Source organism: Schistocerca nitens, chromosome 5, assembly GCF_023898315.1.
Source record: "Schistocerca nitens isolate TAMUIC-IGC-003100 chromosome 5, iqSchNite1.1, whole genome shotgun sequence".
NCBI lineage: Eukaryota > Metazoa > Arthropoda > Insecta > Orthoptera > Acrididae > Schistocerca > Schistocerca nitens.
In genome coordinates, this window is record NC_064618.1 from 115,098,048 (window position 1) to 115,170,136 (window position 72,089).

The window sequence follows — 72,089 nt, forward strand, 5'->3', positions numbered from 1 at the left end:
CAGCAAGGCTTGTTTCCTTCCATTTCACTTCACTGACGCCTACTACACCTAGACTCGGCCTCTGCATTTCACTTTTCTTATTTTGTAGCTTCCTTACCACATTCAGATTTCTGACATTCCATGCTTCGATTCATAGAACGTCGCCCTTTAGTTGGTTATTCAATCTTTTTCTTATGCCATTTGGCAGTTCCCTACTCGATATACGAATGGGAGACTATTGAATCATTTGCTAATAGTGAGATCTGCATGAAACTTTTTCCGTTACAGGCCACATGTCCAGTTGATACACACTACGTGTCTATACCTCAGCGGTTTCCATTGCCCTCTGCATCCTTATCCAATTGGTCAATACTATTCTTCCGACTTTTAAGGACACTTTACCAGTCTAAGGGCAAAAGAGGGACCTGTGTCTCTGTCCGCTCCTTCGCCTTCTTTGACAAGGCCACTGGCAGAAGGAAGTTCACTTCTTGTAATGGACGTCATCGATTGTCATTTCTGGTGATTTGTATTCAAAATTCAAGCAGTACAGAGGTTCTAACATACGGCCAGACAAGTTTCGGTTACTATACAAATACGCTACCACTAGATTTCTGGTGTCACTGCTTACATGGAGATGTCTTCCCTGTTAGCTGATAGTGAAACGATTAGTTTTATAATATTCTCCACGAACGCAGCGATTAACGAACATAACTACGATGTTTCTGCGTCCCGCGATGTGCACAGCCCTCACTGCAGTCCTCGTAACGCCGTTGGTACAATTCCACAGACCTTTACTATAACGAAACCATGAGAGACCACAGGCATCCGAGTAATTAGAGGCGAATCATCCCCTTAACATCAGTTTCAAAAGTTGTTTTACGGATTATTCTTTGAATCGACAAAACAAGCAGTGATAAATCAATTGTATCCAATACTTAGTTCGGCTTTCGTCCGAATCACTCATGCCCACTGGATCTGTTGCGGCTAGCGGAAGCAATCATAGGTATCTATCATAATGGAAAATTCATGGCATTCATATGGCTCAGTACTGATGAAGCCTTCGACAGAGTCGCATAATGGTTTATTGTATAAGTAAATAAAAAAACAATTGTATGTTGTAGAATTAATTGGTTCACATATTAAAGATCGTATTTTTTTGTGTATATGTATTGGTGATACTGCTTCTGCTTTCTACCCTGCAAGCCCTTGGGTACTAGATGGTTCCATTTTAGGACAGAGACTATTTAATATATATTTATCTGACGTACCAGTCATGCACACCGTTATCATAAATTCCTTATCTGATGATGCAGCGATATACACTACTGTTCATTAAAATTGCTACACCACGAAGATGACGTGCTACAAAAGCGAAATTTAACCGACAGGAAGAAGATGCTATGATATGCAAATGATTAGCTTTTCAGAGGATTCAGACATGGTTGGAGCCGGTAGCGACACCTACAACGTGTTGACATGAGGAAAGTTTCCTACCGATTTCTCATACACAAAGAGCAGTTGACCGGTGTTGCCTGAAGAAACGTTGTTGTGATGCCTCGTGTAAGGAGGAGAAATGCGTACCATCACATATCCAACTTTGATAAATGTCGGATCGTCGCCTATCGCGATTGCAGTTTATCGTATAGAGACATTGCTCCTCGCGTTGGTCGAGATCCAATTACTGTTGGCAGAATATGGAATCCGTGGGTTCAGAAGGGTAATACGGATTGCCGTGCTGGATCCCAACGGCCTCGTATCACTAGCAGTCGAGATGACGCATCTTATACGCATGGCTGTAACGGATCGTGCAGACACGTCGCGATCCCTGAGTTAACAGATGGGGACGTTTGCAAGACAACAACCATCTACACGAACAGTTAGACGACGTTTCCAGCAGCATGGACTAACAGCTCGGAGACCGTGGCTGCGGTTACCCTTGACGCAGCATGACAGACAGGAGCGCCTGCGATGGTGTACTCAACGACTAACCCGGGTGCACGAATGGCAAAACGTCATTTTTTCGGAATCTAGGTTCTGTTTACAGCATCTTGATGGTCGCATCCGTGTTTGGTGACATCGCGGTGAACGCACATAGGAAGCGTGTATTCGTCGTCGCCATACTGGCGTATCACCGGCGTGATGGTACGGGGTGCCATTGGTTACACGTCTCGGTCACCTCTTGTTCGCATTGACGGCACTTTGAATAGTGGACGTTACATTTCAGATGTGTTACGACCCGTGGCTCTACCTTTCATTCGATCCCTGCGAAACCCTACGTTTCAGCAGGATAATGCACAACCGCATGTTGCAGGTCCTGTACGGGCCTTTCTGGATACAGAAAATGTTCAACTGCTGCCCTGGGCAGCACGTTCGCCAGTTCTCTCACCAAGTGAAAACGTCTGGTCAATGGTGGCCGAGCAACTGGCTCGTCGCAATACGCCAGTCACTACTCTTAATGAACTGTGGCATCGTGTTGAAGCTGCATGGGCAGCTGTACCTGTACACGCCATCCAAGCTCTGTTTGACTCAATGCCCAGGCGTTAAACTGGGTACTGATTTTTCAGCGTCTATGCACCCAAATTGCGTGAAATGTAATCAGGTGTCAGGTCTAGTATAATATACACTCCTGGAAATTGAAATAAGAACACCGTGAATTCATTGTCCCAGGAAGGGGAAACTTTATTGACACATTCCTGGGGTCAGATACATCACATGATCACACTGACAGAACCACAGGCACATAGACACAGGCAACAGAGCAAGCACAATGTCGGCACTAGTACAGTGTATATCCACCTTTCGCAGCAATGCAGGCTGCTATTCTCCCATGGAGACGATCGTAGAGATGCTGGATGTAGTCCTGTGGAACGGCTTGCCATGCCATTTCCACCTGGCGCCTCAGTTGGACCAGCGTTCGTGCTGGACGTGCAGACCGCGTGAGACGACGCTTCATCCAGTCCCAAACATGCTCAATGGGGGACAGATCCGGAGATCTTGCTGGCCAAGGTAGCTGACTTACACCTTCTAGAGCACGTTGGGTGGCACGGGATACATGCGGACGTGCATTGTCCTGTTGGAACAGCAAGTTCCCTTGCCGGTCTAGGAATGGTAGAACGATGGGTTCGATGACGGTTTGGATGTACCGTGCACTATTCAGTGTCCCCTCGACGATCACCAGTGGTGTACGGCCAGTGTAGGAGATCGCTCCCCACACCATGATGCCGGGTGTTGGCCCTGTGTGCCTCGGTCGTATGCAGTCCTGATTGTGGCGCTCACCTGCACGGCGCCAAACACGCATACGACCGTCATTGGCACCAAGGCAGAAGCGACTCTCATCGCTGAAGACGACACGTCTCCATTCATCCCTCCATTCACGCCTGTCGCGACACCACTGGAGGCGGGCTGCACGATGTTGGGGCGTGAGCGGAAGACGGCCTAACCGTGTGCGGGACCGTAGCCCAGCTTCATGGAGACGGTTGCGAATGGTCCTCGCCGATACCCCAGGAGCAACAGTGTCCCTAATTTGCTGGGAAGTGGCGGTGCGGTCCCCTACGGCACTGCGTAGGATCCTACGGTCTTGGCGTGCATCCGTGCGTCGCTGCGGTCCGGTCCCAGGTCGACGGGCACGTGCACCTTCCGCCGACCACTGGATACAACATCGATGTACTGTGGGGACCTCACGCCCCACGTGTTGAGCAATTCGGCGGTACGTCCACCCGGCCTCCCGCATGCCCACTATACGCCCTCGCTCAAAGTCCGTCAACTGCACATACGGTTCACGTCCACGCTGTCGCGGCATGCTACCAGTGTTAAAGACTGCGATGGAGCTCCGTATGCCACGGCAAACTGGCTGACACTAATTGGCGGCGGTGCACAAATGCTGCGCAGCTAGCGCCATTCGACGGCCAACACCGCGGATCCTGGTGTGTCCGCTGTGCCGTGCGTGTGATCATTGCTTGTACAGCCCTCTCGCAGTGTCCGGAGCAAGTATGGTGGGTCTGACACACCGGTGTCAATGTGTTCTTTTTTCCATTTCCAGGAGTGTATTTGTCCAATGAACCCCCGTTTATCATCTGCATTTCTTCTTGGTGTAGCAATTTTAATGGCCAGTAGGGTAACCAAGTTCACGGCTAAATCCATCGAGCTGCACTACAGGTTGAAAAATGGTTGCCACGCGGTATTAGCCGAGCGGTCCCAGTGTGCTGCAGTCATGGACTGTGCGGCTGGTCCCGGCGGAGGTTCGAGTCCTCCCTCGGGGATGGTTGTGTGTGTTTGTCCTTAGGATAATTTAGGTTAAGTAGTGTGTAAGCTGAGGGACTGATGACCTTAGCAGTTAAGTCCCATGCCCGCATCTCGTGGTCGTGCGGTAGCGTTCTCGCTTCCCACGCCCGGGCTCCCGGGTTCGATTCCCGGCGGGGTCAGGGATTTTCTCTGCCTCGTGATGGCTGGGTGTTGTGTGCTGTCCTTAGGTTAGTTAGGTTTAAGTAGTTCTAAGTTCTAGGGGACTAATGAACGTAGATGTTAAGTCCCATAGTGCTCAGAGCCATTTGACCCACTTTTAGTTAAGTCCCATAAGATTTCACGCACATTTGAACCTTTTTTTTTTAAATGGTTTACGGAATGGTGGTTCCCATTAAACGTGGGTGACTTCCTAGAACTCCGTTAGAGCTATTCAATGATGTTGAATCCGCTAAATGTCTTGTAATTCACTGGGACAAACGCCTTACTTTCAAGGATTGTGTAGCAGTCATAGCAAATAAAGCAAATACTGTATTGGCTGCTTTGTGTAAACAGAAAGTCCACTCTAAATAGTAAAAACAGTTTTCTTTTATTCTTTCATAAGGCCTGACATCATCACGTCGGTGGTGCATCGGTGGCTGGCTGTAACAAGACAGTGCGTGCATGAAGGAAGCGACGACTGCCAGCTGTAATGAACATATCGGTGACGAAACGTGCCCAACCTGTCCTCATTTTATTTGTTAAATCATTTCGTAATGTACTGAGGCGCACGTACCATTATCAGTCAGTAGCCTCTGTATTGGAATAAGCTTTTTATCTTCTCATACACTCTTCCCACATTTTATTATTTGCAGTTGTTGAGCTCTTTTACCAGCCTAAGTTAATCTGCAAACATTCTTTTTTTCTGACGCATTTCGTTCAATTTTGTTTTGATAAGAAATGTTTAATTAAGTAATTGTACATACAGTGCTGCTCTCTAGCAGATGTACGTTTGTCCTTACCTTAAGTAGCAGCGCCACAGAGCACACAGTAATTTTAATGTCTCAGTGTCTGAGTGTACAACACATGATGTGTTACTCTCTGTAACGATATTTCGTGACATTGTATGTGCATGGTTTAAGACCTCTACCTCTATCACAAGCATTTCCACTACCAATTCTGCCATGGTTATGATAACAGTTTCTGCGTTCTGCCTTTGCTTGTAGCCTAAAACCACTCATCCACCTTTATCGCCAATCCACGAAATACCTCTCATGTCTCTAAATAGTAGCAAAAAAGGTTTCTTAAAAGTAAAATGTAGATTAGGATGGTAAATTTGTGTTAGACTATAAGTAGTCTACAGAGACAACATATGCTTCAGATGGGACGTTCATGAGTAGTAGTAGTAGTATGTTGTTGTGCCTTACGGTAGGTCTTGTCATGGGTTAAGCCTCTTCCACTTTTCTCTGTCCATAGCCAGTCTTGTCATTTCTGAATATTTGCCTCCTTTGATACCGTCCAGCATTTGATATCTTCTTTTTCCTCTGCCCCTTTTTCCCTTCACCATTCCTTCTATTCCTTCCTTCAATGAACAGTCCCTCCTCAAACAATGTCCAGTCCAGCTCTGTTTTCTCTTTCTGATGACTTTCAGCATGTTTATTTCTTCTTCAACTTTTCTTAATACTTTTTCATTTCTTACTCGGTCTTCCCATTTCACTTTCTCCATTCTTCTCCATATCAACATCGCTAGTGCCTCCAATCATCTTTCATCTTCCTTCCTCAATGCCCAGGTCTCCGCACCATATAGTGAAACGCTCCAGATGTAACATTTGGCAAGTCTTTACCTCAGATCTTTGTTTAGTGGTCCACGAAGTCATTTCTGTTTCCTCTTGAATTCTTCTTTTGCCATTGTAATTTTTACCATAACTTCTGTTGAGCAATACATATAATCCTTTCTTACACTTCCCAAGTAATTGAAGTTATTCACATGCTCTATTTCCTCTCCACCTATTTTCATATGGCATTTTCTCCCCTTTCCTTCAGCTACCATGCTTTTGGTTTCCTTCTTGTTAATCTTCATTTCATGTTCTTCTAATTTTGTGATTAGATCATCTAGCAATTGTTCCATCTCTCTTGCACTCTCTGCCATTACAACATTGTCGTCTGCAAATCTTATACACTCCATTCTCCGACACCCTACACAAACTCCTCTCCTTCCATCAAAACTTTCACTTATAAATTCCCCCAGATATATATTGAACAGTGTTGGTGATAAATAACAACCTTGTCTTACACCTCTTCCCAGTTCAATTTCTTCCCTCATCACACACCCTATTCTTACTCTTGCTCTCAGGTTGAAATATAAATTTCTAATTAGCCGTCTATCCCTCGAGTCAGTTCCATGTTTCCCTAGGATTTCCATCAGTTTGTCCCATCTGACACAGTCAAAAGCCTTCTCAACATCAATGAACACAACATACTCCTTCCTCTTCTCCATGTACCTCTCCCCTATCACTCTCAGTAGACCAATTCAACGAAAATTTCAATTTTCAATTTATTTTTTATTTATTCTTAGGACGCATGGACAATAAGATTTAAAGACGAAATCACACGCAAAGTGCGTGAAAAATAATTCGACGTGACCTTCTTACCACTCGCACATTTTGAAGCAACACTTCAATATTAGCTCGGCGAACAATGATTCCGTGGATTATTTTCAAGCAAACTAGCAGGGGATATTTCTACAAGGCTATGATATATACTTCTTCCAATCCATATGTGGCATACAGTAAACCAGTGCTTAACAGTATTGGTTAAAAACAGTCTTGGTTGCAAATTTTAGTTTTTTAGTTTCTTTATGTTTTCTTTATTTTTCAATGACGCGTTTCGCCGTTTTTAGGCATCTTCAGGTTATTTTTTCTAGATGGACGCGAGAGGCACCAAGATCTGCATAACGCGTTCTCGTTCTAGAAAAGATAACCTGAAGATGCCTAAATAAGGCGAAACGCGTCGCTGAAAAATAAAAAAAAATAAAATTACAACCAATACTGTTTTCACCAATACTATGATATATACTCTTTGGTTTAATACATCATTTGCAACTCTTGTCAGTGATAGGTAGGGCAAAATAGGGGTGATGGAAAGGACATTGTCGGCCACAACAGAGTCACTTACAGGCTTACAGGCTTTCGGTCGATCTTGAAATTCTAAAGCAGTGTGTTCATTGTTAAATGCAGAATCAAAACGAAACTCTAAATTCAGTCATAAGCAAACAATGCCCTAAAACCACAATTTCGTCTGTTATACTTGTAAGAATTACAATTTATGATGCATTTCTTGCGTTAAGTGATGAGAATGTACGGAGAATGAATGTATTAGAGAGAATAGGCCTTAAGATAGAAAACATCACTCACTATGTCAGGAGAAAAATTGATTTACAACGCCTCTCCACAGCTGAAAAGTCAATTGAAGACCTGATAAAGAAGAAACCTGAAGAGAATTCTTGAAGGAAAGAGTATCCTGAGCACAAATGTGGGGCCTTCTAGAGATATGACGTAAGAGCAAACGTTAGGTGGAACCGTGAATTGCATTTGCAGAAGATTTTGTTTTTTAAAATCTGTGTACATTTTTCTCATAATCTTTGAAGGGTAGAATTAAGGAATTTTGTACACTTATTTCTATTAACATAGTAAATGTTGTCTCGACTGTAAATTTTGAAATTCTGAGTGTAAGCTGAGGAATGAAGAAAAGTGCATGGAATTTTGCATGAATTTTTAATTACACTTATAAAATCATAATTAAAACGTTATTAAAATTCTCATATTCGGTATATTCAAAAAACCTCATGAAGGAAGGTTGCTATATGCAAAGAGATTAAACTTAGGAAATTTTGTAGAAATTTTTTGAATAGTTTCTGAGAAGCAGGTACATGTATTACTGTTTACAAATAATATTTTTAAATAAAAAAAATGTTAAATATATACAGGATGAGTCACCTAACGTTACCGCTGGATATATTTCGTAGACCACATCAAATACTGACGAACCGATTCCACAGACCGAACGTGAGGAGAGGGGCTAGTGTAATTGGTTAATACAAACCAATCAAAAATGCACGGAAGTTTGTTTTTTTAACACAAACCTACGTTTTTTTTAAATGGAACCACGTTAGTTTTGTTAGCACATCTGAACATATAAACAAATACGTAATCAGTGCCGTTTGTTGCATCGTAAAATGTTAATTACATCCGGAGATATTGTAACCTAAAGTTGACACTTGAAACCGCCGACGTTCAGTTTCGTGTTGTAACAAACACGGGCCACGGTCGGCGAGCAGCATCTGGAGGGACATGTTTACGATGACGACCGTGTTTACGAGTGTGGCTGTAGTGCACTGTTTTGGTTTGGTCTAGCTGTCGCAGTGTCCGCATGTAGCGCTTGCTGCTATTGTTACTCTGCATTCGTCTCTGCACGCAGACCAGCTGTAGTACACGGTGTTACCAGACGTCTGTGATAGTGTAGTGTTGTAGGAACTGTGACCATGGTGTATTCGAACTCTGAAAAGGCGGAGATGATACTCATCTATGGCGAGTGTCGACGAAATGCAGCTAAAGCCTACAGAGTGTATGCAGAACGGTACCCGGACAGAGGGCATCCAACGTGCCGCACATTGCAAAACATCTACCGCCAACTGTATGCGACAGGTATGGTCGTAGCACGCAAACGGGACCGTAACAGGGCCGTAACAGGAGAAGCGGGTGCAGTTGGTGTGTTAGCTGCTGTTGCCATGAACCCACACATGAGCACACGGGACATAGCGAGAGCCGGTGGACTGAGTCAAACTAGTGTCATGTGCATACTGCATCGTCACCGCTTTCACCTGTTTCATGAGTCGCTACATCAGCAATTACATGGTGATGACTTTAATCATCGAGTGCAATTCTGTCAATCGGCATTAACAGAGAATGCGTTGCAGTTCTACCTGTTTACCGATGAAGCGGGTTTCACAAACCACGGGGCAGTGAATCTACGGAACATGCATTATTGGTCCGTGGACAGTCCTCGCTGGCTCAGACAGGTAGAGCGACAGCGACCGTGGACTGTAAATGTATGGTGCGGAATCATTGGCGACCACATCATTGGTCCTCACTTCACTGCAGGGGCCCAAACAGCTGCAACATACATCGCGTTTCTACAGAATGATCTGCCAACGTTGCTCGAAAATGTCCCACTGGAAACGCGTCGACTTATGTGGTATCAGTATGATGGTGCATCTGTACATTCCGCAATTAACACTAGGCTGACCCTTGACAGGATGTTCGACGGGCGTTTCATAGGACGTGGAGGACGCATAAATTGGCCAGCCCGTTCTCCTGATCTTACACCTCTGGACTTCTTTCTGTGGGGTACGTTAAAGGAGAATGTGTGCCGTGATGTGCCTAAAACCCCAGAGGATATGAAACAACGTATTGTGGCAGCTTGCGGCGACATTACACCAGATGTACTGCGGCGTGTACGACATTCATTACGCCAGAGATTGCGTGCAGCATATGATGGCCACCACATTGAATATCAATTGGCCTGACATGTCGGGACACACTCTGTTCCACTCCGTAATTGAAAACGGAAACCACGTGTGTACGTGTACCTCACCCCTCATGGTAATGTACATGTGCGTCAGTGAAAAAGACCAATAAAAAGGTGTTAGCATGTGGACGTAATGTGCTCTTCCAGTCTCCTCTGTACCTAAGATCCATCACCGTTCCCTTTCGATCCCTACGTAATTCGGTGCTCTCCGATACACACGATCGAACAGCGGAGGAGTGGTACTCAAGCGTCAACTTTAGGTTACAATATCTCCGGATGTAATTAACATTTTACAATGCAACAAACGGCACTGATTACGTATTTGTTTATATGTTCAGATGTGCTAACAAAACTAACGGGGTTCCATTTAAAAAAAACGTATGTTTGTGTTAAAAAACATACTTCCGTGCATTTTTTTAGGGTTTGTATTAACCAATTACACTAGCCCCTCTCCTCACGTTCGGTCTGTGGAATCGATTCGTCAGTATTTGATGTGGTTTACGAAATATATCTAGCGGTAATCTTAGGTGACTCACCTTGTATAGGGTGGTCCATTGATAGTGACCGGGCCAAATATCTCACGAAATAAGTGTCAAACGAAAAAACTGCAAAGAACAAAACTTGTCTAGCTTGAAGTGTCCAAGGAATAGAAAAGCAACTGGAATCACTCAACAGAGGAATGTCCACTGGACCTGACGGGATACCAGTTCGATTCTACACAGAGTACGCGAAAGAACTTGCCTCCCTTCTAACAGCTGTGTACCGCAAGTCTCTAGAGGAACGGAAGGTTCCAAATGATTGTAAAAGAGCACAGGTAGTCCCAATCTTCAAGTAGGGTCGTCGAGCAGATGCACAAAACTATAGACCTATATCTCTGACGTCGATCTGTCGTAGAATTTTAGGACATGTTTTTTGCTCGCGTATCATGTCGTTTCTGGAATCCCAGAATCTACTATGTAGGAATCAACATGGATTCCGGAAAAAACGATCGTGTGAGACCCAACTCGCTTTATTTGTTCATGGGACCCAGAAAATATTAGATACAGGCTCCCAGGCAGATGCTATTTTCCTTGACTTCCGGAAGGCGTTCGATACAGTTCCGCACTGTCGCCTGATAAACAAAGTAAGAGCCTACGGAATATCAGACCAGCTGTGTGGCTGGATTGAAGAGTTTTTAGCACACAGAACACACATGTTGTTATCAATGGAGAGACGTCTACAGACGTTAAAGTAACCTCTGGCGTGCCACAGGGTAGTGTTATGGGACCATTGCTTTTCACAATATATATAAATGACCTACCAGATAGTGTCGGAAGTTCCATGGGGCTTTTTGCGGATGATGCTGTAGTATACAGAGAAGTTGCAGCATTAGAAAATTGTAGCGAAATGCAGGAAGATCTGCAGCGGATAGGCACTTGGTGCAGGGAGTGGCAGTTGACCCTTGACATAGACAAATGTAATGTATTGCGAATACATAGAAAGAAGGATCCTTTATTGTATGATTATATGATAGCGTAACAAACACTGGTAGCAGTTATTTCTGTAAAATATCTCGGAGTATGCGTGCGGAACTATTTGAAGTGGAATGATAATATAAAATTAATTGTTGGTAAAGCGGGTACCAGGTTGAGATTCATTGGGAGAGTCCTTAGAAAATGTAGTCCATCTACAAAGGAGGTGGCTTACAAAACACTCGTTCGACCTATACTTGAGTATTGCTCATCAGTATGGGATCCGTACCAGATCGGGTTGACGGAGGAGATAGAGAAGATCCAAAGAAGAGCGGCGCGTTTCGTCACAGGGTTATTTGGTAAGCGTGATAGCGTTCCGGAGATGATTTGGAAACTCAAGTGGCAGACTCTGCAAGAGAGGCGCTCTGCATCGCGGTGTAGCTTGCTGTCCACGTTTCGAGAGGGAGCGTTTCTGGATGAAGTATCGAATATATTGCTTCCCCCTCCAGAGGAGATCACGGATGTAAAATTAGAGAGATTCGAGCGCGTACTGAGGCTTTCCGGCAGTCGTTCTTCCCGCAAACCATACGCGACTGGAACAGGAAAGGGAGGTAATGACAGTGGCACGTATAGTGCCCTCCGCCACACACCGTTGGGTGGCTTGCGGAGTATAAATGTAGATGTAGATGTAGATGAAGGGGGAAGCCAGATGGCGCTATGGTGTGCCCGCTAGATGGCGCTGCCATATGTCAAACGGATATCAGCACAGTTTTTTTTATATAGGAACCCCCATTTTTATTACATATTCGTGAAGTACGTAAAGAAATATGAATCTTTTAGTTGGACCACTTTTTTCGCTTTGTGATAGATGGCGCTGTAATAGTTACAAACGTATAAGTACGTGGTATCACGTAACATCCCACCAGTGCGGACGGTATTTGCTTCGTGATACATTACCCTTGTTAAGATTGACCGTTTACCAATTTCGGAAAAGGTCGATATCGTGTTGATGTATGGCTATTGTGACCAAAATGCCCAACGGGCGTATACTATGTATGCTGCTCGGTATCCTGGACGACGTCATCCACGTGTCCGGACCATTCGCCGGATAGTTACGTTATTTTAGGAAACAGGAAGTGTTCAGCCACATATGAAACGTCAACCACGACCTGCAACAAATGATGATGTCCAAGTAGGTGTTTTAGCTGCTGTCGCCGCTAATCCTCGCATCAATAGCAGACAAATTGTGCGAGAATCGGGAATTTCAAAAACGCCGGTGTTGAGAATGCTATATCAACATCGATTGCACCCGTACCATATTTCTATGCACCAGGAATTGCATGGCGACGACTTTGAACGTCGTGTACAGTTCTGCCACTGGGCACGAGAGCAATTACGGGACGATGACAGATTTTTTTTGCACGCATTCTATTTACCGAGAAAGCGTCATTCACCAACAGCGGTAACGTAAACCGGCGTAACATGCACTATTGAGCACCAGAAAATTCACGATGGTTGCGACAAGTGGAACATCAGCGACCTTGGCGGGTTAATGTATGGTGCGTTATTGTGGGAGAAAGGATAATTGGCCCCCATTTTATCGATAGCAATCTAAATGGTGCAATGTATGCTGATTTCCTACGTAATGTTCTACCTATGTTACTACAAGATGTTTCACAGCATGAGAGAATGGCGATGTACTTCAACATGATGGATGTCCGGCACATAGCTCGTATGCGGTTGAAGCGGTATTGAATAGCATATTTCATGACAGATGGGTTGGTCGTCGAAGCACCATACCATGGCCCGCACGTTCACCTGATCTGACGTCCCCGGAATTCTTTCTGTGGGGAAAGTTGAAGGGTATTTGCTATCGTGATCCACCGACAACGCCTGATAACATGCGTCAGCACATTGTCAATGCATGTGCGAACATTACGGAAGGCGAACGACACGCTGTTGAGAGAAATGTCGTTACAGGTATTGCCAAATGCATTGAGGTTGACGGACATCATTTTGAGCATTTATTGTATTAATGTGGTATTTACAGGTAATCACGCTGTATCAGTATGCGTTCTCAGAAGTGATAAGATCATAAAGATACATGTATCACATTGGAACAACCGAAATAATATGTTCAAACATACCTACGTTCTGTATTTTAATTTAAGAAACCTACCTGTTACCAACTGTTCGTCTACAATTGTGAACGATATGTTTGTGACTCTTACAGTGCCATCTATCACAAAGCGAAAAAAGTGGTCCTACTAAAACATTCATATTTCTTTACGTACTATAATATGTAATAAAAATGGGGGTTCCTATTTATAAAAACGCACTTGATATCCGTTTGACCTATGGCAGCGCCATCTAGCGGGCCAACAATAGTGCTATCTGGTTTCCCCCTTCAAGCTAGATAAGTTTCTTTCTTTGTAGTTATTTCGTTTGACGCTTATTTCGTGAGATATTTGGCCCGGTCACGATCAATGGACCACCCTATATATGCAACAAAAATTATTTTTACTTTAGCTTCTAAGTGTGTACATATAAATTCCTATTAAAAAGTAATTTAAAATTCACAGGAGTATTAATTTAGCGAACAGTTTGATATTTTCTTAGTTTCGTCTCTATGAGTGAGGATATATTGCTATAGTGATATATTCGTCTAATTGTACTGTATGTGGATTCACTTTTTCTCTTGCTGCATATAAGATCAGTTGGCAATTGATTCTGAGGCACTTCAGAGGTCACAATCCTACAGAATATTTCCCCTTCTAATAAATCAAGTGCTCTACACTTTACTGAAATTACTGCAGGGCTTACGTAGCTCTCATATTTCCTACCGCTCCATAATCCATATGTGTGAGTTACCCTAACAGAACATTAGGCCGAAATTAATGGTCAGTAAGGATCAACAGGCAAGGAAGAGAGAAACTGAAGTTTTGAAGTTCATTGATGTATATTCAGTGTTGTCTGAAACTGCAGATATTGTGACGTTGACTACCAGTGAGAAACTGAAGTGTTGAGTATTAAGAACTTTGTTCGATGTTGTCTAGACCTATAGGTGCAGTGACACTGTATACCACTGAAGGTAGTTCAGTTGAGGAAGAACTAACACCTCTAGAATGGCTAATCACACAAGCTTGACAGACGAATGGAGGTACAAGAAACATAAAAGTTATGAAGCTGTATAGAATATAGGAAATACCCCAGCTGATTGACGAAATTAGGGAATACAAATGTGTCCAGCAAAGGAAAGGAAAAGAATGATATTACTCACTTAGATATGTATTCAATGGGAAAAACAAAGAGGTTCTCGCGAAATTGCTGCAGAAATAGATGAAGAAAGAAGAAAGGAAACAGTCGTCATAAGGAGAGTATCAGGTTATACAAAAGCCAAAATAAGTTCCCGTGAACTTAAAACTTAGACCATTAAAATTAACAACGTAGAAGTATCTCCAGTGTTAACTGCAAAGGAAAGAGCGGCTAGGCGTAAGGAGTAGCAATAGTAACGACCTCTACAAGGAAAGGAACGGATCTATCAGGATAGTAGAATTAAAATATATATCGATTTGGAAGGCTTGGACGACTGAAGATCTAATACATAAGGAATGAAAACCTTCGACAACGTAAAGTGCTACACATTTCATAAATTCTGAAAAGAAGAGATAAAATCTATAGGGAATGATGGGTAACACCCTTAGACAGTGGGATACCAGGAGATATTGTGGTCTGATACAAAGAGTGCATAGCCACATCATTAGTTGGCAACGTGAATCGATACCACAGACATAAGTGAGGGCTCGCTACTGTCCACAACGACATGTGGGAGGCGCAACCTGAAGATATCGCCTCCCCTCTCAGTACAGCAGTGCGCTCATGGTGAGGTCGATGTAGCGTCCAGATAGCAGCAGCTCTTCTCCAATTTGAACCCTCAGCTAGAATAGTCAACGTCATCGTCTTCTACCCACGAATAGTTAACAGTTCAAGTTGAACTTACCGTGTTATTAGTATTGAACACTGTACCTCAAAAGAACAGTTCGTTAATTAGTGCATCAAGTGATGCTTTGCTAGTCCATGACCGTTGTACTTTATCCATTAGCAAGGAAGTGTCACAAAGTTAAGTATATATTTTATGCATTTATGTAAAAAAGTGTACTAATATTTCAGGTGTTCTGCTTTGAGTATTTCATACAGAGTAATCGAAGAACCCACAGTTGCTGCCTGATAAATGTGGTTTCGCCTCGTCACCCCACCTACTATTCATGCGTTAGAGTCAAGAGTAAACGAAAGAAATTAAAGGAAGATTCAGAAGTGGGATTCAATTTCAGGCTAGAAACATGTCAATGTTACGATGTGTAGACGACACTTCCGCCGTCTGTAACAATGAGTAAGAGTTAAAGCACCTCTTGAATTCGATTAACAATCTGTTGAGCACACATTATGGACTGACACCAACGCAAGGAAGGACTATAGTATTAAACAGTAGCAGAAATGCGATTAGTGACGAACGTAACATCAAAATTGGGGACTACGAAACGGCGCAAGTGAAGAAACTTTGATACCTCGGAAGCAAAATTACACATGACGAGCGAAGAAAACATATAAAAAACAGATTAGCACAGTGATAGGGGTCATTACTCTCTAAACGATATCTGTTCACATCATACATATGTTTTAATTTCAGGAACAAATTTCTGGAACGTATTTTCGGTGCGCAGTATTGTATAGCAGTGAATCCTGGGCTGTGGGACAACCTGAAAAGAAGAAAATGGAAGCATCTCGCATATGGTGTACTCAAGGATGCTGAAAATTATATCTACTAATCTCATAAAATGTTAAGTGGTCCCCTGCAAGAATGACAAGGAATTATAAGGAACACTATGTTTTAAGGCATCAGATAACATCTTCTATGTTACTAGAGCACAAAAATTGTAGAGGTAGACTGAGATTAAAATATATACAACAAACGATTCAGGACATTTTGTTTAGAAGCCACAGAGAGATGAGGTGATCGGAAAAAGTGGGGGAAACCGTGCCATGTCGCATCGACCAGGCTGCTCAGACAGCAAATATAGTTAATAATATCTTAACAATTTTTCCGATTACGACAGACACTCGAAGCCATCCATTCCATAAAATTTTGCTAACCACTGTTTTGTCTTCAAAGTGTCCATGAAACTGGACGTCGTTCGAAAGCAGTCAGTGTAAATGCCCCAAAACTCAGACGTTCACTTGTCGACTTTCCAAAACCGCAAAACAGTCGTTATTAGAATTTATTATTACTTCGTTGTCAGAGAAATATATAAGCAAAACAGTAGAATTAGCTTAGATTGCTTTTCGTAAACCAAATTGAGCTTCCCAAACGAAGCTTCCAATGTGAGTGAAATCATTAGTTCTCACCAGTTCCGACTTACGTCAATGAGACATGGATCAAACTTGTGGGAGTCACTCAAAACTGAGGATGGCTCAGTGACAAATAGATTTATATGCGACTTATTATTTGAGAGCTAAATGCCAGTAAATGTGTCTGTGAATAAACTGCAGCAGAGACCTAATTCGACAAGCACCAAAAAATTAAATATAGCTCGCCGGGACATATAGTCAGATGTGTGGAGAAGCGATATTTCTTAAAGCATTCGAAGCGGTATGCAAACACTCGAACGAGAACCTAAGGATAGCTAATAGTTCACATTAGAAGACACGCGAGAGCAAAATGCATGAGGATCACTTAGGATCACAATCCTCTTTGAAAAGTCAATAAATAGCATTCATCCAAAAGTGGATGTTAAATGGCAGAGGATTGTGATGATGATGATATTGATGATCTGATACAAATCAGGGTCAAACTTTTAACAACTCGTGTCGGTATAACTAAAGCTATTCATTTCACACCCAACCTAAAAACCCCAAGAAAGTCTGTGGACGCGTCAGAGTCCAAGACCGTCCTAAATTACAGCCAGTTACGTCATCAGCCACACCCATGTGATTGTCCTCTCGTGTCATTTCGTGGCGGTATGTGAAATCTGTGGCTGTAATGACCTTAGGCTATAGATATCGCTGTCTGTACACAGGAACGATAGGAGAGGTTTCATTCTGAATTAATGTAGTATTTCTACTACTACTACTACTACTACTACTACTACCACCACCACGTGTTAGATAAACTCTTTACGCTTTTTTTCTCAAAAAATTTAATTTCACCTTTCATTGACTAATTATGCCCGGGGTAGAACCACTGCTTTTGCTCGTTGCGCCCACACATCTTTTGTGTACGAAATTATTGTTTGTTTTCGATCTTGTGTGTGTGGAACTGAAAACATGACAAATTTTTATATATCTTTGGGACTCCTGTCTGTTAGCCCAGATACGATCGTACTTTAGTATAAAATAGTTACGGTACAAAATGTTGTTGTTGTTGTTGTGGTCTTCAGTCCTGAGACTGGTTTGATGCAGCTCTCCATGCTACTCTATCATGTGCAAGCTTCTTCATCTCCCAGTACCTACTGCAACCTACATCCTTCTGAATCTGCTTAGTGTATTCATCTCTTAGTCTCCCTCTACGATTTTTACCCTCCACGCTGCCCTCCAATGCTAAATTTGTGATCCCTTGATGCCTCAAAACATGTCCTACCAACCGATCCCTTCTTCTAGTCAAGTTGTGCCACAAACTTCTCTTCTCCCCAATCCTATTCAATACCTCCTCACTAGTTACGTGATCTACCCACCTTACCTTCAGCATTCTTCTGTAGCACCACATTTCGAAACCTTCTATTCTCTTCTTGTCCAAACTGGTTATCGTCCATGTTTCACTTCCATACATGGCTACACTCCATACAAATACTTTCAGAAACGACTTCCTGACACTTAAATCTATACTCGATGTTAACAATATGGTTCACAAAATTCAATGCTGAGTACTGTCTGCTTAAAATTATTAAATTACAGTTGGACGGAACCTCAGTGACTATTGTACGACAAGTAGAGGTTAACAGCGAACTCTGTCATTTCTTAATCAAACACATATTTCCCAGAAATTAAATAACTCGTTTCAGCAGGCTGTACATGGAAACAGTAAGCAAAGTCTCAAATGCTGTATAGTTACAACCTGAAATTAAAGTTTATTGCTATGATGCTTAATAATCCATCATTAAGGTAACTAAGTTTTAGTACATCCATTACTCAGTTTCACTCCCAGAACTTCTGAATACGGCAGCTGTGGACTCATGCGATTGTATGACGCCAAGAGTACTAAGTCCAGCACCTCGTCACTTTAATGTGTCTTGGATGTGAAATACCCTTCACAATGACCCACTGAAACAGTTATATCGATTACAAGTTGGTTTCTATTATGTAACTGTATATTTGCAATTATGGAGTGTGTATTATGTGCTAGTTAGTTAATTTGTGACAGGAAATTTAGAATTGTGTAATATATATATGAAAAAAGCAAAATGATTTGTTAAAATAATAAATTTTTAATATATGTGTATGTTTATAAAAAAAGACAATATTTATTGAAAGCTGGTTCATGCTTGGGGCACGTGTAATTGTAGTATAAAAAAGATATATGGAAGTCCCACCACAACGGAAGTAGCAGGGACCGATGTGAAAGGTGGTTTTGGCGGTCGAACTGGGCGGCTCCTTGGTGTGAACGGTACGCATTATGTGGCTAGTGATAGCACGGTACACTTCGGCGGTGGTAAGAGAGGCAATTGGAAGCTGCTTTGCAAAGGATTTCTGCTTCGGATGTGGATCTGGTTATTATTTGCTATTCTCAAAATGACTCTGAGCACTATGGGACTTAACTTCTGAGGTCATCAGTCCCCTAGAACTTAGAGCTACTTAAACCTAACTAACCTAAGGATATCACACACGTCCATGCCCGAGGCACGATTCGAACCTGCGACCGTATCGGTCGCGCGGTTCTAGACTGTAGCGCCTAGAAGCGCTCGGTCACCCCGGCCGGCCTGCTATTCTCGGCAAAAAGGAATGGATGTAATATGTTGAAAATCCGACGCCAAGAAGATATTTTGTAGAGCATTCGAACATCAAGAACTGTGAGTACAATTAGCCGTCACGTCGCTTGCCACCAAAACTTCGCCACTGCTATATTAACTCCATACATGCAGCTATGTGTGTGGGCATGAACCAGTTAATTGTGTGTGGTTTTAATAATAACCCAAATGTTATAAATCTGTGTCCGTAAACATATCACGAAACTAAGCAAGGTCCTCACGTAAGTGCTACTAAAACCAAGTATCCCATTTTAAATGAACAGTTCTTGCATTCAGGTGTTTAAAAGTGATTTTTTGGTCAAATGCAAAATGAGTAGTAAAAGTTAAAGTTAAAACCACAAAAGTGAATGTAGATAGAATTTTGCCAGAGTTTTCTTAGTTTATTGCAAAGTACAGTTTTGCTGGAGTACAGTGCTAGATTGTGTAAATGTTGTTGTGTAAAATACCTGCTTCACAGATGATAAAAAGGACAAATAAGTTAAGCTCATTTTTTCGAAGTAAATTGAGCTCAGTGTTGAAATTTTGTCTTACAAAGTAAATTGTGAACTACTCCAAGTGAAGTGAAGGATTAACTTTGTTTGAATTAGTTTTTTCTACTGAAATAATCGTAGAGCTTGACTAGTGACTATACTAGTTCATGGGTCCCCATGATATTATCCACATATTAGAAAGAAAATTGAACTGTTTCTGCTGCTAAGGAAAACTGCTATATGTAGAGGAGTATAAACTGTGTGTTTATGATATTATTTATCTTTATTTGTGTCTTTTTTTCAAATCAGTTAAGACAGAAGACCCTCCTGTCCAAATTTAGTTCTCCACTTCATGCAGTAACATTTCTGTATTGGCTTAAGTAATGATCTTGAGTGTAGCTTATATTGGTGTGAGCTTCGTGCGAATTTGCTTTCCATAATATCTGGCGTGTGGGTTATTGATAACTGCTTCTACACAATGCTGGGAGTGTCCTGTGTCAGTTTGTATCCTGTGCGATGTTCAGAGGGAAATATCAACGAGAGTAACTTTAATAACCAATGTTCAATTTTCCGAAACATGTATTTCCAAATTAATGTGCCTAATTGGGCTGGCGGCCGTTCGTTTTTTTTAATTCACATATGATTTGTACCACTTTCATTAACTCCCAAGGTTAAAGTCCGTTAGAAAACTGTCAGTTCAATCATATTCAAAATTATAGTCCGATACCTTTGTCCATTAGATACACCCGCAGTCAAAATTCGAAATCCTCTCGGAGCGTAGCGTTAGCTTGTTTCACGTGGCAAGTTAGCTTTATATCACAAACGGGGCTTTCCTCCAGGACGCAAGTTTCAATACCCATAACGGCTAAGTATACTCGCTTCTCGTTGGTTGTAACTTCCACTGCTTCCCTTCAGTCACTACAAATTACACGAAATTTACAGGTTTAGAACCAATAGCCAGAGTTAAAATTTCAAAATTCATTAGTCGTGTGCTAATGTATTGCGTGCTTTAAGGTAAAACATTACACAGTTCAACTATTATTCATTAAATAAAAAAATACAATATTGCACGGTCATTACTTTCACAAAAATGATACTACAAATCTATGTGTAGGTCATTTATCATTTCTTATTCATAGCATTTAGTGTGATACTGGAAAAACATGATTTTTTTCACTGTTTGCTGCCTAATCACCGTTTTAGATCGTAAGAGGGAACACAAGCCCAACTGCACGTAAACATAAGTCTACTGAAAGAAAAAGAATGGAACGCAAAGTATGCCATAACTGCAGAGTGTCGTGCGTTATTTTTATTTCATTTAATATTGCTCAATGATTGCTGATGTTCTGTTGATATGGTGCGTTAACGATGATGAGTAAATCACTGTTTGTCTACATTATTGTTCTGTAAACGGAGAGCGATTTGCAAGTGCCATCTTACTATGCCTTGCTGATTATTATATCTGCTTTAGTTGAGCAGTAATATATTTGCCTCCATAATATACTGCTCAAACAAGAATATTAATTGTAACTTTTGAAATAAATAACATGCTGTAATAATTCGCAGATCACCGTTCGAGACGAAACGATGCCACCAGGATACAGCGTCACTTTCCCGAAAGCCACTGATAACCGACATTTAAGGACTGCGTAACAGCTGAGTGCTGAGCGAGGCCATTCAGTTCCTAGCGCCTAATACATCAGCGTTACAAAACGACAGGACTGTTAACAGAAAAAAAATTGGAAATTTGTGTTAAGGACTGTGGGACCAAACAGCTGAGGTCATCTGTCCCTAGGCTTACACACTGCGTAATCTAACTTAAACTAACTTACGCTAAGGATAACATACACACCCATGCCCGAGGGAGGACTCGAACCTTAAAGGTGGGAGGTCGGCGGGGGTGAGGGGGATTAGCCGCGCGAACCGTGAAGAGGCGCCTGACACCACACGGCTCCCCCGTGCGGCGATTGTTAATAAGCTGCAGGCTTCTCGACGCCCCAGGAACACAGAGAACACCTGAAGGAATTCTTTCTGTTTTCGCAAGAAAATTCGACGCTTCGGCTGCTAAAGGAACCAGGGGCAATTGGCGGCAGGTATCCAAATGGGACACGACGTGAGAGCAACGCCGGAATGCTCATGTAATACGCTAGCCGCCGCTCAGGAACTTTTCGAAGCGAGATCGGAAAGTTTGGCACCATATAAGACGACCGACGGGGGTGATTTCCCAGATCGATCGTTCATTGGCTGACATTTTAAATTGAGCCCACCGATGACAATGAATACCTGACCGGAAATTTTGCGCACTGATTGACTCAGCTGAGGAAAATGAACAGAACTGATGAGTAGGGCAGCCTCATGATCAGTTTAGACAGATTAGTTCGGGGATTCTTTGGATGAGGAATCGTTGAGTCAGGGTTTACTGAAGGTGTGAGAGAATTCATATGCTGTATCACAAAAAGTGTTCAGCATTTGCCTTCTAGAGGCATATCAGCTAAATTTATATTCGGACTTTGAGTTTGATCCTTGCACTCATTCCGATGTCTGTTGTCGCTCTGCGACATCCTCAACTTCCATTCTGTGCCAGATGACAAACATTTCTGTGTTCCCCTCGTCTGACCTCCACTTCCGAATGCAAAATTGACAACGCCTCTGAGGACCAATTACTGCTCAAATCAGATGCAGCGAAAATGCTGAAAGTCCCCGTGTATCTGAGCCCAGGGAAGAACAATAGAACCACTTCGGCAGATGACAGACATTTTATGCGGAGAGCGCTTAGGCCGTTAGTTTGCAACGAGGAACAAGTTAAGCTGCTGAGACTGTCGTCTACAAAACATGAAGGTCAGAGCTCCCAACTGTCAAACAATGTACTGGTGACGTCGAAAGAGATTCTGCAGGAAGTCGACACGTCACTCAAACATCACACCATCAAGCCACGTATGTAGCCTACGTAATCCAACTCCATCATGTGGTCAGGTAAAGAGGCCGATTCCATTTCTTTACCTGATCTCCTACAATGCTGTCCCTAATTCTTGACAGTGTTTCCGATATATTCCTTTCCTCACCGATTCTGCGTAGAACCTCCTCATTCCTTACTTTATCAGTGTACCTGATTTTCGAAGTTCTTCTCTAACCGCAACTCTCAAATTCTTCAATTCTTTTCTGTTCTGGTTTTCCAACAGTGTATACTGTGCTCAAAACGCACATTCTCAGAAATTTCTTCCTCAAATGTTTGATACTAGTAGACTTCTCTTGGCCAGGAATGGCATTTTTGCCAGTGCAGGTCTGCTTTTGATGTCCTTCTGCTCCATCCGACATGGGTTAATTAACTGCCTAAGTAGTAGAATTATTCAACTTCATCTACTTTTTGATCATCAGTCCTAATGTTTAAGTTTCTAGCTGCTCTCATTTTTGCTACTTCTCATTACTTTGGTCTTTCTCCTATTAATTCTCAATTCATATTTTGTACTTTTTACACTGTTCATTCCATTCCACACATCCTTTAACTCTTCTTCACTTTCACTGATGACAGCAGTATCATATTATCTTTGATACCCTTTCTCCTTGCATTTTAATTACAATATCCTGAACCTTTCGTTTATCTTGACATTGCTTCATCAATATACAGACTAAACAGAAGGGGCGAAAGTCTAGATTCTTGTTTTACACCCTTTTTAATCCGAGCAATATGGTCTTGATCTTCCACCCCTATTATTCCTTCTGGGTTCCTGTACAGATCATACATCACCAGTCTTTCCCTATAGCTTACAATTATTTTTCTCAGAATTTTCAACATTTTGCACCATTTGACATCATCGAAGGCTTTTTGCAGGTCTACAGATCGTATGAACGTATATGGGTTCTTCTTTACCTTTGCTTCCATTATCAGTCACAATGTCAGAATTGTCTTTCTAATACGTTTACTTTTCCTAAAGAAAACTGATCTTCATCTAACTGATCCTTAATTTTCTTTTCCATTCGTCTGTACGTTCTTCTTGACATCAACTTGGATGCATGAGCTGTTAATCCGATTGTGCGATAATTCCCTAACTTGTCACCTTTTCCTATCTTCGGAATTGTGTGGTTGATGTTTTCACGAAAGGCAGATGGTATGTCTGCAGTCTCTTACATTCTTCATACCAACGTTTTGTAGCCACTTCCCAGAATTGCTTTCAAAATTCCAATGAAATGTCACCTATCCCTTCTGCCTTATTTAATATTTTAAGTTATGATTAAAATACAGGATCACCTATCCCTTCCCTGTCGACTTCCGTTTATTCTTCTATCACAACTATCTTCAGACAAGCCTTCTACCCGTAGAGCCCTTCAATGTAATCTTTTTACCTATCCGGTTTCTCCTCTGCATTTAACATGGGAATTCCCATTGGTTTGTCACTGTATGCTGAGCCAGTCCTTCCAGTCATATCTTTTTCTACTAATTCACATTTTACATGGAGTCATTTCGCCTATTTATTTTATTCCTAAGTGGCTTGTAATTCTGTATTCCTCGATTTTACTGAACATCTTTATCCTTCCTACTTTCGTCGATCAGTTGAAGTAGTTCTTCTGTTACGCATGGTTTCTTGCCAGTTGCCTTCTTTCTACCAATGTTCTTCTGTCCCACTTCTTCAGCTGTTCTTTTTTACAGGTGTCCACACCTCTTCAACCGAACTGCGTAGTGATCCACTCCTTACGGCAGTATCAACAGCCTCAGTGAACTTGAAGAATATCCCTTCATTCCTTAGTATTTCCTTATCCCACTTCTTTGCGCACTGATTATTTCTGACCATTCTATTGAATTTCAACCAACTCTGCATTACTAGTAAACTGTGATCTGAGTATATATTTCCTCCATCGCAACCCATGCAATTCAGTATTGGAGTTCGGAATCCCTGGCCGACCATGATGTAATCTAACTTAAACCTTCCCGCATCTCCCGGCCTTTTTCAAGTATACCTCCACATCTTCTGATTCTTGAACAGAGTATTCGCTATTAGTAACTGAAATTTGTTGCATAACTCAATTAGACTTTCTCTTCTGTCCTTCCTAGTACCAAGCCCACATTCTCCTGTAACCTTTTATTCTACCCCTTCTACAATCTCCCATAGCTATTAGATTTTCATCTCTGTTTATGTCCTGAATTACCCTTTGAATATCCTCATGTACTTTCTCAGTCTTTTCATCTTCGGCTTGATACGTTGGCATGGATACCTGAACTATCGTTGTAGGTTCTGGTTTGGTGTCAGTTCTGATGAGAACAACTCTGTTACTGAACTGTTCACAGTAACTCTATTTCTGCCCTACTTTCCTATTCATACAAACCCGGTTACCATTATACCACTTTCTGCAGCTGCTGATATTACCCTATACTCATCTGACCAGAACGCCTGGACTTCTTTCCATTTCACTTTACTGACCCCCATACATCTAGACTGAGCCTTTGCATTTCTGTTTTCAGATATTCCAATTCCCCTACAACGTCGAAACATCTGAAATTCCCCGTCACGTCTTGTATAACGTTATCTTTTCGTTGGTTATTCAGTCCATTTCTCGTGGTCACTTCACCCCCTTGGCCGTCCCTCCCGAAGATCCGAATGAGGCAGTACTCCTGAATCTTTTCTCAATGAAGAGATCATCACAACTCTTTTCAGTTACATGCCAAATGCCTTGTGGATACACATTATGTCTCTTTAATGCAGTGGTTTACATTGCTGTCATCATCCTCATGCTGTTGATTGTTGCTGAATGTCACATGTGGTCTAGTTGTATCGTCTCTTAGTTGCAATCTATACGTTTTGGGCCACAGGTTCACCGCTGCTTAAATTTTGAATAAAGCCATGAGCAGTGGGTGGTCGAAGATTTACGTCATGAGAAGTCACCATCGTTCTGTCAACGGCCTTGTCAAATTGGGCGCAGGAGCGGACAGAGGCTCAGAGCACTCTCTTGCCTTTAGGGGGGGGGGGGGGGGAGGAAGGAAACTGCCCCTAAAGGCGGAAGAATGCCCCCCCCCCCCCATTACATGCACAGTTATGAGTCGTATCCATGCGTAGTCAGATGATTCCTCTTTCTGTTTTCGTATTGAAGGCATCTGACACATTACAATAAAAGGTAAAGTTTTCTTCGTTTATCATTTTGAATTTATTACGTTTTAGTGCCCAGCGTGTGTTTATTTGAATTTCAATTCCTAATTTGGCTAATTTGCATTACATTGTCTATAAAACGGCGTTTCAATTTTCTCTTTTCCCTGCAGGAAACCATGTTGCTGTATTTTTCACATTAAAATTATACATATATGTTTAGACAACAAGTGTGTGTTAACTTACATAGCTACATGTCACTTGGGAAACAATCAAACTACTGCACAACCACGTGATGGGGAGGGGGGGGGGGGAAATCTCAGAGATGTCCACCGTCGCCCTGCTCTCAGTCAGTTCGGAAACATAAAGGCTGATTTATCACTAAAAATCTCCGCTTCTCCCCCCCCTCCCCCCGTCGTCACCCTCCCAGCTTTGAAACTCTTCAGTCGGAAGTCCTTTCACCGAGTTTTTCATTAACCTCATACCTTGGTTGTAGGCCACCGTCCACGCCATACGACTTACAGGCTATATAATATCCAGAGATGTCGAATTCATTTCGCTAGCATCTTAGCGCTTCATCTGGATCACAATTCTTCACATTATTGATAAAGCTTTTGGAATCCACGTAATTTCGATTTATCAAATTTATTATTTACAAATACAAATTGAAACTTGTACCTGAGCGGGATGCAACGGTTTTCTGTTATCTAGCAATATTGTCGTTGGCTGCATAGCAAAATTATATTTTGTCTATCCTTCAATCCGAGTCGGGAATTAAATTTTAAGTGAAAATACACTCCTGGAAATGGAAAAAAGAACACATTGACACCGGTGTGTCAGACCCACCATACTTGCTCCGGACACTGCGAGAGGGCTGTACAAGCAATGATCACACGCACGGCACAGCGGACACACCAGGAACCGCGGTGTTGGCCGTCGAATGGCGCTAGCTGCGCAGCATTTGTGCACCGCCGCCGTCAGTGTCAGCCAGTTTGCCGTGGCATACGGAGCTCCATCGCAGTCTTTAACACTGGTAGCATGCCGCGACAGCGTGGACGTGAACCGTATGTGCAGTTGACGGACTTTGAGCGAGGGCGTATAGTGGGCATGTGGGAGGCCGGGTGGACGTACCGTCGAATTGCTCAACACGTGGGGCGTGAGGTCTCCACAGTACATCGATGTTGTCGCCAGTGGTCGGCGGAAGGTGCACGTGCCCGTCGACCTGGGACCGGACCGCAGCGACGCACGGATGCACGCCAAGACCGTAGGATCCTACGCAGTGCTGTAGGGGACCGCACCGCCACTTCCCAGCAAATTAGGGACACTGTTGCTCCTGGGGTATCGGCGAGGACCATTCGCAACCGTCTCCATGAAGCTGGGCTACGGTCCCGCACACCGTTAGGCCGTCTTCCGCTCACGCCCCAACATCGTGCAGCCCGCCTCCAGTGGTGTCGCGACAGGCGTGAATGGAGGGACGAATGGAGACGTGTCGTCTTCAGCGATGAGAATCGCTTCTGCCTTGGTGCCAATGATGGTCGTATGCGTGTTTGGCGCCGTGCAGGTGAGCGCCACAATCAGGACTGCATACGACCGAGGCACACAGGGCCAACACCCGGCATCATGGTGTGGGGAGCGATCTCCTACACTGGCCGTACACCACTGGTGATCGTCGAGGGGACACTGAATAGTGCACGGTACATCCAAACTGTCATCGAACCCATCGTTCTACCATTCCTAGACCGGCAAGGGAACTTGCTGTTCCAACAGGACAATGCACGTCGGCATGTATCCCGTGCCACCCAACGTGCTCTAGAAGGTGTAAGTCAACTACCCTGGCCAGCAAGATCTCTGGATCTGTCCCCCATTGAGCATGTTTGGGACTGGATGAAGCGTCGTCTCACGCGGTCTGCACGTCCAGCACGAACGCTGGTCCAACTGAGGCGCCAGGTGGAAATGGCATGGCAAGCCGTTCCACAGGACTACATCCAGCATCTCTACGATCGTCTCCATGGGAGAATAGCAGCCTGCATTGCTGCGAAAGGTGGATATACACTGTACTAGTGCCGACATTGTGCATGCTCTGTTGCCTGTGTCTATGTGCCTGTGGTTCTGTCAGTGTGATCATGTGATGTATCTGACCCCAGGAATGTGTCAATAAAGTTTCCCCTTCCTGGGACAATGAATTCACGGTGTTCTTATTTCAATTTCCAGGAGTGTATCATCGAGATTGACGACTTCGACTGCCGGCATATGAAGTCATCCGCGTTTTGCCAACGATCTTATGAAAGTAAGGAGAGAAGGGTAGTGTTGGAAAACTTTCACTTAAAGGCCAGTTAATGAGTGTTGATCAAAGGCATGAGAATACGGGTTGTAACGGAAACCACTGAATTAAAAGTACATAATGTGTATGAACAGAACATGTGGCCAGTTACTGAAAAAACTGTCACTATGATCTCTGCATTGACAAAAGATTCTTAATTAGTTTTCCATTCGAAACTTTAGTAGAGTACTGCCAAGTGGATCACGACTTCGAAAAAAAATGTAATGGTAACATGCTACGAGTTACACCGTGAAATGTCAGAAGTCTCGATGTAATACAGAAGCTTCAACTGATAACTGGAACCGTAAGGAACTCAATGTAAATGCTTGATTTCTTAGCTTCCAGTGTCATGGAGTATGTACGGTGCTACAAAATCTGGAAAGGGAAAAGTAAATACTCAGTCCATTCAGTTTTTGGTTACCGAAGTGAAATGGAAAGAAGGTATTGTTTCTGGTCAGATTAATTTCGAGTAATATCAACAGAAGCAGAAAAAGGTATAACTGGAACAAGATTATTTATGAATAGGAAGCTATGGCGAAGATTGCGTTACAGTTCATTGATGCGATTAGTATTACCAGAAACGACAACAAATTGACGCTAACAAACAATATTTCAGGTATATATACCTATGTCACAAGCAGCAGATGAGCTACAGAGAGTGTATCACGACACTGAATGGTTATCGCAGTATGTAAAGCGAGATGTTAATCCGATAACTAAGGACGAATGAAAAAGTGTGCTACTGGAAGGAATAGTGGACAAAGTTATGTGAAGCTATGGTATCGGTATTTAGAATGAGAGTTGAAAACATATAATTGAGCTCTGCAGTAAATTTCAGCTAGTAATAGGGAATACACTGTTCAAAATTCACAATAGGACGAGGTATACCTGTAAAAGACTTGAAGACACAGAAAGATATGGTTAAACAGGTACTTCGAAATCAGGCACTGCTAATACAGCAGCAATGAAGGCGTTATTTTACTGAAGTGCCATTTCTTTGTGCTGTGTCTGGCAACTGCTACACCATTGTGAACGAGACTATATGGAAGAGATGTTAAACGTCGTGAACAATGTAATACTTCCGCAATTTATGTTCTATATTTAGGGAATATAATTCGAGATTCAGTGTCATAAGAAAGTTAATTGTGATTGTGCTTTAATTTCGGCAGTTAGTAGTTTAGATACTATTAGACAGTGAATGAAGCGTACGAGTCTGTCGCAGTTACACATTACTTTCGTGAACTATAAATTATTAAATACACTTGCCACAAAGCATTAGCACAAGCAGAATATGATACTTACTGCTCCAATGGATAACTGTTACCTTAAGGAACTCTGTGCAAATGCTTAATTTGTTAGTTCCTGTGTCCTGGCGTATGAACGATGCTACTAACGGGATCAAGACTGATGGCACTTGCACGGCCGTGCTGGTGATACATTGTCAATAGAAGCTTTCTCCATTCTCCACTTAATGTCATGAAGAAAGACTTCCACCATTAGTCAAATGGCCTCCACTCGTGCGATAAGAACCATGGAGAGCTACCAACACCTTAACGAGATGACTATACAAAATGTAGACGTTTAAAAATTACATACAAAAATTTTAATGTCTAGGAAATTCGTTGTTCTTTGTCATGACATAAGCAAAGCATTACAGTGGTATCCTGAAAACTTATTAGAGTTGTCACGTATCACAGGTGTGTATATTTTCTCATTCTGTTCCCTTGTAAGGTGAAACATCATTGCTTCCTTAGAGGTGATCAGCATGAATTCTGTAAATTGTGAGTAGCTGATAAAGATATCATGAACCTTAGCTTGGTTTTCTTGATGGAATATTTTCGACGTTCTCCCTCTGCAATTAGACAAAATCAGTGAAAACGTGTTTTGCAATGGCCAGGTAAGAAAAACACTGTTGTACTGACGTGTGACGTATGTTGGTAAACATATAGGCGAATTCAACCAGCTTATTAGAAAACATAATATATATAAATTTTGCTCTCAGTCCGGAATTCGGGGTGTGTTACAGGTTACATTCAGATTTGATTTACTGGACCAAACAAGACATACACGTAATAAAATTAACGAGGTACATTCATATTAACAAAAACGTTCAATCATGTAGCTACACAAGTAGCAATCTAGATATCGCCTGTTATTGTTTCGATCATCATTGCTGACGTTTGTTGAAGCATTTACCCATTCCTGTTGGGTTTCAGATACCACTCCGTTTCATCATCTCAAACCGTGGATGATATACATTATGCGCGGTATGGCAGGCTCAGAAACTTTATTGATATTTATTTCTTTTTAGACTCCGTTCGTTGAGTCCTTGCGGGAGTCCTTTGCTTCTTACTCGTTCAGTGTATATGATCTCCAGTGGTCTCCGATATACGAATGTTTCATTTCGGTCTTCCCCATTCTCCCCGTCATATAGCTGTGGCCTGAATATAACTTCCTAGGAAACGTTCTCCAGTTTTAAGGTCAGTGTTATTGAATGTTAGTATGTTGTGACATCACGACTCTATGCTCTACGTCAAGCGAATGCTTGGAATATGGTTGATAGTTGGAATGGGTACTTTTCTCAGAGAGAGAGAAAGCTATTGCTCAGATACCTGCGCCTTGGATAGAGACAAAGAGTTTCCGAGAGTCGCAGATGAAGATAGGGGTGCTGGATGGGTGACAGGTTAGCATTTCACATGTTGGGACTATTTTAACTGTGATTCATTGTTGGCCGAATGTGTAACTTCAAGAATTAATCAGACTTGATCGTTTGATATCGCATGATACCTGAACAAGTGTGAGCATTCTTTCAGTATTCCAATCGCCAACAGTAAAAATTATATCTCAACTTAGAAATAAATGGTTCTTGTAACTCAGACACTTTCGATGTTCTGCTTCATCTATTAGCTGTGAATCTGTGAGTAGGATGGCAATGGGAATTCTGGATACAATTCGGCCTTTAATCCGTCGGTTTGACCCTTAATGCATTACATAATAAGTGACCTTAAACTATTGGCTTGACGTTAAATGCATGACATCATCGGCTTCCACAATACTTACCGTCTAATCATAGCCCATCAATCTTCCTGCCATTAAAATGAAACAGCTAGTCACAGTCTAGTATTTTACCATCTAATGAAACAACCAATCAGTATCTTTTCCAGTGCCATGATATTCTTTGTGTACCCAATTTGGCTCCATTACGTGACTGTATCAAGGTACCATTGTACTCATGTCATACAGCACTTTAAATTGTCTGTATTATTTATCAAAACATTAAAGATTTGTTCTAGAGGAATACAAAACATACTCTTCTCTTTCTTAGGTCACACCGCATACGTCTAAATTGCTGAACCAGAGAGAATAAAAGACAACATACACAAATTGAGTTCTCCCCGTCACTGCCCAGTATTTTATCACCCATTAAAGCAGAACAGCCAATCACTATGTACCACAGAGCTGCCATCTTGCTAATATTCGCATAAAACATGCACAGTTTTGTCTCCAGAAAACACACACACTCACACACACACACACAGTTCTAGGCTACTACATTTCGATATTTGTACCCCATGTGGTGCAACGGACAGGGTCACTTGGTACAAGACACAATGGATCCCCAAATTAAATGTCACAGTTTTAGTTACTCAGCATATTGGTTTCGGCACATGTGTTTCTCACTCTTATAGAAAGTATTACATACCATTTTGATGCTGATAAATCATTTTCTCACTTAATCTGAGTGACGACAACCATGCTTTAGGTACTAATTCAATCTAAACGTTTAAGTTATACAATAATGCTACTCTTCCATTAACAGACATTTGCCATCGGGTTATGGGTCACACACACACACACACACACACACACACACACACACTGAGAGAGAGAGAGAGAGAGAGAGAGAGAGAGAGAGAGGGGGGGGGGAGAGACAGAGAGATGCAGAGAAATAGAGAGAGAGAAAGAGAGAGAGAGTGATATCAGGTTATGGCACATGCATGCTGTGGGATTCTGGTGCTGGAATACTATTTCAATTCTGAATGCCTATATGTTTTCCAAGTATCACTGCCTTGCCGCTTGTCACGTTATTTTAGGCACATGGGATTGGTACAATCACAAACGACTAGTGTGGATTGTTTAGGTGACGAAATAACATTGTCCCCTTAATTTGAGGCGCCTCAGTTGCGTTTTGGTGCTCCTTAATGTCACATACACTAGTAATAAAAATGTCCTGAGTCCTGGTTCGAACCTATCCACTGCTTAAAATACGAATAAATGTTATCAGCAACGGCAACTATAGGCTTCCGGTACCAGAAGTCACCCTCGTTCTGCCAACGGCCTTGTCAAAATGGGTGCAGGAAAGGACAGAGGTTCTGGGAACTCTCTTGCCCTTAGGTTGGGAAATTGCCCTAAGAGGCAGAAGATTCAGCAATTATCAGCTGCATGAAGATGCAAAAGGGAATGAAAACCACTGCATTAGATTCATAATGTGTATCCACTGGATGTGTGGCATGTTAATGAAAAAAAGTGATGGAAATCGGAAATCTCTCCATTGGCAAAAGATTCCACCCTATTCCACCAACAAAAGGGAAGGAGACCATGACAAAAAGGGTGAATAATCGACTAAGGGGTATCAGAGGTGAAATGTTAGAAGACTGAAAGTGGTAGGGAAACTAGAAAATCCATAAACGGAATTGCAAAGGCCCTGTGTACATTTAGTGGGGGTCATTGAAGTGAAATGGGATGAAGACAAGGATTTCTGGTCAGATGAGTAAAGGGTAATATCAACATTAGCATAAAATCGTATAACGGCTGTAGGATTACGTTATGAATAGAAAGGTAGGGCCGAGAGTGAATTACTTTGAGCAGTTCAGTGACAGGGTTGTTCTCATCAGAATCGGCAGCAAATCAACACCGACAAAGATATTTCAGATATACTAGCCGACGTCGCAAGCCGAAGATGAAGTATGCGAGGATATTGAACTTGTAATTCAGTACTAGACGGAGATGAAAGTCTAGTAGTCATGGGCGATTGTAAAGCAATTGTAGAGGAAGGAGTAGAAGAAAGGTTTATGAAAGAATGTGGGCTTGGTGTTAGGAATGAGAGAGGAGAAAAACTAATTCAGTTCTTTAATAAATTGCAGTTAGTAATAGCGAATACTCTGTTCAATGATCGCAAGACGAGGAGGTATTCTTGGATAAGGCCTCGATATATGGGAATATTTCAGTTAGATTACGTCACGGTCAGGCAGAGATTCCCAAATTAGATATTGGATAGTAAGGTATACTCTGGAAGAAATTTAGACTCACATAGAGTTTAACAACGATTCAAGAGCCTAGTCAGTAAAAATAAATGAGCAAAGAAATGGGATACGGAGGGGCTACGGAATGAAGAGGTACGCTCAAAGTTCAGTGACATTATGGATACAGCAATAATGAGTAGCTCAGTAGCCAGTTCATTTGAAGAGAAATGGACATCTCTAAAAATGACAGTCACAGAAATTGAGAAGTAAAACATTGGTACAGTCGAGGTATCGGTAAGAAAACTATGGACAACAAAGAAGGGCTTCAGTTGATCGACGAAAAATTGAAGTACAAAAATGTTCTGGGAATTCAGGAATATAGAAATACAAGTTAATTAGGAAGGAAGTAAATAGGACCTGCATGGAAGCTTAGGCGAAATGTGAAGGAATCGAAAAGGATATGACTGTCGGAAAGACTAACTCAGCATAAAGAAAAGTCTAAACAATCTTTGTTGCAATTAAAATCCAGGGAAATTACATTATGTGTGTAATGTGTATTCCAGTGTTAAATGAAGGGGAGGTTCAAATGGCTCTGAGCACTATGGCACTTAACATCTGAGGTCATCAGTGCCCTAGAAATTAGAACTACTTAAACCTAACTAACCTAAGTACATCATACACATTCATACCCGAGGCAGCATTCGAACCTGCGACCGTAGCGGTTCCAGACTAAAGCGCCTAGAACCGCTCAGCCACAACGGCCGGCTGCAGGGACGGTAGTGGATACAAGGAAAGAGAACACTGGAGGGGTCTATTGAGGGGGAGGACTTGTCGGAGAATAAATGTGATAGAACCAGAGTCCATAGGGAAGAAATAGGGGATCCAGTATCCTAATCGTAATTAAACAGAGCTTTGGCGGTCTTAAGATCAAGTAAGGGGGTAGGGATAGATGATATTCTATCGGAATTTCTAAAATAATTGGATGAAATGGCAAAAAACGACTATTCATAGCGGTGTGTAGAACGTATGAGACTTTCTACATACCATCAGACCTTCGTAAAACCGTCATCCACGTAATTCCGAAGGAGCAAGAGCTGACAAGTGCGAGAATGATCGCACAATCAGCATAACAGCTCATGCATCCAAGCTACTGACAGGGATAATGTGAATGGAAAAGAAAATTGAGGTGAAGTAGGATGACGATCACTTTCGCTCTAGGAAAGGTAGACGCACCAGAGGGGCAGTTATGACGTTGCTGTTGATAATGGAAGCAAGACTGAAGAAAAATGAAGGCACAGTCTTAGGATTTGTCGACCTGGATAAAGTATTCGTCAATCTCGAATTGTGCAAGATGTTCGAAATTCTGAGGAAAAACATTGGTAAGTTACAGGTAAAGGCACGTAATATACAACATGCACAAGAAGCTAGATGGAAAAATAAGTCTGTTGGAACAAGAGCGAAGTACTCGGATTAAAAATGGCGTAGGACATGAATATATGCTTTGGCCCCTACTTTTCAGTCTATGCATCCAAGAAGCAGCGACGGAAATGAAGTAAAGGTTCAGGTATGAGATTAAAATTTAGTGTGGAAGGATATCATTAAAAAGATTCACTGATACCATTGCTATCCTCAGAGAAAGTGAGGAAGAATAAAGGGGTATGTTGGTCGTGCTCTTCAGAAGTTTGTGCCTTGTAAGTGGATTAAGGACGGAAGAGTCCCACCTTAATTCTCCTGCCACTGGCATCTACACCCTCCCCTCTCCCTCCTCCCCCACCTTTCCCCCTTTTTGGCAGGTCCCCGGACTCGTACACGTATAGTGAACATTCAAGCGCTGGAGATCATCGCCTAGTGTTTGTGTGTGCCATCGTGTTCGTGTTCCAGTGTTTCATCGTTTGTGCTCCAACGTTCGCGTATGTCATCTCTGTCATCTCTGTGTGTGTCCACGTTTCTGAATGCTTTTATTTTTGACACTGCGCCCGTGAACTGCTCAGTGTGTGTTAATTTTGTGTGTCTACGTTTGTATATCCACCATGTCTGTTCTACGATTGTCTCCTTTTGTATCATTAGTCTTACCTGTGGCCGAAGAGCGGCGTAGTATGCCACTGATGGCCTACCTGTATCAGGTGTGAAAATAACAATAAAGAAAAAAAAACAGCTTAAGTTAACCCTTCGTTGCCTGTTGGTACTTAGTACGACGTCTTTCGATCTTTGTTTATTTCTATTAAGCACATATATCCCAAACCCTGGGCTAATAGTGTGTTAAAGTACATGTCTTTCTTGAGTTGGTAACACTTCAGCGCATTCTAGTTTGCTGTTGGAAAAGCTTGTATAATCTTCGTTGGCAGCTGAAGATTAGCTTAGGAGAGAGCATATTTTGTATGTACATTGTCGTTCAATTCTTTGCCATTTTTGTGTTTAACAGCATAGATAAGATGTAGGCTTCTTTATATTTTCTTCTCGTTGTCAAATCTATATATATATTTTTTTTGTTGTTGGGTGGAAATAAACAGAAAACCACATGGTACTTCAGAATACCGTCTGGCTAAGTGTGCCTATTTTGTATACCGCTACACAAGCGTAGTTTTTTGCTTTCTTTGGTGATTTTAATCGTATTTTTCTATCTTCATTGATGTACGTCCGTAAATATCAGACTCCTTTTAGTCTTTGTGTAATTATCGTTTTTGTAACGTTTTTTCACAGGTAAGCGCCAATTTTTTTGGTGAAATAATGAAAACCAATGACGCTAGTAAAAGGGGATACTAACTGTGGTGTACGAGTACTGAAGACAGAAACGCTACACTCTTGCTCTTGTTAATTATGACTGGAAAAATGAAGCTCTTGAGCGGGAATTTCAAAATTATACTTTAGGAGAATGGTAGTTTTAGGTTTATCGAAGAAGATTTGCAATGAGAACAGGTGACTGTACTATGATAACTTTTGTACTTCCACTACCACACATGAAAGACAAAGTGTAGGAAAATTTAGCTTGTTGGACAATAAGGATGGACAGGAAATATTCCCCATAATGCTTGTCATTTACCAAGGAAATGAAAGTGGATGACTTTGATTACAGACTGGCATCCATCGCAGTATTTTTGTGGAAAGAGAACAGAACTGTGTGTTAGGTTCCAGTTACCGTGGACCAAAAGTATCATTTGTGTCCAGAAAGCAGGTGTGTGGCACAAAAATTAACCCAGTACCCATCTGTAATAAAGGACTACAGCACGCCGACTGGCCTAGATCCGTTTATATGGTGGGAAGAAGATCCAACAAGCGGTGGCGATGCGTGTTCTGGGGCATGATAGAAATGGAATCTGTAAAGCTTTGTGAATTGCACTGTGAGCTTCGTGGAATGATTTCATTCTTGTACGCTAGGAACAATATTTTTCAGGGCCTGATGATTAAGACGAAGGAAAAGCACATCCGTCCTATATCCTAGGCAAGTTCAGACAGAAGGAAATACATACATGAATTGAATGAATTACAATACTCAGTCGCAAAAGATGTAAGATTAAGAAATAAGGGGATACACACTTTTACAGCAAACAGGGGAAGACGTGAAGTATGGAATAAAAGAAAGGTTCTCTCTAGACCACACCAAAAATATTCATTTTGTGGAATATTTCTCCGGTACGATGGAAAGAAAATTATTTTACCAAATTTCAGTACGTGACTGTGTAATTATCTTACTAATATCGGTTAATTTGTAGCCTTTGTTTATTCTAATACATTTTGTTTCGCTAGTTTCAATATCTGCTATACTATTTTGTTACTGTTTACTTCTGTGTTCCACAGAAAAAACATAAAATTTTATGTGATTCTGAAAGTTCAGGCAAAAATAAAAACGAAAGAGAACTTGCCAATGACGATGGATGAAATTTAGTACATCTGCAAAGGAAATAACAACTACCACAGTACATACCTTATCAAGAGATCGTGCTGAGAAACGGAGGATTCTGGCCATACGTAAAATCTTTAAGCGGTCGAAGACTCTCATCCAGGCACTCGTTAGCCAGTCTGATGAGGTAATAGAATATAGCCAAAGGAAACCGAAACATCAAATTTCGCATTTAAGAAATCGTTGATGCATGAGCATCGTACAAACATACCTTCGTTTGAGCTTCCTAGAGACTCCCATACTCAGTACATAGTACTCGGCCTTCCTCAGTATGGAGAAGCAACTGAAAAAGTAGAAATCATGTAGGCCACTAGATCGGCATGTAACCCCAGTTCGGTTTTAAGCCATTAGCCCCTTACTTACCTTGCATTTATCGTGAATCCCTCGCTCAGCCCAGTGTCCCAAGCGACTGGGAAAAGGCGTACATGACTCCTGTAAATAAGAAGGGGAAGAGAACGGACTGGTAAAATTACAGAACAAAACCTTTAACATCGGTTTGTTACAGAATGTTTCAGCATATTCCCAGTTAGAATTGTGAAATATACTGGACGGGAGCGGGTATTGGGTCCAATAAGTGCAGAACGGCCTTTTAAAATATTTATTAACCATCTATGTAATGAAATAAAACACAGTGACGTTTAAGCGTTAATTTTTAACAACAATCAAAGCTTTACTACCACAATTTGTGCTTATGTACACATTACTTAATTCGAATTAATCTTTATAATCCTCGAAGTCATCTGGGTCCACAGTCACAGTACAATCAATGTAGGTGGTTGCCTTTGCTGTATACAATTCCGCCGACACAAATAATAGAACGGCACGAGGCCGACACAAATAATAGAACGGCACGAGGCCAACACAAATAATAGAAATGATAATCAAGATAAGTTCATCTGGTAGGAAAGCTATATTGAAACCTTACCAAAGAAACATTCAATAACAATTACCTTTGCTTGTACTGCCGGCAATTTCGTCTTTGACACAAGCATCTTGAAACCAGGAAACTAAGTTTCTCCCTCTCTCTTTATTTAATTTTTTATAGCACAAAGCTAGTTGGAAGAATTTAACGTCAAATCATCTCCAAAGTATGTAACTGAAGGAAAGAAAACTGTAGTAGTCTACTTATTTATTTTCAGATAATTTATAAGCAAAATATGAGCGCATTGGATGTCCCATCATTCATCAGTCAGTCTGTAATAACTCGTCAAAATACTGACGAATGTCAAAAGATAAAACAGGCAGAAGGAAGAAGACGGTAATAAGAAGAAGTCAGCTATAAGAGGAACAATAAAATTGTAAAACCAGAGAATGAGAAACAATGGGGGCTTATGGAGGATTTTGAATTTAAATAAGATCGTGATAAAAGACAGGACGTAGTAAGAAGTACAAAAAAGGTGGCTGTTGAACAATATTAAAATGATTAGCGAAACAGTAAAAATGTGTACGAGTGCAGCCTACCACGGAGAGATGGATGGCTCATGAACTTGTAAATAATATGAATAAGAATTATAGGTTGCATGTATGAAATGTATAGATAATGTTAATAACAAAGTGCAATAAAATGACTATTGACATATAATAAAAATCAGTTACTTACACTGCAGTAAATTACTTACACTGCAGTAAATTAAAATTGCAGAGTGCATTTTAATGCTTCAACTCGCTTTGGCTATTTAGTTTACATTCTGTATGACATATCCTCCTTCACAGAATCTCTCTCTCTCTCTTTTAGTACATTTAAAGTATGGTGCCGGCCGCGGTGGCCGTGCGGTTCTGGCGCTGCAGTCCGGAACCACGGGGCTGCTACGTTCGCAGGTTCGAATCCTGCCTCGGGCATGGGTGTGTGTGATGTCCTTAGGTTAGTTAGGTTTAAGTAGTTCTAAGTTCTAGGGGACTTATGACCTAAGATGTTGAGTCCCATAATGCTCAGAGCCATTTGAATCATTTTTAAAGTATGGCGTTTGGTCTGACTATATAATATTTTTAAGTTACTTGGAAAATGTGTGATCATGTAGTTCTGTTCACGTAAACGAGTGCTTACCCTGACATGGAATATGTCAGATTGAGTGCTCTCGTAATCCGATTTCAGAACTCCTACCTGTCTATCTTGCATACCGCCGCGGGCAGTTGTCACAGTGAAGTCAGTAGCCGTCGGCAGCAAAAATTTGGGAATTATGAGGGTCTCCCTACCTCTACACATGTCTCCAGACATATTAATTGTGAGAAACGCAGGAGCTATATACTCGTTTTATTAAAATAGAACCGATCTAATCAGAAATCTTACCGAGGTACAAAAACCTATTATAAATAGCCCCATCTGTATCTATGTCAGCACTTGTCAGTGTGGTTGAATGACTGTTGTGGGAGCGGAGCCCTAACTTCTTTAAAAAGAATTTTTGATGGGGTGTTGACGGAATCAGAATCTTAGCCATTGCTGTAAGCAATATACTGGGTAGTACGATATCCGAATGCCGTAATTTTATGTGTCATAGGATAGTTGCAAGTGCAATGAATTGCAAGATCTTAGTTATTATTTTCTATACGTGTGTCAGATTCAAATGTTGAGTTCGTAATATGATTCTCAAACCCAAAAGAGGATTCGTGCTGTCTATGTTATATCGCATACTGAATTTAACTGTATGATGAAACCCAGTTATCTCTCCAAAAAAATTACTTCGTTCTTCCCTGATATCCTGACATGTAGGAGGAAAATCATTGACATATCAGCGCCGAAGTACAATCTTGTTAGTGTGATGAGGAATGTTAGTTGTTAGATCATACTGAAATGTGATCATAGATCTATTTACAGCACAGTAATCAAGTGGCGAACCCATTGCTAATCCTTCTTTTTAAATACATGCATCAATTCTAAATTTTAAGTAGTTTTATTTCAAAGTGACATCTTAAAGAGCCAATACTTCGTTAATTTCATCAAGCGGTCTGTCACTAAGTCCATAAGTTGTAAGAGATGTTGTCTAGTACATGGTTTAAATAAATGTTTGTATACATATCTTGAATGTCTAATGACATAACACATAGTCCAGAAGGGATAGATAATTATTTTTAACTTTTCAGATAAATGATCTCTGTTGTATATATTGTAGTGTTCGTAGTGCTGATAGTGTTTGTTAACATGGTCAGCTAATTTATTTTCATTGCAGTAGCCACCCCCTTCTCTGGTATTAACTGTAGGTCTCATGAGAACTTTATTTCTAAAGCTTAATAGTGGCTCTATGTTTCAGAGTAAAGGGCTTCATTGGAATGATGTTCTTTATTCTCTAAGCTTATTACAGAAAACATAAGTCTTACTGAGAAAATTTTGTAAAACAGCCAAATATTTAGAAGTGAAATCTTCCTTGCACCGAAATTTCAGCAAAGAATTGATCATAATTTTGAACGTAGTTAGCTTCAATAATTACAACATCTTTAATTTTATCTGCCTGAATGGCAGGTTCCAATCCTGCCTCTGGCATGGATGTGGGTGATGTTCTTAGGTTAGTTAGGTTTAAGTAGTTCTAAGTTCTAGGGGACTGATGACCTCAGATGTTAAGTCCCATAGTGCTCAGAGCCATTTGAACCATTTAATGGGACGACATGGGCTAAGTCTGACTGGGTTCGCGAAGTAGCTACAAAAAGACAGATTGCCAAATACATCCGATTGGACCAGCCTTCTCAAGTGGACTCTGTTATTAGACGGCCTGTCATAAATTTGACGGATAAGGATTTGGACGAAGCTACGTTATCTGTCTTAAGTAAAGGGCTAAATTTTGCCCCTACGCCAAAGACTTTGCCGATAACATCTTTCATCAGTGCTATTGAAGAAGATGTCCCACCACTATCAGAGGACTCTGCTGAAGAAATCAGACGAGAAACCTATCGAGCAATTAAAAAACATCGTCCACAAATAAACAAAGTTTCCAAGGAAGCAAAATGTGCGGTACGAAAGCTGCGTGAGGATACTGACACAGTCATCCTGCGTGCTGATAAAGGTAATGCTACCGTCATTTTGCCTCAGAGAGTCTACAAGGAAAAGATACGTAGTCTGCTTAGTTCTGGTGCATACTGGAAGATTAACAAAGATCCTACTAACAAGGTGACAATAAGGAATGATGCCTTGCTGAACGCTTCATCACTACCAAAGAAGTTTGAAAGTTCGAGGTGCAGTACCACCGAGATTTTATGGTCTTCCTAAAGTTCACAAGATGGGTAAGGATGAGCGTCTAGAGGACTTGTCTATGAGACCTATAACGAGCACTGGTTCACCAATGTATTATTCTGCCAAATTTTTAGGTCCCTTATTGAAACCACTGGTAGGAAAATGTAGTCACCCCATTCGTAATTCTATGGATTTTATTCAGAGACATAGCAATGTCTGCCTAAATAGTACGGATATGCTTGTTAGTTCTGACGTGGTATCATTGTACACCAAGGTACCTTTAATGGACTCTTTATCTCTTATCGGACCACATTTGATAAGAATATTACTGCCTTATTTGAACATGTGCTTTTATCATCTTATTTTCAGTTTAATGGTAAATTTTATGAGTAGAGTGATGACGTTGCTATAGGATGCCCCCTCTCCCCTCTGGTAGCTAATTTATTCATGGAAGACTTCGAGGACAAGGCACTGGACTCAGCAAGTCTTGAACCATCGGTCTTCTGTAGGTACGTGGACGACACATTTGCGATATGGTCACATGGCATGGATGAATTACAACGATTTCTTGAGCGTTTGAATTCTATACATGCTAGTATCAAATTTAATATAGAAATAGAAAAAGACAGCTGCCTCCCGTTTTTGGATGTTCTCGTTCGCCGTAAAGTTGATGGCACATTAGGACATGTCGTGTATCGGAAACCAACTCACACAAATCTATACGTATATGCCAGTAGTTGCCATCACCCTTCACAGACCATAGGTGTCCTTACGACCTTAGTGCATAGGGCGCATTGTATATCCGATGAAGATAATTTGCAAGAAGACCTCACATACCTGAAGAGCATTTTTAAATAGAATAGGTTTTCCCCGCAACAAATTCGTACAGCATTCAATGCAAAACCTAGAATGCAGGTATGTGTTGGGGAATCATTAAATGATTTAAGTGGAGAATTCTATGTGGTTCTTCTTTTCATTTTTTGGTAAAAGTGATTACTGAGTATTTGCTATCTTTTCGGTAATGATGGATTTGTTGTTAGTCCGATTGTGGGAAGCTAATTTTTGTAGTGGTGCTTCTGTTTCGATGAATTTATTATGTTTACCTTTCATTAATGATAAAAACGTTTTAAGTGTTGCAATCAATATCAAGTAAAAGGATACGACGTTCCACCTGCAGAAATGTACGTAAACTAATTGATTATAATTTTTATTTCAACAAAACTGATCTACAGTGAACTACAGCACAACTAATCGCAGTTTACACTGCTACTACAGTATGATTCAAAACAAAAGAGTAAACTCATGCTATCAATAGTTTCTTAGGGGTCATTGTCTTGAATATTAGTTACCACTTGGAAACAAATGGGACACTGACAGGTTGAATTACGTAGGAATGCTATATTTCAATATTGGCTTGAGTGGTCGATATGGTATTCAGTCATTAATTCTTCACGTTGAGATGTGATATTCGGACTGTAAGTATTGGTTCTGTGAAGGCAACCGTCAGACTGTGCCCTACTGTGTCTTAAATGCCAATGACTATCAGTGATGATTATCACTTATACTCAGAACCAAAGCCTTGAGTGACTTTCCAGTTGTAATAACTAAAGAGCCTCATTGAAAGGTTTGCAGAAAAACGTATTCACAGTACAACTATCCCTCACGCTTAATTTGCCAGTTGAAATTCTAAAATTTCCAAATCAAATTATTTATTAGCAGCTGTTATTCCCATTACTAAATACTGTCTTTTCCCATATTAACGGAAATACTCCTCTTTTAACAAGAAACACACTTTTCTACTTCACTCACTGAAGTAAAAATCGTAATCTGATAACCCTCTATTCTATTACATCGCAAATCTTAGGAGATTCTGTAGCTGAAGCCAGAAACCAAGACAGTTTTGAAGACTTACCTCCAGCGTTATTGTCAAGTGTGATACTTTCGCCTGTCTTCAGGCCCTCCTAGTGCAAACACACTGCATCCCTGTAATGGACTGGCCTGCATAGAAACCTTACCTGAATCCTACAGAACACCTTTGGGATGTTTTGGAACGCCGACTTCGTGCCAGATCTCACCGACCGACATCGATACCTCTCCTCAGTGCAGCACTCCGTGAAGAATGGGCTGCCTTTTCCCAAGAAACCTTCGAGCACCTGACTGAACGTATGCCTGTGAGAGTGGAAGCTGTCATCAAGGCAAAGGGTGGACCAACACCCTATTGAATTCCAGCATTACCGATGGCGGCCGCCTCAAACTCGTAAGTTATTTTCAGCCAGGTGTCCGGATACTTTTGATCGCACGTGTAGTAGTGTCATTCAGTTCAAGTGGGTTTCATAAATCTTACGTTTTTCCTGAGTGACTGAAGGCACATTCATGACTCGAAATGTGATGTTATCTGCATGTGTAGATTTCATTCGTTTGGCGCGATCAGGCACTCATTGTAGGTAAGTTTCGAATTTTTACTTTATGTCTGAGTGACTTACATTGCTCTGTTTCTAGCTCTCCACGAAGATTGCTATATTTTCTTTTTCTGTTTGTGACTTGTAGCACTTCTTCTGCGACCAAAGTTTCCTTCTAGATGATGTATTAAGTTCTCTTAAAAAAACTCCTGTCTTAGAGTAGACACTGGCGACAAATTCGTATTGATCTTGAGATATATTACGAAAGACAAAATAAATATGGCATGCACCTGCTTATACGAGGGCTATTCGGAAAGTAAGACTCGAGCGGTCGTGAAATGGTAACCAATTTGAATTTTTTTTCCAACAGTTAGTTACACATTCCACCTACTTCTCTACAGAGTCACCGCTTCGAATTAGACATTAGTCGTAGCGTTCTACCAACTTTCCAATATCCTCATGACAGAATGCAGTCGGTTCTGCTTTCCGGTAATTCTCTACGCTGTTCCACAGTTTGTTGTCAGCGCGAGAATGTGGTCTTCATAGCCATTGGTTCACGTGAGCAGAGATGAAACTAAAGGGAAGCCAATTACCGGCTGTTTTGTGGTTCATCAAACAGTTCGCATTGCAAACGCTGCAGGAGTTTCCTCATTACCCTTTCACTGTGACGCCGAGAACTGGCACACAGAAGGAAACGCCTAACAGTTACGTTATGTGGGCTGAATGACATAAGGCGAAACCTCTCAGGAGGACCTCATACTTAGCGGCAGACAATATTTACGCAAGCATTTTTAAGTGCTCACCATGCGCTCAGAACTGAAAAGAACGACGAGACGCGATCGACAGGCATAGTAGAGACGCTGCCCAACACATCTGTGCAAAGCCTCATCGGATTTTCACTGTGGTTTCTACTTCGCGCCGGTCAAATCACTTTTCGAATAGCCCTCGTCGTATTCTTATAACAAAGTAAGCTAAGGAAGTATCAGACACTTTGAAATAGGCTAATTAGAATACGTATGTATCTTTGTCATACATCGTGGATTCGTGCATATGTCACCACATGTATATTGTTATAGCTATATTATTACTTCTACAATCCAAGATATTACGTTACATATCTGAAAATAGAATCTGTTTATAGCATCCCCTCCACCATGGTCCATCTGAAGCGGAATAAGTAGTTGCACAGATCGACTAATATTTCCTCCGTCAGCTGTCTGTTGACTGATATGAAGAAAAACGAGTTGTATCTAAGTTGTTTGTGAATAACTGTTGTGGATTCTAATATGCCAAGATGTATCTTGTCTTTTTCTGGTGGGCAAGATATAAGCTGTGAGTCAAGATTAGAATCTAGTTTTCACACTGAGATATTTCTAGATTACTCGTTAGACAGTACTGGGGCACTCTTCGCGCCATGGCGATGTTGCTGCCGGTCAGAGAGGAGAAACGTTACCAGTTTCAGAGGGATGTTAATTGATGTAAAGAAGTGTTACGATTTGAAACTGAAAATACAGACTTTTCAATATCTGGATTTATGCTAGGATGTGATTAAACACACGGAGAACCTTGATGTTCGGAAAACGGATGGAGATACTTTTTCGTTGTATGCATTCCAGACTGATGTGGTCGAGGATTTTAGGGTTGACTGGACAACAGTATGTAAAAAAGTGAACGATGTGATGGCTCAGATAGTTTTAAAAGCTTACAACTGGATTCATTTCCCGTTACCAATGATGGAAATTAATGCGGCTAAGTTAGAATGACGAAAAACATTTCTACTGTCAACTTTTATACGGGATTTGGATTGTGCCCAAACAGAAAGCAGAAGACGAGCATTACATGGCGATGAATACATAGGTCGCAAGGACTAAGTCCGTATTACTGTGCAGTTCACCGTACGCTGGTGATAAATTTACTGGCGCAAGTGCAGAATGGTATGCAAGCTTCCTGGACGCTGGAATATGGAGACATAGCCCAATTAGAAATATAATTTCAGTACACAACGGGCATGCTTCCTTTTTGATAATTTAGTGTATGGTAACCTCTCCATGGTTAGACACTCCATTGAAGCCAGTAAGAAACGCTGATTAGCGACGATTAAATTCGACACATACCAGAAAAGTGCGGTAGTAACGTGCGCAGCACCGCACAGCAACTGTATGTACCTGAAAGATCGCTTCCAATATCATTTGAAGGAGAGGAAAGTCGCAGAAGAAGGAGGTGAGGAAGTAGAAGGAAAAGAAAACGAACACGAAAGTGAGATTTATGATGAACACAAGCCTACTGACAGACAAGTCGAAAGCAATGGAAACAAATTTCGTTCTTAACACAAGCGATAGCAAATGTTCGGATTTATTTAGGTTTTTTCCTCTTGGTTTAATTGTGTGATTTTGAGATGTAATAAGGGATGTATAAGTACTGTAATTACAATTTAAAATCACGTAATTATAAGAGCACAAGAGAAATATCCAAATTATTTTTATTTATTTATATTGAGGAATAAAGAAAAGGAACGGAAAGGATGCAGCAATGCGAAGCGTTTGCAATACAACACTTATGTTTCATATCTTATAATCCGTTCGAGTAGATATCTCCTCTGCTAATTTTATAGCTTTTTCTTTCTGTTTTCTATTTGAAGATTATGTCAATGAAGACAAGTCTTTCGTTCCCTCAGTTCAATTTGCTATAAGGATTTTCTGTCCAGGTCGAATGTACAGGGTGATAAAAAAGTCAGTATAAATTTTAAAACTGAGTAAATCACGTGATAATGTAGATAGAGAGGTAAAAATTGACACACATGCTTGGAATGACATGGGGTTTTATTAGAACCAAAAAAATACAAACGTTAAAAAAAATGTCCGACAGATGGCGCTTCATCTGATCAGAATAGCAATAATTAGAATAACAAAGCAAAGATGATGTTCTTCACAGGAAATGCTCAATATGTCCACCATCATTCCTCAACAATAGCTGTAGTCGCGGAATAATGTTGTGAACAGCACTGTAAAGCATGTCCGGAGTTATGGTGAGGCATTGGCGTCGGATGTTGTCTTTCAGCATCCCTAGAGATGTCGGTCGATAACGATACACTTGCGACTTCAGGTAAACCCCAAAGCCAATAATCGCACAGACTGAGGTCTGGGGACCTGGGAGGCCAAGCATGACGAAAGTGGCGGTTGAGCACACGATCATCACCAAACGACGCGCGCAAGAGATCTTTTACGCGTCTAGCAACGCTTAGTTTTTTGTTTTCTTGCTTCTAATAAAACCCCATGTCATTCCAAGCATGTGTGTCAATTTTTACCTCTCTATCTATATTATTCCGTGGTTTATTAAATTTTCAAATTTATACTGAGTTTTTGATCACCCGGTATATTGAGGTAACCGGTTCTGTTTTCGGTCGAGCAACAATTGGGTACATACTAGGGTATGATACTTCCCACTAATCATTTCTATCGCAATCTTTAGTAGTGTTTGATATGTGCTTGACACTAACCAAAATAGCTCCTGCAATGTTTCTAAAAAAGGATTTTCTATGCGTGGAATACCAGCAAATTCTTTTCCCAGATTTAAGTTTTATCGGTTTATTTCCAGTTTCCTTCATATAAATTTTCTTTTTCATTTTATTCTTCATATCCGTGCACAGTTTATCAAGCTGTCTACCAGTGTAATGTTTGCTAAATCCGCGGGAGTATTGCTGTGCAATAGTATTCCCAGCATTCTTCTTTTTTGACACTACGTTAGGTATTTTGAATTTTTTGCAGCACAATCATGTGCTCAGATTGTTAACTGTCGTCTTGTCGGCATCTTCACTTTCAGTGGAACACATGTCGATAATAGACTCTTCAAGTAGCACAATACTCTACATGCGGCTAACATATGGTATGAGTACAAAAGGTCGAGACGGTAGGGGATTGGGAAAGCTGCCTCAGAATAGCTGAGATTTGTCGCGAACAGGCGAACGCTGACTCACAGTGAAAAACAAGATGTATCTTGCCCTTGGGTTTTTCCTACTTCTGTAAAATGTACTTGCATTTTCCCAATGAACAGGATACATCTACCTACATTTAATTTCTAATTATTCACTTCAGAAATAATGAAGTCCTATCGACTAATAAGTAGACTCCATGCTTCAGCTACATCACTCAGTACCTCTTCCCCTAGTCTCATCTCAATTAAGTGGGCTTTCATTCAAATCGGCTTTACGTCTTCCTGTAAGAGGATAGTATCTCCAACTCGGTATCTGACAGGCTGTCTCTCAGGACGTTGGGCTTCATGCTAGTTTCTGAGTTCGAGAAGTTATTCTTTCTTCCCTTTCTTTATTAAGTCTGTGACTAGTATCTCTTCAGATATTATCTAGTACAGTGGGTTTGGGATAGGTGGGTAATGTAGTCAGCCGTACTGAACAGTTTAGTATAGTCCTTTCAGTCTCATTTCCTTTTGAAATTTCACAGACCTTCTTTATCTTTCTCTGCTGTCGTGTCTAGAAATACTGTCGCACACGAACATTCAAATAATGTAGTGCCAAATTAGTCAACAGATGGCGCTATCTCGGATTACCGTTAAAGCGATCATTCAAAGACTGTATAACTAGACGAGTATTGCACGGCTTGGCACATGGTTCATTGTTTAAACCTTCTCTGATTGTGTTATCGATATTATCCTGTGCTTGTCTCCCGAAAACAATGCCCAGACACTACCACGTTAAACCGTTGGCGCTCTTACCTAGAGCCCGATGACGTTCTCTTCTAGGAACACCACTGAGAAAATTTAGAGAACGGCATTGGAAGAGGACTGCAGAACGATTCTACTGCCTCCAACATACATTTTGCGTCAGGACCAAGAAGACTGAAAAATGGGGGCTCGTACGGAGGTATATAGGTAGCAGTTTTTCCCTCACTCTTTTTGCGAGTGGAACAGGAAAGGAAATCATTAGTAGTGGTACAGGTTACCCTCCGCTAAGTACCGTATGGTGGCTTGCGCAGTACATACGTAGATGTAGATGTAGATTCCACAGTAAGAATGGCACAGTCGGCTTTGCCTATGTATGAACCTCACAGTAATTGTGAAGATCGCCGCGCGGGGTGGCCGCGCTATTATAGGCGCAATGTCACGGATTGCGCGGCCCCTCCAGTCGGATGTTCGAGTCCTCCCTCGGGCACGGTGTGTGTGTTGTTCTTAGCATAAGTTAGTTTAAGCAGTGTGTAATCCTAGGGACCGATGACCTCAGCAGTCTGCTCACTTAGGAATTCACACACATTTGAACAGATTGAATTGCGAAGTTCAATCAGCATGCATTTGCCAGAACACTAAAGCGCCCTATTTAACATCTGTGCCAATGTAATGTAACTGCAGGCTGCTCTGCTATAGCCGTCTCCGCCCTTACCTCTATCTGACGACGTGTCGCACTCGGCACTAGTTTTCCGTCTTGCAGATGCAGTCCCACGCCACCGTAACACAGGATTCTGGGTTTCGACACCGTGTTATAAGTTTTGTATTAACGAACAAGGCTTCACAACTATCACTTGCAGCTTTATTATTGTTTCTGTAGCTGAAGGTATTACTTTACAGATATGAATAATGAACAGAGAATTTATATATAGTCGTCAATTTACATTCGATTATAAGAAAAATGTGTACGTTATTTACGTTTTCTGTATCAGTTGATATATTTCTTGATTCACTGGTGGTTAATCATAGAAGTTGCGTCACAACGTGTGTGAAATAATTGATGAATCACTGCAGTTTGATGAAAGACTACATATATACCGAGGTATATGAAGCATTACTTGCCAATAAAAACTGGAACAAGAACAAAGGTTGTAAACAAAAGTATAGTCTCGCAGCCGCTGTATTGATCGCTGAGACAGTTTACTTAACAATTTATGAAGGTGCAATTCCTGGATTGGGCTCCTGAAGACAACGCCCAGACATCAACGAGTTGAGCCGTCGGCACTCTCTTATACTCGTATTTGTTGTACGTTCTCAGTACCTGTAACTATAGAATGTTGCAAATAATTTTATGCACTGATGTTGCCTATATTAACAATTTTAGTCACACCATTAATGCACTCATGCAACTTATCTTAACAGGGTTATTTTTAAGTAATTTCTGCGATAGCCTTGATATGGTATTTAGTATTTCTGATAACTTATTGTTTTGAGAAACTACATACCCTAAATGACTGTGTTCTATTCGATGCATTGTACTGGTACAGCACTATCGTTGGAACAAATAATGTCAGTCGCACGCGCGTTTGTGTGTGTGTGTGTGTGTGTGTGTGTGTGTGTGTGTGTGGTGGGTGTGTGTGGGTGTGTATGTGTAGGGTGGCAGGTGGGTAGGCTTCCGCAACCATCGTCGCAGCCAGTAAAGTTTTTCTGGGTTTGTGACTGCATTGTCATATGTAAAACTACCGACGATTCTTCAGCGTGTTTTCGTTTACTGGTAAATGATTTCACTCCTTTCTTGTAATTTCATTCCCTGGCTACATATAGGCAGGGGAGGGCTGTCAGTGGCACAGTCCACCGTTCTGCTCTTCAGCCGAGTGACAGTGCAAATAAAAAGATCGAGTGATATACATAAAAGGCGATAAAAATGGGGACATAAGAACAGAAATAAGGGGAGACAATGGGAGTTAAAATATACACTTACTAGGAGATGTTTACTGTACCACATAAAGATAAAAAATACAGTTGGTGATGTGCATAGCACAAAAATACACTGAATTCACATGCACTAGTTAAAAGTTGGTCACAGTTCAAAACACCAGAACCACGACTAAAAACCGTTGCACGAGACGGAGCACACATGACGAATAGTAAAAACTGGCAGGAGTGACCTGTGGGATGAAAAGAAAGGGCGTCGAGAGGTGCACCAAGGGGCAGGAGACGGGCAGGGTGAGAGATGGATAGGGAACGCAAGTCAGGAGGGAGCGCAGAGATGCAGAAAGGGTGCACTGGAAGGAGAGGGGGTGGAGGAGGGAGGAAAACACCTCTCAGGGGAAGGGAAAAATAGAGGAGAGGGGGCCTGAAGAGAGCTAGGGGGGACGTTAGAGTTGATATGAGGGGTAGCTGTCAAGGCAAAGCTAATCATCCAGGAGGGGTAGGTGCTGGAAGTTGTGTTGGGTTAGGAGATGGAGGGTGTGGAGATGGAGAGAGGGCAGGACACCATGATAAAAGGGGCAGAAGGGGCTGGGGTTAGAGGGGCAGAAGACGCCAGGGGATTGGGGCGGCGGTTGATGTACAGGGTGCGGATGTGTTTGAGGAGAAGATGTTGGAAGGCGATGATGTAATAGAGGATCTGTGTGTGCGATATGAGGTGGATACAAAGGACGAGATACAGAAGGCGAGATGGAGTGCATGATGTTCAAGGATTTGGAAGGCTTTGTAGAATCTGGGTGGAGTGGAATTGTGGTGTCACCGCCAGACACCACACTTGCTAGGTGATAGCCTTTAAATTGGCCGTGGTCCATTAATATACGCCGGACCCGCGTGTCGCCACTGTCAGTAATTGCAGACCGAGCGCCACCACACGGCAGGTCTAGAGAGACGTCCTGGCACTCGCCCCAGTTGTACAGCCGACGTTAATAGCAAAGGTTCACTGACAAATACGCTCTCATTTGCCGAGACGATAGTTAGCATAGCCTTCAGCTACATCTGCTACGATCTAGCAAGGCGCCGTATTCAATTGATAATTAATATTATGAAGCATGTACCGTAACGAGAGATGTTCTACAATTGTGGATTAAAGTTATTATATCAACTACGTACTTTATTTGCAATTCTCAAGATATTGTCCTGTTCCAGACCTCACGCCAGTCAGCGTGTAATTAAACGCGTGCATTTCGGCCTCCTCTAGCAACCCAGTGTTGGCGCTTCTGCCAACAGTACAGGAATGCTAGCATAACAGGGGATAGGGTGGATCAATGACTTGTGAAGGATGGTGGAAGGAAGCAATAATCCCCATGTCCGGCCAGACAGGAGTTTCAGGAGGCAGAATCTATTGTGGGATTTGTGTTGGATTGTAAGGAGATGGGGAGTCCAGGTGAGGTGACAGTCGAGGGTGAGACCAAGGTATTTCATGGTAGGAGTGAAGAGGATGGGACGACCATAAATTGTGAGGTAAAAATCGTGGATTCGGAAGGAGTGGGTGCTACAATATCTGACTGGGTCTTGGAAGGGTTGATGTGAAGGAGCCACTGGTTGTACCAGGTGGTGAACTGCTCGAAGAGGGTTTGAAGGGTTCGTTGGGACCATTGAAAGGTAAGATAAAGGCCCAGGAAGCCGGTGTCATCATAAAATTGGAGGATATGTACAGGCAAGGGAGGTTTGGGCAAATTGACAGTATACAGGAGACAGAGGAGAGGGGAAAGGACAGAACCTTGGGGCACGATGCCAGTGAGAGAGGAAGTACGGGAGTGGGTATTGTGGATAGCGACATAGGAGGTGTGATGGGAGAGGAAGGAAGCATTTAGATGGACGAAATTGATGGGAAGAACGTAGATCTGGAGTTTAAAGAGGAGCCTGGGATGCCAGACATGGTCGTAGGTGTTCTGGAAGTCAAGGAAAATAAAATAGAGCGACACGAGTTGGAGGGACAGAAGATTGGTAAGGTTAAGGAGGTGTTCGTCAGCTGAAGAGGAGGGTAAGGGAAAGGTAGTGGTGCTGCTTATGGTGATGGAGAATATGGCAGGAGAGGAGGAACTCAAAGACCTTACTGAACACGGAGTTGAGGTAGATGAGACAATAGGAAGAGGTGTCACAGGGGGGCTTGTTGGTTTTAGGGAACAGCAAGACATAGGAAGTTTTCCACAGACAGGGTGAAAGGCAGTGGAAATGAGAACGTTATTAAGATACCAAGGACAGTCAGGAAGGAGGGGGGAAATTCCTTGAGGTGGCAGTCGGTGACACCATCATGACAAGGGGTAGTGCTGCATTGGGAATCGAGTATGAACTTGATGTCATGGGCAGTCTGAGGGGCGTAACTGAACCAAGTACTGGAAACTGGGGGCAAGTGGCGGGACAGATATGTTGGATCGTTCAAGGACCATGGGGAAAAGAGAGTAATCAAAGTGAGGATCATCAGTAATGGAGAAGACCTTGGAGAGGTGGAAAGCAAAATGGTTACCATTACTTAGGTCGTCAGGGAAGGGGCGGTTGTCGTGGAGAGGGTGATAATGCAGGGTGGAATGGCTACCAGTGAGGCAGTGGAAAGTAGACCAGTACTTTGAAGAGCTGACAGGGAGGGCGGAATTGAGGGGTGTACATGTCTGGCGCCAGTCCCGGCGTTTCTTTGCTGTTAAGAGGTTTCGGATGTGTCGTTGTAATTGCCGTTGGCGGAGGACTTTATCCCGGTCACAGGTACTGACAAAGGAGCAGTAGAACCTGTGAGATTCACGAAGAAGGACGGCCTGTGGAGGAAGAGTAGGGCGGTGAGAGTGGATACATTTCAGGAATGTGGGCCTCCACAGCATCAGGAATGGTCTTCTTTAGGTAGGACGAAGGAGGAGTGGTATCTGTGGGATGTTGAAAGCTTACTAGGTGGATTTCGACCTGTGAGACAAAGGGTTTCCGGTAGGCATCCAAGTCGGCGCGGGTGTAGTTATGGACGAACTACGGACGGGCAGGAGGGTGGGGGGCAGGAGGGGGCCAATGGGGAAAGGAGTTGCTGAGAAGGACTGGGAGGTCACTGCTACCAACGGGGTGGAGGACGTCCCCAGCGATACAACCACGAATGTTGGGGGAAGAGTGCTGAATGACAAAATAGTTTCTTATATACCTGCAGACGTGGCTGTTATCTAATTCTTATAGGCTGTTAATGATGAAAGACAGGTATGTTAGAAGTCCTTTACTGGTGTTTTTATTATTTCTTTTCGTTAGTGTAGATGCGACGTTTTGATTGGTGTTTGCGTTACTGCTTGTGACTGGTGGAAATCGGTGAATAAAGAACCAGGCGGCATTTCTGACGTGGCGTTGTTTTCCTGCTTTCTAGTGCCATCTGAGGCGCGCCAGTTCTCTACGTACTCGTACTTGAGGCCGCTGCAGTCTCCCCCGCTCCTGGGTGTATTGCTTCACGTGAGTTGTCGTTCCATGACGCTGCTATTGCTGGCAGTCAAGATGTCGGAAGTTGGTACCCGCCTTCTCTGTTCATATTGGCGGTTCGCCTGCCTATTTCTATTGCCTCTCTAATCTTCCTCCTGAAAGTAAGAGGTTGTTTCGCCACTATGCGAGCTTCACCAAAATCAATGTTTGGCGCACTCATCCTAGTGTTTCGCCACCGCTGACTTGGTTGTTGTTTTAGCTGGATATACCTTTCGTATTCAGTTATACGTGTGCTGATGGGTCGCCTCGTCTCGCCTACAAACCCTAATCCACATTCGCACCTGATCTCGTAAACTGCAGCAGCATGTAGTTTCTCAGCTGCATCTTTCGTCGTACGAAGAACATCTTTTATTCTGTTGCTGCTTCGGAAAATCGGCTTGACGCCTGCTCGGTGGAGAATTTTGCCCACCCTGGAACGTATGGCAATAGAGCGATAGTTTGTGCCTCCTGCTCTCCTCTGTTGCCTTCATTCTTTGTCGCCATAGTTTTATCTACTGGTTTCATCCCATTCCCGCTGACACCAAAACTCGAGGGTTAGTAGTTCATCCCTTAGATGTTCCTTATCGCTGATGCTGTGAGCCCCCTCCGTTAATGTGTCCATGGCGGATGATGAGAGGGGGCATGTAGGTATCTGTCAGTACTTGTTGGCTTCTTATATACTCTATGACCAAGTTTACCACCAAGCTTTCTCTAAACTTCCAAGTCGAGGGAAGACACCACCTCATTCTTTTCTGTCTCCATAGTGAATAGGATACTGCTGTGCTGCTGGTTGAGATGTTGGTGGAAATTTCTTAGTTCTTCCTCGCCATGTGGCCAGAAGATGAAGGTATCATCAACATATCAGAGCCAACATTCTAGGCGTAATGGTGCTGACTGCAGTACTGTTTCTTCAAATGCTTTCATGAAGATGTCTGCTGCAATAGGCGCGAGAGGGGAGTCCATAGCTACACCATCTGTCTGTTCGTAGAATTTCCCTTTCCACCTGAAGTACGTGGTCGTTAAACAGTGGCGCACTAGCTCGCAGATATCGGGTGCTACGAGTTCCTCTGAGATGTTCATGGTGTCTTGTACCGGTACATTCGTGAATAAAAACTTCACGTCGAAGCTAACCATCAGGTCGGTGGACGGGATACATTTTTGTTTTAACAGTTATACAAAATGGGTGGAGTCGTTAACGTAGGAATTTGTGTGGGTCGCCAAATGTTGGATATTTGGAGCCAGTCCCTTTGCTAGACTGTACGTCGGTGAATTAATGGCACTCCCAATCTGTCTTAAAGCAAAGGCCTCTTTATGGACCTTCGGCACACCATATAACTTTGGTGCCTGTGGAACTTGTGGAATGAGTCTTCTGGCCTTGTCAAAATTCGTTCTAGTTTGCTTTAGCAGTGCTTGCGTCGATATGATTATCTTGGCTGCCGGATCTCCCTAAAGTTTATAATAATTGGGTTTACTCAGGAGATCCTCCATTTTTTCGTTTGTTATGATCTTCCGTTTCAACACAACGGTCGCATTTCCCTTGTCTGCTCGTGTTATTGCTAAATGAGAGGTGGTCTTCAGTTCCGCGATATCATGACGTTCCTCCATGCTGATATTTTGTGCTACATGTACAGCTACATGGTTACTCTGCAATTCACAGTTAAGTTCCTGGCAGGGGGTTCATCGAACCATTTTCATAATACTTCTCTACCGCTCTACTCTCAAATGGCGCGTGGGAAAAAGGAAACTCCCGTATCATATCAGTGATACTCTCACACCTGTTGTGCGATAACACGAAATGAACTGCCCTTCTTTGAATTTTTTTATGTCTTCCGTCTATCCTACCTGGTAAAGATCCCACACTGCACAGCAATATTCCAGCAGAGGACGGACAGGTGTAATGTAGGCTGTCTCTTTAGTGGGTTTGTCACAGCTTCTAAGTGTTCTGCCAACAAAGCGTAGTCTTTGTTTCGCCTTGTGGTCTTTCCAATTTAAGTTGCTCGTAATTGTAATTCCTAGGTATTTAGTCGAATTGACTGCCCTTAGATTTGTGTGAATTACCGTATACCCAAAATTTATCAGATTTCTTTTAACACACTTTTCTTTGTTTAGTGCCATTTGCCACTTTTCGCACCATACAGAAATTCTCTCTAGATCATTTTGTAATTGGAATTGACTATCTGATGATTTTACTAGACGGTAAATTACAGGGTCATCTGCAAACAATCTAAGGAGACTGCTCAGATTATCACCTAGATCATTTAGGTTAATCAGGAACAGCAGAGGGCCTATGACACCACCTTGGGGAACGCCAGATATCACTTCTCTTCTACTCGATGATTTACATCCGATCACTACGAACAGTGACTTCTCTGAGAGAAAATTACGAATCCAGTCAAACAACTGAGACGATACTCCATATGCACGCAATTTGACTAACAGTCGCTTGTGAGGAAAGGTATCAAATGCCTTCTAGAAATCTAGGAACATGGAATCGATCTGAGATCCCTTGTCGACAGCACTCATTATTTCATGGGAATAAAGAGCTTGCTGTGTTCCACGATATTTTTTGAATCCGTGTTGTTTACGTATCAATTAGTCATTTTCTTCAAGGTGTTTCATAATGGTCGAGTACAGTATATGCTTCAAAATTCTCCTGCAAATTGAGGTCGGTGATGGGTGTCTGTAATTCAATGGATTACTTCTATTTCCTTTCTTGAATATTGGTGTGACCTGTGCTACTTTCCAGTCTTTAGGAATAGACTTTTCGTCAAGTGAGCGGTTGTATATGATTGCTAAGAAAGGCGCTATTGTGTCTGAAAAGAACCTGATTGATATACTATCTGGACAGCAAGACTTGCCTTTCTTAAGTTATTTGAGTTTTTTCGTAACACGTACGATATCTAATTTTAGGTCACTCATGCTAACAGCTATTCTGGTTTCGAATTATGGAATATTTACTTCGTCTTCTTTCGTGAAGGAACTACGGAAAACTGTATTTAGTAACTCCGATTTAGTGGCACCATCATGGGTAAAATTTCCATCGCCATCGCTATTGACTGTCTTTTGCCACTGCTGTACTTTACATGCGACCAGAATCTCTTTGGGTTTTCCAGCATATTTTGAGACAATGTTTCATTGCGGGAACTATTAAAAGCATCTCGCATTGACGTCCGCACTAAATTTTGAGTTTCCGTGAAACATAGCCAGTCTTTGGGATTTGGCGTTCTTCTGAATTTGGCTTGCTTTTTTCGTTGCCGCTGCAACAGTGTTCTGACGTGTTTTGTGTAAAATGGTGGATCAGTCCCGTCTCTTATTAACTTATGCGGTATGAATCTATCTATTGCTGTCGATGCTGTATCTTTGAATTTGAACCATATCTGGTCCACACTTACATAGTTAGCTCGGAGGGAATGGAGACTCTCTCTTAGGAAGGCATCAAGCGAATTTTTATCTGCTGTTTTACTTTGAACAATTAGTTCATGAGCCCACACGAATTATAAACGGTTGCGAATACACACTTGACCTCTTAGCCAGAAATAATCCTGATCGAATAGAGAGCGTCATGACGGATACAGGGATAAGTGAACACAAGGTTATTGTAGCGAGACTCAAAACCATACAAACCAAAGTACTAAGAATAAACGCAAAATAATCACAGAGAAAGCATTTAGTACAATTGAGGAAGATGTTTTCTGTCTACCGCCGGCTTTGAACATGTATTTTCGCCTACAAATCGAGGGTAGATTGAAGTCTCCACCAATTGTAGCTGTATGATTGGGGCACGTATTTGTAATGCATGAGTCAGGACCCGTACCGTTTATTGTCTAACCTTCTCCGCCCCAGCTTCTGGTAAATGACGAATCGAAGCCTCGACAGATTCGTTGATGCCTTCTTTCGGAACTCGTTTTGTGGAACAGCGAAAGTCATCCTTTTATCCAGAATTTGTGTGGCTGCCTCGCTTAAGATGTGGCTGGAAAGGTTAACCACCGTCCGTCGAGTGCTCAGCATCAGCCCTTCCTCGCTGGTTTCCTGCTGTAGTTTGTCGAACTTCCTCATTTGATGGGTGTCGGTACTATCGCTCGATCTTGTAGCCTGTTGAAAGGTTAACATGCCGATCTTCTCCCAGTCATCCACGTCCAGACTTCCACCGAGGAAGAGGTGCAGTTTACAAAGTTTCCTGTTGTTTGTGTCAACACTCGCTCGAATGTGGCGGATCCTCACCTGTAACAAAGCTTTGCTGGCTTGTACACAGGTATTCTTCGCCTTGTTCGATTTTATATGGGACGTCAGCCATAAGAATTCTGACACTACACCAGTGTCCGTGCACATCTTCAAAAAGGCAGTAGCATTCAGCAGTTTACATCTTCTTAGCCGCTGAGTTTCCAATTGCCTGATGTTTCGTTGACTTCTTGGCCATGCAGGTTGGTTAAATACGTATAGAAGTAGGCTTCCGTGGTCGTTGTCACAGTCAATAAAATTTTTCTGGATTTGTGACCGCATTGTCAATATGTAAAACTGAAAGTGACCCTGAAGAAGGTCACTTGTAACAGTGATCGAAACGTCGGTAGTTTTACGTGTTAGCTTGTTCTAGCGATTCTCCATTATTGTTCATCAACTTGGGATTCTTACTAGATAGGACTGATAGAGGAGATCCAAAGAAGAGCGGCGCATTTCCACACTGGATCGTTTAGTCGGCGCGAGAGCGTTACAGACATGCTAAACAAACTCCAGTGGCAGACTTTAACGTTGTGCATCAAAGAGAGGCTTATTACTGAAATTTTGCGAAAACAATTTCGGGGAAGAGTCGGTCAACATATCACTCTCTCCCCCCCTCCGCCTCCCACCCTCGACACCAACATCTCGAGACGTGAAAATTCAAGATATTAGAGCAAATACAAAGGCTTACGACAAACACTCTTCCAATGGTGGTGGCATGGGGAATATGATGTAGATGTGTATGTAGATGAGTAAAGTGGGGTCGCCAGCCTCACTTTGATCCGCGACACAGAAGCTAAAAACGTTACAACTCATATATCAGAAAATTAGTGTCCTGCAGCAACTCAATTGCATTCAAAATAATCCCAAACCGAGCCATGAAACTGGAAAACGAGCAACGCAAAAAACACGCTTCACCGTGCTGAACAGCTACCGACAATGTCCTCCTTCAGAAAAACAGGAAAGCAACCTAATCTCAAAAAGGAGGACACACACGTAGACACCTTGCCACAAGTTTCCACTGGAAAAATGTTAACTGATTCATGACAGAACAACTTCATAATTTTAAATGAAAAGCTGGTAATTGTTGACAGCCTACAGAGAAAATTTAAAGATGTTCTATACTCAGGGAATGAGTGTAGGGTAGCCGCTTATTCCGAGGTTATACTGGAGGTCGCTCACTATTGCATTCCTCCGACCTATTATGTTGTAACAAGCGTGTATCTTCGTCGTGTGGACGACTGTGATGGCTGCTAGCACAGTGTAGCGTCGGGTTTTGTTTTGTGGTGGCGAAAAGAGACGGTTAAACCGAGTGCTGAACAGCAGCTGGGAGACCGGTGACCTTAACGTTCCCTCCGACGGACGGATCATCATCTACGGCGTCACATACCCTCACTTCATCAGACATTGCCGAGTGATTTTGAATTGAGTTGGAGTCATTGTCACAAACAGTGGTAGGCAGAAATCTTACACCATCACCTCTCCTTCCCTTGATGACCAAAAGCTAGCAGTGAAAATAGTCCACTAGCAGGGTTCGAACAACTTAGTACGTCTAATTTAAATTCATTAAAGGATAGAATTTAATGTCTTTTATTGAAACTCGTCAAGTCTGCCTCATCCATTAAAGACCATCCACAACTAACAAACGGCTCCACAATCCACCCTGTCTACCTACCGAGTACGTGGACGCTCACAAGACTGTACTAGTCACCAAGAAACCGGCAGATCTCTGTTTGAATTCCACGCTCCCAGTGACGCACTGCGGAACTGCTCAAAACTTTCTGGGCAGGAGGAATAAGTTTACTGACCACTGAAGTTCAATTCCCCCCCCCCCCCCCAAATGGGCCGCGATTCCCTGCCTTCACCCTTAATGACTGCCCAATAGCTCCTGATTTGCACTTGAAGACGCCACCGTCGCCCCAGGGAGTACTTGCGTTCTAGTCTCACAAGGATTCCCAAACACTCCAGAAAATAGCTACACATCTAGGCCTTTATGCCAGTCCGCCCCACGGGATGAATACAGACTGTTTAACTGGCCGGTTCTTGCTACCATTAAGGGCACTGTTCCGTATAATGCTGCTACCTTCCACGCCCTTTAAAACGATTTCTTTCAGAGGACGTTGGAAAACATCAGCAGCCATGGTAAACCCACAAGGCCTTAAGCCAGTCACGTGGGCCTCGGCCACAATTCATTTGGTAAGTTACAGGAAGACCGACCCATTATCTGCTCAAAAACCCCGCGTCCCAGATAAATGCTACCAATTCCAGCAACCACAAAAGCGAACAGGACGACCTCATAGAGCACCCTGGAAATGATAAAACGCAACATCTACATGTTTTAAAATAACTTTTAATCAGCTGCATGGCATGCTTCTTCGTACAAGGGTTGGGAAAAAAATTGGGAACACGGCGAGAAATTCGTCTGATCATAAATCAGATCCTAGGCAAGCAAGCAGGTCTCACTGTTGTATTGTTGCGCGGTTTTATTTGACCAGTAACGGCACATCTGGAATGTCCTCAATACGTGAGCTCCGTAAGCTATGAACTGCAGGTCATGCTGGAATTCCAAAACCGCTCATCACTGATGGAAATGCCTGTCACAGGAAAACGTGGTACCGAGGCCATAAAACTTGGTCTGTGAAGCAACGGAACAAAGTCATTTCGTGGGATGAGTCCCGTTTCACACTGTTTCCAATTCAAGTCAAGTTTATATCTCAACAGTTAAAAATGGCGGTGGTTCGCTGATGATATGGGCAGACATATCGTGGTATCCCATTGGCCCCGTGGTTACTCCTCAAGGCCGCATTACTGCCAGGGGTTATTTAATAATTTTGGCTATCTTATTCAGTTCATAGTAAAAGTTTGCTCTCCAATGATGATACTGTGTTCCAAGACAAGGCCCCTTGTCACACAGATCGCATTGTGAGCACGAGGATGAATAATCGTGTCTCTCCTGGCCACCACAGATTGGAGATCTCAATATTATTTAACCTTTGGGGTCTACTTTGGAGATAAGGGTGCGTGATCTCTATAGATCTACATCTTATTTACCTGAACTTGCCATTATTTTGAAGGAAGAATAGTGTAAGACGCCCTTAAACATCGTAATGTCCTGTATCTATCTAGTCTGTGACGACTAGAAGCAGTTTTGAATGGAGTGTACACTACTGGCCGTTAAAATTGCTACACCAGGAAGATGACGTGCTACAGACGCGAAATTTAACCGACAGGAAGAAGACACTGTGATATGCAAATGAGTGCTTTTCAGAGCATTTACACAAGGTTGGCACCGGTTGTGACGCCTGCAAGTTGCTGACATGAGAAAAGTTAACAACCGATTTCTCATATACAAACAGCAGTTGACCGGCGTTACCTGGTGAAACGTTATTGTGAAGCCACGTGTAAGGAGGAGAAATGCGTACCATCATGTTTCCGACTTTGATAAAGGTCGGATTGTAGGCTATCACGATTGCGGTTTATCGTATCGCGACATTGCTGCTCGCGTTTCCGAGATACAATGACTGTTAGCAGAATATGGAATCGTTGGTTCAAAAATGGCTCTGAGCACTATGGGACTCAACTGCTGTGGTCATAAGTCCCCTAGAACTTAGAACTACTTAAACCTAACTAACCTAAGGACAGCACACAACACCCAGCCATCACGAGGCAGAGAAAATCCCTGACCCCGCCGGGAATCGAACCCGGGAACCCGGACGTGGGAAGCGAGAACGCTACCGCATGACCACGAGATGCGGGCTGGAATCGTTGGGTTCAGGAGGGTAATACGGAACGCCGTCCTGGATTCCAACGGCCTCGTATCACTAGCAATCGAGATGACAGACATCTTATCCACAAGGCTGTAACGGATCGTGCAGCCACGTCTCGATCCTGGGTCAACAGATGGAGACGTTTGCAAGACAACAACCATCTGCACGAACAGTTCGACGACGTTGGCAGCAGCATGGTCTATCAGCTCGGAGATCATGGCTGCGGTTAACCTTGACGCTGCATCACAGACAGGAGCGCCTGCGATGGTGTAGGCCTACTCGACGACGAACCTGGGTGCACGAATGGAAAAACGTCATTTTTTTCGGATGAATCCAGGTTCCGTATACAGGATCATGATGGTCGCATCCGTGTCTGGCGACATCGCGGTGAACGCACATTGGAAGTGTGTATTCGTCATCACCATACTGGCGTATCACCCGGCGTGATGGTATGATGTGCCATTGGTTACACATCTCGGTCACCTCTTGTTCACATTGACGGCACATTGAACAGTCGACGTTACATTTCAGATGTGCTACGACCCGTGGCTCTACCCTTCATTCTATCCCTATGAAACCCTACATTTCAGCAGGATAAAGCACGACCACATGTTGCAGGTCCTGTACGGGCCTTTCTGTATACAGAAAATGTTCGACTGCTGACCTGGCCAGCACATTCTCCAGATCTCTCACCAACTGAAAACGTCTAGTCAGTGGTGGCCGAGCAACTGGCTCGTCACAATACGCGTCACTACTCTTTATGAACTGTCGTATCATGTTGAAGCTGCATGGGCAGCCGTACCTGTACACGGCATCTGTTTGACTCAATGCCCAGACGTATCAAGGATGTTATTATGGCCAGAGGTGGTTGTTCTGGGTACTGATTTCTCAGGATCTATGCACCCAAAATGCGTGAAAATGTAATCAGGTGTCAGTTCTAGTATAATATATTTGTCCAATGAATACCCATTTATCATCTGCATTTCTTCTTGGTGTTGCAATTTTAATGGCCAGTAGTGTGTATGTGGAGGTATCCCATGACTGTTGGCACCTCAGTATGCATCGTTAATGAAGACAAATGTAGGAATGACGTGCAGCGCACCTGGCGGCAGGAAGGTGAGCAACACGGTGCAGTAGGTGGTGACGGCGGAGACGAAGGTGATGACGAACCGCAGGTCCATGGCGACCGTCCGCAACAGCAGCGCCACTGGGCGCCTGGCGGTCGCCTGGCGAACTAGCAGCCGCAGCTCGCGGCCCACCGCGCCAGGTGCCGACCGGGAGCTCTCGAGCAGCAACTGGGAGCTCAGTCTAGCCGACCGCCGCGCCTCCGTCTTGGTGAGGTGGGCGGAAACCAGCAGCACGCACAGTAGGCTCAAGCTGTACGCCAGCGAGAAGCACCACTCCTCTGTGGGTTCTCTCCTGCCGAAGAACAGCTCGTTTCTGAAAATCAGGTACAGCTGCGAGACAACCGCCAGTATCATCGTGACCAGGTAGAGCACCAGAAAGTTTTCGTGGGCCGAAGTCACTACGAGAGACAGCTCACAAAGCTTTGTATGTACTCGCCTCAGCGATCTGATGTGGAATGGCAGGTAGCTAGAATCTGCGATATCAATGAGACCCTTGTCGTATAATGCATATCTTTCCGAAACAGGTATTCGTCTGCATAGTGTACCTCGAATTACGTCTCTCACGCCAAGCAGACAAATGTTGAAAACGGAAGTTCTGTTCTTTACAATCAGCTGCAGGTTTGAAAACCTGAAAATCGTCAGAACCACAACCGCAAAAGTATTTATGCTAAATAAACTACATAACACCGAATGGGCACTAGTACTCGCGGCGAACAGGCGCATAAAAACCCATAGATACGGCCAAAGCAATAAGAATAACTGCATTTTTACGATCTTCCCAACCATTCCATTCGAGGGTTTGCTAACCAAGTACGTATTCGTAATTCTATCACACGACACGATCAGTTTAAGCATTTTTTCATATTTGCATCGATTTAATAAGTGGTCAGTAAGTATAGAGACAGCAGATAAGGCAGAGAAATTTAAAAAGACTGAAAAGTTAACAATGTTTATCGAAGATAGCCGCCCTGTAATACGGACAAATAAATACGGGAATCCACAAGCAGAAATTAGCTGATACGTGCAGGCAACAACAGAGATGACTAAGTCGCTCTTAGATGTCTTCAGCGATGCCGTTGTCGTATCCACTGTGAATGGCATTAGACCAAACATTTTGCATGTAGCGATGAAAAGTTTGATGGCTACCAGAAGATATCTCGTGTTTTCTTGCATTGGAAAAGACGTTCCCGTAGGTGACACCATCTGAAAAAAAAAAAAAAATTATGCTCTGCTCAAATCTCGTCCTATGCTGTCTACAGCACTACATCATCTACACCTTACACGATCCACTACAAGCAGTGTGTATAAAAATTACAGTTATTATCTCAAGGGTAGTAAAATATCGTCGATTTATTGGAAAAATATTAGTTTTTCGTATGGTTTTCCTCATTTATGAGTCTCTTACGGTAATTACTCATTTGTTAGTCATCCATGATAGATGAAGTAACGTGTATGTTCTGAAAATTTTTCAGTAAACGCATTTTTAAATACTGCCGGAAATTACACATATTCGAAACAGGAGACGATGCGCTGCAGTAGAAGTCACCAGGGTATGTACTAAGACAGCTGGAAGGTTTTTTGTTAATCAAAACTTTTAGGCTATCCAACACACTCAGTTCGACCCGAAAAGTTATAATGTAATTCAAATTCACATTCATGCCCTTCTGCAATGCCTTTCTCTTTCTCTGTACACCAGTTTCACTCTCTGACTACACCTTTTCTCTCCATTACTCTCTACCACACGAAAGATATACAAACAAGCCTTAGCTATTAATAAATGAGTGTGTCCCACTGACACATCAAAATACAGTTCTTATTGGAAACTGCTGCACATAATGGTAAGGATTCTCCCTTTCTTCCAAAATGTTACACATCCAAAAAATATAAAGGGTAAATTCACTGAACTATAATCAGCAAAACGGAGTTGGGTAGGGATGGCCCAGCAGTAAAGCTTTTCAGCGGAATACCACACGGATAAAAACAAGACAAAGCTTTCAGCGAAGTCAAGATACAATGTTACAGCCTGTTTCCCCAGGATGGACTCATACGACTTGGACGACCACTTCACTTAGGGGGCTTCAATATACTGGAATAACATCCACTACTCTTACAAGGTTATCATCCATTTACACGGTTCTTATTCGAGAAAATCACATACGCTTACATCACACAGAAACTGCTATAGTAGTAGTTGAATTAGGGATGAATATTGAATTTTAAGGGGAAGACAAACAGTAAAAGTAATCATACACACTTGTCTCCCTTGTAAGACAGACAGAAGTGCCCGAGGATGCGAGAGAGAACCTCCTCTACCACCTGACCGTATTATATTCACTAAGCCATTTGCAGGAACAGGCTCAGATTTCGCAGGAACGCTTTTCGTCGGCAATTTGTTACGAAAATGTTACATGTTACTATTTACATGTACTAATACAAGAGCTCTGCACTTCGAACTTGAAAATATTCAAGTGTTTGTGAATTCCTAAGTGACCAAACTGCTTAGGTTGGTTGGTTGGTTGGTTGTGGGATTAAAGGGACCACACTGCTACAGTCATCGGTCCCTAAAACTGCTTAGATCTTCGGTCCCTTGACTTATACACTACTTAAACTAACTTATGCTAAGAACAACACACACACCCACGCCCGAGGGAGGACTCGAACTCCGGCGGGAGGGTCCACGCAGTCCGTGCATGGCGGCTCAAACCGCGTGGCCACTCTGTGCGGCTCCCATCGAACTCGTATAAGATAACAGCACAGATGAATTTTTGATAGCCTTCAAAGTATTTACTGTGAGTAGACGAAGAAACATTTAGGACTTTATTAGCAGAAATCGAAGCCGCTATCAGCTCACGACCAATTGCTTGTGGTTAAACAGATGTACTGAAACGAAGCCATTTCTTAGCAGGATACCAGTTAACTACTATGCCCACACGTCCTGGACTTAGTTTGCAGAAGGACCTGAGAAAAGAAGCAAAGCTATGGGAAAAATTGCAACATGATTTTATGAACAGAGAAACTGGTTAAATGTAGAGTGGGAGACATTTTGCTCTTACAAGACGATAAGCAACCAAAATATACGTGGAAGAGAGCTAGCGTTATGGAAGCGAGAGCAGGGAGAGATGGAATGGTGCGGATCTTGACTCTTCAAATATTCGATGGAAGAAATATTACTTGGCCGGTGAAACTGGTCATCTCACTAGAGATCGAACAGGTTGGGGAGGATGTTGAGGGTTAAATAAATACTCTGTTTTCTATTAAACTTCATGTTATGTACCTCTTCCTATTAACTTAAATAAATCTGTAAGAACTATATATGTTGGCCTGTCAGTTATTATATGATGCATAAGACTTCTATTCTTCACAAGTGTCCCTATTGCTCTGTTAAGTGATTTTTCATGTTCTACCCTCCTTTATTGTTCTGGAACAAGGGTATTGTCATCCAAGGTCACCCATTACCCTTCGGTTTGCACTTTTGGAGCAAATGGTATTGCTTGTATTAGATTAGATGAATACTTGTTCCAAAGATCATGAATGCAACAGTTTGTAATGATGTGGAATGTGTCTGTTGCCCCTCCCCCATGTGTCTGACATAGGCCAATTGATCTATGTATGAAATGGTGGGAAATGCAAAATCTGGTCGGATTTCAAAACTATCCCAATAGTTGTGCTAGTGGATTTGATGCATTGTAATCATACACTTAAATTTGTAAGAGTCCCCCACACAGTGCATTGTCTTGCTGGATTTTATGATGACTGACCTGAGTAAGCTGGTCAGGCTCGCTATTTAAATATTTTTTTGTTTTTGAAATCACACGCCTTCTCAGTACTCGCCACGATGTCAATATCAACATCGGACTGGAGCCTCCGGTCGCAGCATATCTTTGGCGAGTTGGCTTCCTCTCGCGCCGCGAGGTGAGAGAATGGAAGGGGGTGGCTGGAAGTTACCTTTGGACGGTGCGTGAGGAGCGACGACGTCGGTGTCGGTGGGCAAGGCTGCTTGGTCGGTGTGCCCGCGGAAGCAGTCGGTTGGGGACGGAACGGCGTGGGCTCGAAGATCCTAGTGTGGAGGGCCGGTGTCGTCCCGATGGCGGTCATCGTGTGCTCATTCAAGGGCTGAGAAGTGATTTCTTGGTTCTGACTTCGGATTGGAACGAAGAATTACGCAAATTTGGTGTATGAAGTGATCACAAGATTTCTAAAAAGGTGCACGTTGGCGGCACGTATATCAATCTTGTGAGTGGTCTAAACTTTGTTTCGGTAATGCAGTCTCCAGTTGGAGAGCTGCTTGGGAGGAGAGCGTCAATATCGGCATTGTCATCTAATTAGCTGCTTTAAAGTAAATGACAGCTTTGGATCGCAGGTGGGTCCAAGTGAGGTACGGAATCATTGCTACTTTTAGATCGTTGCTTCGGTGCCGAGACCACGCGGAATTGTGGAATTCCTAAAGACTGATCTTGCTCTCCGCTGTGAGGGTGATAATTATGACTGGTTTGCTTCCTGCGCGTGTTTGCGCCCTGCTGCTTCTATATCGGGTTCGGTTTAGCCTTGTGTTGTGTTGTTCTCTGTTCCTGCGTCTCGCACGCAATTTGAGGAGCCATCCAGTTGGTAATAGTGCCAAAGGTGATAATTGATTCTTTTTTTTTTTTTTTTTTTTTGAGGTATTAGTTTTGTCTGGTACCTTGTGCACTAAATCTCCAAGTTACTTTCTTTAGTTATACGAAGCCGGCAAGCTTATGCGTCTTACCGGGACAAATCTTGCTGCACGTATTTTCAAGGGTTGTTCTTCTAAGCATGCGTTTACATAGGAGAGGTTCATCAGCAAACCGTAGGCGTCTGCCATCCATCTGTGTTTTCCATCCCATGTGACGGTTAAGTTTTTACGGCTTACGCCTAGTGATGTTATTTTTAGATATGTGTCGGCTTCAGTATCAGTAGTAACTTGGAGGTGGTTGCCTTAGCCAGTTACCTTATTAACCTGCAGCAACTTTTCACACCTTTTGTCCCCGCAATGGCAGTGTGTAATCTGATTACTTGAGATTTTACTCGTTTTACTTAATAAATAGTTCTCTGCTCATCAGGATATCATTGTACATTTGTCATGTTTGCGACGTGTGGTGTTTTCCCGCCCATTGCTTAGAAAAGGAGTGTGGTGAGCAACGTATCAACCTGCGATGAGACATTTCTGATCCAGTCGTCTGGATCACAGTGCCTGATGTGTGGTGGTTTCATATCAAACAGCTCTAATTGTTTTTGTTCCCTTTTCATGAACCCCTTTTTAGGTAAAACTCGATTATTTGGTCTTTTAGTCAAACACAATCAAGAAATGTTGTGTACAATTGCTGGAATATTATCTTGCTTCTCTTCTCGTCTCTGCTGTAAATATTTCAACAATAGTAACAAGTGGCACAAAAAATTTTAATAACTTTTAGGAAAGAGAAAAATATCTGTTGTAAATTTTAATTTCGTACTTCGTCTACCAATGAGTGACTTTTGAAGAGCTAAAAGCAAGTATTTGAATTAACATTGTAACATTTTATTTGACCTCACTGAAACACATGATGAATTGTCAATCGTTTATCTGTAATTGTTTAAAGTAATTTTTTTAAAATTAACATCTTAGTATGGAAAGGTGCTGTTGGCCTAATGAATGAAATTATTTTGCTGGCAAGTGTTAACAGAACTCTTGATACGAATGGTGTTCAACCTTTATTTGTCCTGTTCCTTCCACTCCCAGGTAACCTTACACCAGTAGTGCGTAGCAATCTAGACAGGGAAAGGAAGGCGGAGATAAAGGGAAGCCAAAGTCTAGCTTGCTCGCAGTCATCGTGGGGTGCCCGGTAGTCGAGCTGCTGGAATTGGCTGGGACCGCAAACCGTGACTAGGAGAAGAGGGAGGAGCAGTTGTACCGCTGCTAGAAACCGGGCCACGTCGCCAAGTGCTGCAAGGAAGACGTGGCGTGTATGATGTGCGTGCAAGTGCACAACACACGAACCTGAAGCAAGACACGTGGCGCCGCGCCGATGTGCGTCAACTACGATGGCGCACACAAGGCGAAATTTCGCGGTTGCAGCTACATTATGAGATGGAGCCCCGAAAAGAAGAAAAGTGAAGACCCGCCTGCATAACCACCAGTTACAATGAGGGGGCTACCGGTGTCCCTACCACCGCGAGAAGAGGTGGCTGGCCGTGCCGCTGCGAAGATAAGGCCGTCGACAATGGTGGCATGCGCCCTATGCTGCCTACTTTCATCGATGACACAATGGCCCCCATCAAAGCCGCCATGGCAGCAGAAAAAACTGCATTGAAGGGAGAAGTAGAAGCGGTCCTCATCAAGCTGCAGCGGCTGCGAGTGGAGCTGAGACCATCCACGCGTCGGTAGTGTGGGACCGCTGCTCAGCCAGCTACCTTCGTTCCTTCAGGACAGCGCCTGTCTTCATCTCCTCAATCTCTACCCTTTCACCTATCCCAAATAAACGTACGCTTCCGTGCCCCCATCATCCCAATCCTTCTATCCCTGAGCAGCAAGAGACGCTGCTTGGATTCCTCTACATGGAGTACGTCATGCAGATCGGCGCCAGGGCCCTCTTCACCCCAGCGCAGTGACAACATATCGTTGGCGTTGCGGAGGAGACTGTCCGAATACAGTAGGTGATTCACCGCAACGCCAACCGTCAGGAAGAGGCGGCCAACACAATGGACGAACCTTCCAAGCAGCTGCTCATCGGCACTTTTATATTTACTCTGATTTCAGATCCACAAAAGCCGACCCAACCAGAGAGGCCACAACTAGCAAAACCGACAGGATTCGTAGGAATAGCGCCCAAGTGAACCATCTGAGGTCAAGGGCAGACATGCCATTAAATTGACTGGAAGAATAGACTCAGGTAGCACCAGATGAAGATAATGAGTCACATGGTCGAAGTTTAATGTAAACTACTGGCCATTAAAATTGCTACACCGCAAAGATGACGCGCTACAGACGAGAAACTTAACCGATAGCCAAAAGATGCTGTGATATGCAAATGATTAGCTTTTCAGGGCATTCACACAAGGTTGGCGCCGGTGGCGACACTTAAAACATGCTGACATAAGGAAAGTTTCCAACCGAATTCTCATACACAAACAGCAGTTGACCGGCGTTGCCTGGTGAAAAGTTGTTGTGATGCCTCGTGTAAGGAGGAGAAATGCGTACCATCACGCTCCCGACATTGATAAAGGTCGAATTGTAGACTATCGCGACTCAGGTTTATTGTATCGCGACATTGCTGCTCACGATGGTCGAGATCCAATGACTGTAAGCAGAATATGGAATCGGTAGGTTCAAGAGGGTAATACGAAAAGCCGTGCTGGATCCCAACGCACTCGTATTACTAGCAGGCGAGATGAAAGGCATCTTATCCGCATGGCTGTAACGGATCGTGCAGCCACGTCTCGATTCCTGAGTCAACAGATGGGTACGTTCTGCATGAACAGTTCGAATTCGATAACGTTTGCAGCAGCATGGACTATCTGCTCGCTGACCGTGGCTGGGGTTACCCTTGACGCTGCATCACAGACAGGAGCGCCTGCGATGCCGTACTCGACGACGAACCTGGGTGCACGAATGGCAAAACGTCATTTTTTTCGGATGAATCCAGGTTCTGTTTACAGCATCATGATGGTCGCATCGGTGTTTGGCGATATCGCGGTGAACGCACATTGGAAGCGTGTATTCGTCATCGCCATACTGGCGTATCACCCGGCGTGATGGTATGTGGTGCCATTGGTTACACGTCTCGGTCACCTCTTGTTCGCATTGACGGCACTTTGAACATTGGACGTTACATTTCAGATCTGTTACGACCCGTGGCTCCACCCTTCATTCGATCCCTGCGAAATCCTACATTTCAGCAGGATAATGCACGAACGCATGTTGCAGGTCCTGTACGGGCCTTTCTGGATACAGAAAATGTTCGACTGCTGCCCTGGCCATCACATTCTCCAGATCTCTCACCAACTGAAAATGTCTGGTCAATGGTGGCCGAGCAACTGGCTCGTCACAATATGCCAGTCACTACTCTTAATGAACTGTGGTATCGTGTTGAAGCTGCATGGACAGCTGTACCTGTATACGCCATCCAAGCTCTGTTTGACCCAATGCCCAGGTGAATCAAGGCCGATATTACGGCCAGAGGTGGTTGTTCTGGAAACTGATTTCTCTGGATCTATGCACCCAAATTTCGTGAAAATGTAGTCACATGTCATTTCTAATATGATATGAATACCCGTTTGTCATCTGCATTTCTTCTCGGTGTAGCAATTTTAACGGCCAGTAGTGTATGAATGATTTTGATATCTGGCAGAATACCCGACCCCTCAAGATCTTAACAGATCTCCGGTGAAGCCTTCAGAACTACGCTCACTGAGTAGTTTGTAGCGAGTGAAGTGTGATCTGGGCGAAGAACTAAGGGAATTAGAAGCACAGGGCGTATGTGATTTCAGCTTAGAGGCATTACAGGATGTGCGTATTGGCTTCGAGGACAGCAACTGTGAGCAGGAAGCAGTTTGATGTTCCATTAGGCAAAATTCTGTGACAGTTAATGGGGAAGAAACTCCTAGCCTTTGGTTAATGGAGGGCCTTCGTGCTACACAAGATGCTTCACAGAATTCAGAGTCCATTCATACGCAATTCTGTGGAAACGAAAGTCAAGGTGGTGGATCTATAGGGCCAGAAGCGAGCATTCAGAGTTTTGTGAGTCTGTTTTTAGGAGAAATAAAAGTCCTTAAGGAACAAGGCAAAAGTCATGGCAAAATGTTGAACGAGCTTACTGCATACAGAAAAAAGTGCATCAGGTAATGTCGCGAAATGGCTGGATAACTTACCAACAAATCTGAGGAAATTAGCGCGGTAAAGTGATTCCAAACACTTAGAATTGAGATGAGGGAAGAAGTCAAGTCTGAACATAGGCGTTGTTTTCAAGGGTGTAGCACAGTATTGAAACAATGGAAGCAGACAAAATAATGAGAGCAGAGACTGAACAACAGGCGATGTTTTCGAGATTGTAGGACAGTACTGAAACAATGGAAGCAGACCAAATAAAGTTAT